This window comes from Littorina saxatilis, linkage group LG16 (genome assembly GCF_037325665.1).
Source record: "Littorina saxatilis isolate snail1 linkage group LG16, US_GU_Lsax_2.0, whole genome shotgun sequence".
NCBI lineage: Eukaryota > Metazoa > Mollusca > Gastropoda > Littorinimorpha > Littorinidae > Littorina > Littorina saxatilis.
The window spans coordinates 12,537,067-12,609,155 of NC_090260.1; the positions used below are offsets into that span (position 1 = coordinate 12,537,067).

Here is a 72,089-nt window from a genome sequence, read left to right on the forward strand (position 1 = left end):
ATGATTAAAAAGCGCTGGTCATCTAAAAAAACTTTAAAAAAAATGCACATCAGACACTGATCAGAATTCAGGACAATTTGATAAAACTTGGTATGAATGTAGGTTACACATAGGGATCAATGGAAATGGAAAAGGTGGGGATAGTGTGCACCCCTTCTTCATAAATTTTAGATACCCCATAGACCCAGTGAATAGATACACACACTACCTGCTAACGTAAGGTAGATGAACGCACACACACACAGGTTAAAGCCCCAGTATGCCGAAAATGGTTTACAGAACGATTCAAATCTTCTCACGATAAAAACAGTTTTAGCCTGATGAAACACACTAGCTATAGCCTACAACTACCTCTAATGCCGCATTCAGAGCCAATGAATCACATTTAATGGCCATTTAGAACAAGTAAACCAGACAAGAAATCATTATGTTTATTTGTACTCTGTGACATCGGAAGATACCAGTTTGTTCTGTGCGCATGCTCTGTGCCGTTTCCGGTTCCGACAAGACGCCAGCCTTTCAGTGTTGACAGTAACACGGTCTGTTTCTTTTGAGTCTTGTCATATTTTGGCTTCGACGAAACCGTGATCACGGAAGACGTCTAGTTTTGTTTTTGTTGTGGACGTGAACAACAATATGTCGGAGTCTACGGGCACAGAGGTGAGTGTGTATACTTTTGTTCTTTCATGCGGCAAAAATCTGCTCACAAGACTTGTGTCAAGTTGTGATACATGTCGATCATGATGATGTCCTGGATCAACCTCATTTATTCACGACTTGTTTCCGTGACCTTTCGAATTTCATGGGGGCTGCCATTTTGGTTTTGATGCGCTTCCTTTTCCGGTTTACGTATTTTCCGGTTTAACATAGCATTTGCGTTTTTTTGTCAGAAGAGTGATATTTGGTTATGAAGGAAGTCAAGTCCGCCATTACCTGCCACCTCAGTTGAGTGTTTGCTGTTGAAATGTTGATGTACGTTTCTGTAATCTTCGTTGTTCTCTTTTAAATATGCCAAGGCATCGAGGATTTTTTGCCTCCTTACGTGAAAGCTGTTATCTGTGTTGAGCTGCCGTGGATCCTTAAGGATAACAAACGGCAGATCTTCTGGAAGTCTTGGTAGTGTGTCAGCGAGGGACTGTACATCTTGGTAAAATGATATGGTATGGCCCTTTGCCGCAGTACTTGTTCCTTTTTTGAAAACTGCAATGGTCGGGCAGATCATGGAAATAGCAGATTTTTCTACCTGTGTCAGATCAGAAAGACACGGTGGTGTTCTGCTTGGTGTTATGTTGTTGTTGGCAGCAAATTTTTCTCGTCTCGCCTTGCCTTTGCATGGGGTGCAGGTATGGGTATCTTTGTCATTGGTTTTGCAGGCGTATTCTTCGGAACAGTTTTCGCATCTTCTGCTTGACAGTGCCTCAAGTTCAGCATACATTCGGTTTGCTGCCATTATAAGAGGGTTATTCTCGAAAATATTGAATGAAAAATCGTCTGCAGCAAGGTGTTGTAACTTTTCATCGTGGATCTGCAGAAGAATGTCCGCCTCAGTGGGAGCCGCTGCCTTTTGTGCTGATTCTTCAAAATCAATAGGCTCTTCATGAAAGTCCCTGTTGATAGGTTTTTCACGGGCGGCCCTCCTTGATGCATTCAGCCTCTTCTTTTCCAAACTTCTGTAGTCCCTTTTCTGTCGAGTTTTCCTCATAGTGGCTTTGTTCTTCTCGCGTTCTTTCTCTCTTCTTGAATCGTTCTCTCTAACTAATTTAATGGCTGCTGTATTCTTCTCCCGTTCTTTCTCTCTTCTTGTATCATTCTCTCGAGCTAACTTCATGGCTGCTGTGTTCTTCTCGCGTTCTTTCTCTCTTCTTGAATCATTCTCTCTAGCTAATTTCATGGCTGCTGTGTTCTTCTCGCGTTCTTTCTCTCTTCTTGAATCATTCTCCCGAGCTAATTTCATGGCTGCTGTGTTCTTCTCGCGTTCTTTCTCTCTTCTTGAATCATTCTCCCGAGCTAATTTCATGGTTGCTCTGTTCTTTTCGCGCTCCTCCTCTCTTTTAGAACTATCCTCCCGAATTCGTTTCATAGCTGTGGCACTCTGTTGGCTTGTTTGAACTTTGTAAGTGTCATTCATCCTTAATTTTTTAGATTTTGCGGCGGATGCAGAGTGTCGGCCTAATGACTTTTTGCGTTTTGTGGGATGTCGGGCCATGCTTATATCAAATAGTTGCAAAACGTCCACTCCTAACTTCTCTGCATACGGATTATTGCAGCTACGTGACACAAAGAGCGGCAAAGGTGCATGGAAGGGCAAGGCTGGCACCTCACCTCCAGTATACCAGTCTGGGGCTGTCTCACAATATTATGATGGAGGTGATCTAGTCCACTGTGTGGAATCCTCAAGTTTGACGTCATGGAAGATGTCATAACATTTTGAATTCAGCTCCTTGTGTAGAAGAGAATGATGTCATGAGTTTGACGTCATGAGTTTTGATTGTCTTCTTGACCTGGGTTTGACCTCCTTCTTTGTTATGACTTAGAAATTGGAAGCGCTTGTAACTGCCGTTGTCGATGTCGGATCAAAACGATTTATGTCTTAAAACCTTCCTGGGATCAATAACATTGCCTGTGCCAATTTTTGTTGTAGTCGAGTCAAAACTGTGAAAGTTTTAGGGGTTCTAACACACACACACACACACACACACACACACACACACACACACACACACACACACACATCATTTGGTTGAAATTAACTCTAGTGTGGGACCAACCTAGCTTTGCTCGCTTCGCTTGGATTAATGAATTGCACAATCGTGATTGAATGAAGACAGTTTAACTTCATTAAAAATGAAGTAGAATTGCATTGTTTTCTAGCACTGTTCGACCAGCAATGCTTTTCGTGCCGTCAACAATGGTAGGCATTGTCGTCTGACAAATTCCGTTATATGTTTGTTGTTTTCCACAGAGCAAAAGGATGTTATTTGTTGCTATCGTAAAAAGAAATCAAACTATACTGGATCTTTCAAAGTGATTTCAATTAGCATTATTCGGATATCAAAACAAAGACATTTTTGAAGTATAGTACAATAATAAAATGTGCTGCCGACAGTTATAATCCAAGTATGTTTTGAAAATATTATGGTACAGAACATGTAAAATGGGCAGTATATGAACTCGGGTTTTTGTACAATTTTATTACTCCAAACCATCGACCAAATGCAGCTCCGAAACAAATAAAACCTCCACATTCGACGTTCACACGGTCTGTTTATACGTACGTATTAGCTGCAGGACAAAAGAGATCATTCTGACATAGTCTGCTTCTGTTACGTATACTCTTGTCAAAGTCAAATGCAGCTCACCTGACATAGTCGTTGGCCTCTGCGTTTGAGGATGATTTAATGGTGACCAGACGACTCCGTCCAACTCGGCAGGCTGCCTCCAGAGTTGCAACCTCCAACTTCAGCGCCGACTTGCAACATACCCTGGAGCTATTTTTTTTATTGGACCTGCACGGTTGGCCTAGTGGTAAGGCGTCCGCCCCGTGATCGGGAGGTCGTGGATTCGAACCCCGGCCGGGTCATACCTAAGACTTTAAAATTGGCAATCTAGTGGCTGCTCCGCCTGGCGTCTGGCATTATGGGGTTAGTGCTACGACTGGTTGGTCCGGTGTCAGAATAATGTGACAGGGTGAGACATGAAGCCTGTGCTGCGACTTCTGTCTTGTGTGTGGCGCACGTTATATGTCAAAGCAGCACCGCCCTGATATGGCCCTTCGTGGTCGGCTGGGCGTTAAGCAAACAAACAAACAAACAAACAAAAGTTTTTGATTAGTGCTTTTGTGAACAAGAAACAAGTGGCTCTATCCCATCTCCCCCCCTTTCCTCGTCGCGATATAACCTTCGTGGTTGAAAACTGAACCATACTGATTTGGCCTATATGGTCCGCTGGACCCAAAAAGCAACAACTAACTCAACTTGATCATCCTGATTTGGCCTATATGGTCCGCTCTACCCAAAAAGCAACAACTAACTACCTCAACTGGACCATCCCCACAGTGCTCAGCAGTGGCCTGTGTTTCACGTGCTTCTATCTTTAGCGACACAGCGTTGTCCCAGTCTCTGAAATCGTTGCATCCCATTTCATAAACTTCTGGGGAGATGGCTGATGCTTACTCTATGCTGTCGATCAAGTCCTGGAAATTGTTCAGGAAATGCGTGTGCGGCGTGGGCAGAATCTGCAGCCATGAATGTGTGACCTTTCTCCAAGAATCGAAGTTCGACTTCCTTGACAGCTGTTTCGTCCGAGTTTACAAGGACAGCTAGAATTAAAAACAGCATCCAGTTCTTATTGTGGGCTGTACAATTGTCCACCCAAATTACAACCTGTTCAGCCGTCTCACCAAAATGTTTGATAGCAGCCTCGTAGGCACTTGTGACGTCAGCTGCCGATCTTCCAGCCACGCCCTCATGCCAGACACATGTGGGTAACCAATAATTTTCATGCTCCCCCTCCCTTTCAAATAATCTGTCAAATACATGTATCCAAAAACTTGGAAAATTTGAACCGATGGAAAAACACACTTGAATCATAATAAGTTTCAAAATATAAGTGCCAACATGGTGGACCTTCCTTTTAAGGCCGGACATGGGACTGTATAAGACTGAAAATCCACTTTCTTTAACTTGATTAGACCTTTGGTGGAAAACAAATGTTTCATCGCCAGCTTACTCAACTAACAGCATGCGATCTATGATCCCATCACAGTCACTTTCATTCCCCACATTCTATCAACTCTTCGTTTTCATTACATGTATTCTGTTTGTAGCTCCAGAATTGTTGACACCGGAGATCTTCCATTCTGATTGCAATGACACCAGAGATTTGATTTACCGGCACGGTTGGCCTAGTGGTAAGGCGTCCGCCCCGTGATCGGGAGGTCGTGGGTTCGAACCCCGGCCGGGTCATACCTAAGACTTTAAAATTGGCAATCTAGTGGCTGCTCCGCCTGGCGTCTGGCATTATGGGGTTAGTGCTACGACTGGTTGGTGCGGTGTCAGAATAATGTGACTGGGTGAGACATGAAGCCTGTGCTGCGACTTCTGTCTTGTGTGTGGCGCACGTTATATGTCAAAGCAGCACCGCCCTGATATGGCCCTTCGTGGTCGGCTGGGCGTTAAGCAAACAAACAAACAAACAAACAAACAAACAAACAAACCTTTCTATGAGCCTGCATTCACCTTCTGAGCCTTCGTGGTTGAAAACGACGTTGAACACCAAATAAAGAAAGAATTCACCTTCTGAGAAATAGCAGTTTGCTGAGCCCGATGTCCTGAAGGTTTTGCCCTCCGCAATGAAGACCACGAAACCATCGCCTTTCTTTTCAGCTTCCTTAAATTCCTTCAAGGTGAGGTCAACAAACGACCCAGTGCGTTTTGCGTTTTGCATTGCAATGAGAAGTAAGATGTGTCTTTGTATTTTGAGTGACATTTTCACTCGTTCCTTGTGACTCGTCAGAGACTTGTATTCCCCATAGAGGGAAAAGGCAGGGGCACTTGATATGTATGAGCACATGTGCTGCCAGTTCAGAATTTCGTTTCTGTCGCGAAGTTTTCTCCTTTGGACTTCCTCCTGTGATCTTCCAAACTGACTTGAGACATCCATCCAAGGCTGATCGTAAAGCAGTAACATGGACGAAAGATGATTGCGTGGCTGCCAAGAAGTTAATGAAATGGGTGTATGCATGCAGCATATTTCGAACAGTGCACCAAGCTCGTTCCTTGTGACTCGTCAGAGACTTGTATTCCTCATAGAGGGAAAAGGCAGGAGCACTTGATATGTATGAGCACATGTGCTGCCAGTTCAGAATTTCGTTTCTGTCGCGAAGTTTTCTCCTTTGGACTTCCTCCTGTGATCTTCCAAACTGACTTGAGACATCCATCCAAGGCTGATCGTAAAGCAGTAACATGGACGAAAGATGATTGCGTGGCTGTCAAGAAGTTAATGAAATGGGTGTATGCATGCAGCATATTTCGAACGGTGCACCAAGCTCTCGTTTCTAAAAAAACCCAACTCTGGCACATTTTGCAAACCATACCGAGACTAAAAAAAATAAAAAAATATAAACTAAAAAGCCGACCAACCGATCCTGATTGTTTTGATCATGTTACCCTAAACCAACATATATTTTTGTTTGGCCTTAGTAAAGACCTTTGGTGGCAAGCTCTCAAGCTCATCGTTAGACTATTGCACACGCATCCACTTGCTGCACGTGTATGAAACAACCACACTGCATCTGAATCTGTCGCCTTTTAAAACTACTTTTAATGTTTGGAGGGTCCATGGACCCCCTACTTGGAGTTACTGGTTGGTCCGGTGTCAGAATAATGTGACTGGGTGAGACATGAAGCTTGTGCTGCGACTTCTGTCTTGTGTGTGGCGCACGTTAAATGTCAAAGCAGTACCGCCCTGATATGGCCCTTCGTGGTCGGCTGGGCGTTAAGCAAACAAACAAACGAAATACTTGGAGTTTTAGAGGGTCCCAAGAGTTCATGGTCTCCAAACCCTCTGTGTTCATATAACGCATTGTGTTCACGAATAGTGTGGTATGAAGTGTCTTTTTTCATCAGAATATTCGAAGAGGGCACTTCGACTATAGCTTGTTTAATACATATCTTTTTGGCGTGAAATTGGCATGTGTGCTTGCACTATACTTGACCAACGACTACAGTCTGAAAAGAGTACTAACGGTACGCACGATAGTGGAAATTTAGTGCGTCCCGGGACCCTCTCCATGAATTTGTTAGTACCTACGTGATTTCGGCTTCAAGTGCGTATAGGACGCAGGGACGCGCACTTTGGGGAGCGCTGTTACAGAGTGACGTGAAATAAACGATTTTAAATATGTAAGTTGAAAGAATGCGTATCGGAGGCAAGGCGGATAGAGGGGGAGGGCGGCAGTGATGATAAGAAGTAATATAGCTATTCTGATGAACACGTGTAGGAATTCGGGGGCTGTGATTGGATGGTCTCTTCCGATCATCAAAGCATAATGCTACGGAAGTCAGCCATTTTTCTCAATATCCAAAAGCATATTGTCAATAACAACGATGCATTGTTCCGGTGTCTTCCACGTGTATAAAGTACACGCATACCTCGCCAGGTTTGTTTTTGTGACTAGTCGACAGACGATGCCATTTGCTTTGTGTATGTTTTTGTTGTTGCTTACTGTACATGACATACATTACGTGTAAAATTAACAGGCAACAAACCTTGCAAATTTCCAGAAGCTGCAATCTGAAGCGACCTATCTCTGATTCTAGCAGACGATCTCTCCAATGTTTAACACAAAATCAGCAAACTCTCCTGTCACATAGAACGTCCATTGTATAGTGCAATGTTGAAATGAAGTTACCGGTCTGAAACATTTAGTCGTTTCTTCTGAGACAATCCTTGTTCTCTTATCATCTACAGATTTACCGCAGTCTTCACCACGCGAATTCCCAACAGAAGTCAGACTTTCGAACATACAATATACGTAGGCAAGCATGATACGTCATGACGTCATATGATTCCTGGCATATTGACGTAATGCTAAACATCCGGTTATCTCGAGTTTTCTCCGTAATACATGTCCGTGGGTTTTTCAATGTTCGGTTATTTCCGTGGCTTCATGCGGAAAGGGAACCGTCGTCTGCAATCAACGACATGGACCATTCTGGTACTTGTTGCTGACAAAAACATGATTTTAACACAGAATTTAATGTCAGAATAGCTATATAAACGCTATTGTGTTTTCATCGTAGCAATAGGGTCCGATATTTGTGTGAGTTTAGAGGGAGCGGTCAGTGAAAAGGAAGTGATGTCATCACTAAAAGGAAGTGATGTCATCACTAGTTGTGATGTCACAGTCTTGGCTTTCTGTGTCATTCTCTTTTACACTGTCGTAGGCCTATGATCAAAAATGCAGTTTTCAAAGGGGTCATCTTTACCTTTACCTTGAAGTTATTCCACCCAAACAGATATTGCATGAGAGATCAATGTGTTGTTTACGTCCATGCCACATTAGGTGGGGATAGGTTTAATAGTGTCCGAGAAAAGTCTAACGTTAAAGTTTTTTTTACAGACAGACAGACGGACGGACAACTAGGGTCAGTACATAAACTCACTTTTGATATGCATGTGAGTCAAAAATGAACTCACCCTAAACAAATGTGCCTCACTCCAAACGAAGTCTCGACTCCAAGAAAGTGGACAGAAGCAGGAAAACTGTTTGCACTTTGGTGGTTTTACATGCATAGCTTCGGAGTTGAGACACTGACGCACGTGCTCCGGAAAGTCCTTCATGGACGTTTTATGAGCATAACACGTCTGCACCAACTGAAAAATATACAATAACAAATATGAGATCATATAATAAGGTAATAAAATAAAAAGAAAGCCAAACTGCAAATAAAACATGGTCAACATTGATATATGACCCTTTTCTTGAACTTGATATAACAGTTAACAGTTGCTACACTTCACTCCTGCTTTTTGCCACTCAAATATGTGTTCCCGGACAGAATTATCAGAAAGTCCTAGAAAGAGGATCTTAAAAAGGCAGAAGTCTAAATAGGGGGTCTTCAAAGGGGGTTCAACTGTAGAAGCAGGTAAGTTTCAGAAAATCACATGGATGGTAAATTTACTGGACTTTAAAAACTGTATGATAAAGATTTTTTTTTCTCATAAAACTCAAACAAGGTGACTTGTTCAGCAAATTTTAATGTACAACTCTTCATTAATCAATTTCTAACAAATAAAGAGATGAATTTGGTTATGCATTTTGCAAAATATCTGTTTTTTTTATAAATGTATCCCTCCAAATCAGAAAACATAGCAAGCAGATGACAAGAATTTCATACTTATATTAAATTATATTGCACAAATCAATATTAATAATTGTTCAAATTTTGTAGCAGTAAAACAGATCTTGCCACAAGATTATTTGGACTTATCAATGAACAAAGAAAAACATCAACAAACAATGATAATGATATATGGACAAACAATTGATTTGTTTTTATCTGCAAAGCAAAGGCATCAACACACTGTGTAGGTCTGTCATGTAATCAGGTAATTGTCATCAAGGGGACTGATCAAACTTGGTAAACATTCACTATAATCATAGTACACACATTAGTGAAAATAGTTACAAGTCATGTTTCTGTCCAAAAAGCAGAGGTAGGTAGGTAGTTATAACAGAAAATAATGCATTAATATAATTAAAAATGTTACCCACATGCATCAAGACTTGTAAAGTACACTAAACTTTAAACAACAACCTACACCAGAATTGTGACATAAATGTGCATGTCATCCAAAATTAACACAGAACAACAATAAGCAGCAATTGGAATGAAATACAAATCATGAGATCTGTGAGGGTTTTTTTCTCCACAAAAAAAGGCAAAACATTTACCTAATGTTTGCATAAATTTTGTGTGTCATGTTGCTTGCAAATATATACTTTGTCAATGTGCAAACAGATAAGCCTGGCTGGGTCAACATCCAGAAAATGTGTAATACATGTACACGCATAGAACACACTCTTTTTCTCTTTGACTTCAGAGTAACTTTAATGCATACATTTAAAAATAAAAAAAATAAACAAGGTTTGATTCTGTATCTCAGACTAAGCATTTTTTTTTTCATCTGCCACCATCTGGTGAATTCTTAGATGAAGATCATCTTGAGCAGAGTCGGGGAGACCTGACACCATCTCTGCCATCATTTTAAAGAAAAGTGAATTTTTTGTTGCCTTTTCTGCTGCCTTTTCTGCTGCCTTTTCTGCTGAATCGGCAGCTCTCTTTTCCATATTTTTAAGAACTTCCAGAGCCTCAGATGTGTCACTGGATTTGACATCCTTTTGTTTTCTTTGACCTGTTACTTTACTTGCAGTTCCTGCAGTAAGACTTGTCTGGGTTTTTTCTTGTCTTTTCTGTGGAGGAACATATTGTGTGTGGGATGGTAGCCTTGCATATGGGTTTTTTCTGTTTTGAATGTTCCTATTCTGTTGTGTGAGGGGGAGGCTTCTAATGTTGTTTTGTGTGTTGTTTCTCTGTGGTGTGTGGGGTGGTGAATTAGGCAATAGCCACCGCCATTTGACATGTTGAGGTTGTAAGTAAACATTTTTCTCATGTTTTGTGATTGGAATGGAAACCATTCCAATCACAAAACATGAGAAAAATGTTTACTTACAACCGAAACATGTCAAATGGCGGTGGCTATTTCCATTCTACTTTACTCACCAACAGTGGAACTCGATCTTGCTGAATGACACACTGGGAAAAACGTTCCTTTCCATAAAAATGTCATTGCTTTCGTCGACTATTTACCTCACGTACCTTTTTTCCACACTGCGCAGCTGATTCATTGACATTGAGGCTATCCTGAATATGTTACACAGCGAGAACTGACACTATTGTTAAGAATAGGAACTGAAGTATTTGTTTTTCATTTCTAAACTTTGTTGGTCATGATCACGTTCCAAAAATATTCATATCGCCAAACGAACAGGATCCCGCAGTGGGGCACTGCGGTTATGAAATTAAAAGCCCCTCCTGTTTTTGGAACCGCAGGAGCTTTCTAGTTTGCTGTTAGGTAGATTTTTGGTTCCTCTTTCCTGTCATGCTCTCTTTTTCTTCATGAATTCTTTTCTTTTTTCTGCCTTCTTGCTCATTCACCTGTATTTTTTCCAAAAATCTCTTCTCTTGCCGCTTGTCTCGCGATTCATGTATAGTTTAATCTGTTAGTGTTCTGATGTAAGTCCAGCAGTAGATAGGTTAAGCCTATTTTAACATACTGGAAACTGGTAATCTTCCAGTAGGTATTAATTTAGTTTTACTAAAGCCTGCTGGGACACAAGTAATGGGTTAGTGCATTTGTAAACAGGAATCGCTAGACAAGTGGCCCCCTTCATCCCCCCCTTCCTCGTCCTGATATGGCTCTGCGTAGTCGGCTGGACGTTAAGCAACAAATAAACAAACAAACAAACAAACGAACAGGACGTGACGTCGATTTGCCTTTTCATTCACTACAATACTCTTCCGGTCTCGGCTACAGGTATTTGTTTTGTTTCTGTTTCAGTGAAGCAAGTAAAAAACAAAAAAGTGTTTGCGCATGTCTGTTTGTTTATCGAGACCATTATGACGTATCTATTTGTCGTCTGCGAATTTAGCACACAGAGAGATAGAGAAAGTGAGAGATGAGGCAGCGTTCGCAAACTGAACAGATGCAAAGACGCTGCGTTTGCAACGTAAAATAATACAAAAGATATTGTTTTCCATGTTTATTGGATCATTCAAAGTCAACGCCATGAACATGAAGAAATTGGAGCAGATTCGTTCAGACAGTCGCATCAACAACAGAAATTATGTGGGCTTGAAAAGCAAAAAAAAAAACCCAACGAAAACAAACCCCAACAACTGAGGAAGCTCTGTGGGGAAAAAAACACCTACACATACAACGCCAACCCTGAGCCAGTCAGGAGAACAACTATTTCGGAATTCTGGGATTATATCATCATCATGTGCTGTGGTAGTGGACATTCACCACGCTGTTGGTAATGTTCATCATGGGGATGCCGATGTTGGTGAAATTAGAAACGGAGGACGGAGAGACATGCACGCAACTGGAAGATGCACATGCGGTAAGACCTGCTTTGTTTTGTGGGTGTTTTGGTGTAGGGGGAGAAATCCCGCAACCGGCCTCGCTCTGTTCGACATTCGCGTTCTGGAGAAAGGAGGAATATGCGCGTTTCCGACTGTCAGTGCTGTCCGTATTGTAGGACCGCAGAGACCCTTCATTTTTGTGATCGGTGATGCGCATGATCTCTCTCGCCTCCACGCCATTGTCTGCCAGAACTGAGACGGTGGTGGCACGAACAGAATGGTTGGTGTAGCGTTCACTCAGCCCCAACCAGAAAGTTGTCTTCTGGTCTTGCTGAAGGTTTTTAACCACATATGGGAGAGTGGATCCTTTCCACCTTCATGGCAAGAAGCGATGATTGTCCCCATTCCAAAACCAGGTAAAGATCATACAAACCCCAGCAACTACCGTCCGATAGCCTTGACCAGCTGTCTGTGTAAAACCATGGAGAGATTGGTCAACGCTAGGATGGTGTGGTACCTAGAAAAACAAAACCTCTTAAGTGATGTGCAATGTGGCTTCCGAAAGGGACACAGCACCACTGATCATTTGGTACGTTTTGAGACCTTCGTTCGAGAGGCCTTTGCGAGATCTGAACATGTACTAGCTATATTTTTTGACCTCGAGAAGGCTTACGACACGACCTGGAAACACGGTATTTTAGCTGATTTGCATGAAATGGGTTTTCGTGGACGTCTCCCTGTTTTTGTGGAAGGATTTCTAAGTAATCGATTTTTTACAGTACGGGTCGGTCCCAACCTATCAGAGTTCTGTCAACAAGAGATGGGTGTTCCCCAAGGAAGCATTCTATCACCCATGTTGTTCAACATCAAAATCAATAACATAGTAAAGGCAGTACTGAAAGGATCCGAGTCATCCTTGTTTGTTGATGACTTTGCACTTTGTGTGCGTGGCAAATCCCTACATAGAGTGGAAAGGCAGCTTCAATTATGTATAGACAAGGTGCAAAAATGGGTAACAGAGAACGGTTTCAAATTTTCCACCAGCAAAACTGTCTGTATGCATCTTTGCAAACAAAGGGGAGCCATGCCAGAACCCTCTCTGGTCCTGAATGGTAATCCTGTCAAGGTTGTTGAAGAATTTAAATTCCTAGGACTGACCTTTGACCGTCGACTAACATTCCTTAAACATATCCAGTATCTGAGAACATCATGTCTGAAAGCTCTGGATGTATTGAAAGTGGTTTCTCATACGGACTGGGGTGCTGACCGCACAGTCCTACTCAGACTTTACCGTGCTTTAATCCAATCCAAGTTGGACTATGGTTGTGTCGTCTATGGTGGAGCCGCAAAATCCAACCTAAGGCTATTAGACACAATACACCACCAGGGTATACGTCTTTGTCTGGGAGCTTTCAGGACGTCTCCAGTACAGTCCTTATATTTTGAGGCCAAAGAACCCTCTCTGAGGCTGCGACGCCTGAAACTCACCCTAAATTATGTGTTGAAACTGAAAGCTATGCCTACAAATCCAGCCTACCAATGCGTATTTCAACCACAATGCTCTGAATTTTTTGAAAGTCACCCAAATGATCGAGCACCTCTGTCTTCTCGGATTCAGTCACATCTGGCCGAATCAAAGATAAAACTCGATCATGTTAGTGAAAATCGATGGACAGAAACACCTCCATGGACATTGCCAGATCCAGTTGTTCGACTCGATCTGACAAGGTTAAAGAAGTCAGAGACAAATGATTTGATTTTTAAACAGTGTTTTAGCCAGTTCTGTACCGAGTTTCCTTCCCATCAACGAATATACACTGATGGGTCCAAAGCTGAAAGTAAAGTGGCATCAGCTTCTGTCACAGGTCCTAAACTCGATAGGGCCTTTTCGGCCCGTCTTCCGGATGACAGTTCTGTATTTTCTGCAGAGTTGAAAGCTTTACAGCTAGCTCTGAAACAGGTATATCAGTCAAAAAAGAAAGACTTCCTGATTCTGCCGGATTCCCTATCGGCTCTTACCGCCGTGAAGGGAACTCAGCTAGATCACCCACTGTTGGTCGAAATCCAAGAGCTACATGCATCTCTGATTGAAGAAGGCAAAAGGATTGTGTTTGCATGGGTGCCATCTCATGTTGGAATTAGAGGCAACTCTGCAGCTGATCAAGCTGCTAAAGAAGCCAGAGAAAGACTCATCACTGACAAACACACAAAGCATTCAGATTTCAGAACTCGCACCAATATGTACATAAAGTACCTATGGCAGAGTGAATGGGACGAATGTGAAGAAAATAAACTTCATAAGATCGTCCCCCAGCTGTCGGACAGCCTACCCCAATGTCGCCTCAACAGGAAAGAAGAGACAGTTCTCTGTCGCTTACACATTGGGCACAGTCACATTACACATTCGTATCTGCTGAAAGGTGAAGATCCACCATACTGTTTTGGATGTGACGAACCATGGACATTAGAACATGTTCTCACAAAATGTGTAGACGTTCAAGAATTTCGAGACAAACACTACAATGCGGAAACACTGAAGGTTTTATTCCGGGATGTTCCCCCGGACAAGATTTTTAACTTTTTAAAAGAGATCAAGATTTTTTACAAGATTTAAAGTACCAGAAGTGAAAATGATTAATTTTTAGAACCTTCTTTTACAGTGATAGATTTGAATGTAAATAGTCTGAAACGTAGAACTTGCCATATGAAGGGAAAAGAAAATAACTGCATCGGTCTCGAATAGCAGCTAGCATCTGCTGAAGAGACATTAAACCCCAAAAACCAACCAACCAACTTGCCCCAACCGTTCACTGATTCTGGGCATCATGACGGCCAGTGTGTTGTGACCACGCACACTTTTGAGATACCAAACGTCCTGTGTTGGGTTGAACTTTCTCCCCGTTCTTGGTTTCTGATACAGAACGTCATTTTCTTTGTTTCTTTTTTCCAAGAGCAGACGGAAAGACTTCAGGGGACAGGTGGCAGTGCCGTTGGCATACATTCTCTTTTTCGTTTTATAGTTAGTGTCACTCATCTTCCCTGGGTGATTTTTTGTGCACTCGGCATGCTTAAGGTATGCGTATTCCTTTCCCATGTCGTCCGTCTTGATGGCGAAGGAAGAGGCTTTGAGAGACCGCGTGTTTTCCATGCCTCTCCGTGCGAAATGCAGCTGGAGATCAAACCAAACCTTTTCCTGAAGCTGTGTGGGATCATTCAGGTCGAAGGCTTGGTCTGACCTCAGCTTTGTCAAGTCGGTTTCGGCTATGTTTGGATAATGTTTGGTCTCATCGCAGCCCTCTTCCTTTGCCTTCTTCAGCACCCCACAAAACATCTTGTTACTTGTGCTGAAGGCACTGTCCTTCATTATACAGATATTTCGCAGGAATGGTGGGTTGGTCAAGTGCCGATTGATGCTGGCTCTGACTCCGGCCATTGTGCTCTTTGAGTACCGTTTCTCTGTCCCGCTCCGCATTTCTGGATAGAAGCGCCGAAGGTATTCATTGAGATCATTGGGCGACAGCTCCTCGAACGCTGGGTCCAATTTCTCCTTTTCCAGCCATTCTGTGTAACAGAGAAAACCCAAAAAGGTGTTGTTTTTCTTCTCAATGTTTCTAAACATGTCTGCTCTTTGATGGTAAAACCCAAGAAAGTCTAATATTGGCTGTGACAGAACGAGGGGGGAGAGAGAGAGAGAGAGAGAGAGAGAGAGAGAGAGAGAGAGAGAGAGAGATGACGTCATCTTTTATGAAATGACATAATCAAAACATGCGTAATATCGTTCAACTCCTTGTTCATGAATGCAAAATGATCGATGGAGAAAAAACAAAAACTAGCAAAGACTTATATCTATGAGTGCAAGGGCTTTGGAACTAACAGGACACAAATTCAGCGAGAATAAAAATAAGAGAAAATAAACTTGATTCATCATGAAAAGTGCGACATTCGACGTACCTTTGAAAAGTTTGCCTTCAGATTCCATTTTGACAGTTGCTAACTCTTGTGATTATGGAGTGACGAAACCTCCTTGGGTCACCAGCATAATGAATATGATAAAGTTCGAGGGTAGACAGCCATTATTGATACCATTGTGTTCATACACGAAAATGATATTCATACACTCCACAAAACATGTGAAAATCACCATGCTTCACAAAACATGGGCAATCATCATTTTCTCATGTTTCTAAACCAATGAAATTGCCAGATTTTGATTTTTACTCATAGAGTATTGTAGAATTGCTGTTTGATGTGTCAGTGAGTGGTGTGTTGTTGAGATGGTTTGCATTTGCTTCTGTGATTAAGCCTTTGCTAACCCACAGCTTTTGTGTTTCAGTCAGGGTTCTACGCTGAATGCCTGATGGGGGCGGCATTGGGTCATCCATGTTTTCGCTAGTATTTTCCATACCATTTTCTTCCCCCCATTCATCCAGCAAATTTAAACTTTCCTCCTCATCAAAAAGAAAGGTATCCAATGGTCCACTTGTCGAGCTTGACGTTGAGGGCTGGCTTGCTGGCTCGATGGAGTGCTGGTATGCAGGCTGTTTTTTGGTATTGGCACTTTGAACACTAGATTGGCTTGCTGACTGCCTGCGTGCCTGCATGGTCTGCTCAACATACATAAAAAAAAAAGTTTTATATTTTATGCATTCATAACCATGCACCGGTGGCCTAGTGGTAAGGCGTCCGCCCCGTTATTGGGAGGTCGTGGGTTCGAACCCCGGCCGGGTCATACCTAAGACTCTGAGAATGAAAAGAAGAGGGTCCAATTTGTGTTTTCTTTGCATACTGTTAGTTGTAATTTTGTAACCCTCTTTTTTCTCTCAGTACGTGTGTGGGGGGGGGGGGGGGGGGGTTCAGGTGTGTAGCATCCTTCCATCTTGGACCTTTTTCATAATCACATCCATAATTCTGTTAGCATAAACAAACACCAGTGCAGTGGACACTATTTTGTTCAGTTCAATTACCCTGAATTTCCTAATTTTCTATTCGATACAATTTTTTAATGGGATTCTAGTGAATTCAGGTTACTTTCCCGGCTTTGTGATGTCATTTGCTTCATTTATGCAAGCCACTTTCCCCTTTTCTTTTTTACTTAGGCAAGAAATATACTTCATTGTAATTCAATCAAGTTGGCGTTTTAATGAAACAGATCCTTTGATTGGTCAGAATGCCCCAACTCATTAAAAATTACCGGTCATTAATTGTATCTGTATCTGTAGGTTACGTCGCTAGCATCCAGATTGCTGGCTTTGGCGCGACGGGTGGGTGTGCGCAGCGACGTCTCAGTAGAGGCTGAGTGGACAACTGTGTTGTCCAGGTGATTCCACTCTATTGTGGATCGTGGGAAGAACGACTGCTTGTATTGTTCAGTGTTGCAGCGTGGTACAGCGAAACACCTGTTGTTATTTTTTATGTAATTGTCTATGGGGTTGCTACCAACGTAGTCTGCTGTTTGTCTTCTGGGTCGAATCATGCGGCCAGCACGTTGAGGGGTCAGGAATTTGTCTGGAGGCATTGCCGGCACCAGCCCCTCAACCACCTTGTAGTAGAAAGTCAGGCGGAGGTTTACTCGACGTTCCTGGAGAGTTGGGAGGTTGTGGCGTGTCAGGAGGCCCGTAACAAAGCCAGGACGTCTTGATCGGTAGTCGTTGGCGATGAAACGTGCTGCTGTCGATAACAACTCGCTAAAAAAGCCATTAACAACAAACTGGCGAGGTTAGCTTTGAGGGTCATTTTACAAGTAGGAAATATGAAGGCCAGGGAAATACCGAGACCATAAGGTATGCGAAGACCGCCGAAGTCATGACGTCGAATACGTGACGTAAGTTGATGCATGATATTATCTATAAAATTAGATATCTGTAACATTACTAAATTCTGGACTACGTCAGTCAATTCCAAAGATCGCTTTTGTGATAAAAATAATTTGTTTTAGAGTTTGTGTATGCGCACGCGTATGTGCGTGCGCACGCGTGTGTTTGTATTATTGTGACTGCATGGACTTCAACGATGAATTTGCTTTTGTACTCCTGTTCTTTTGGTGTCTTAATGCTGTATTTTGGTTTTGTACATGTGTATAGCAATGTCATTGTAAAGCGCTTAGAGCTTCTAGGTAAGCGCTCTATAAGTTTCCATTATTATTATTATTATTAAAGGTTTTATTTTATGTACAAGGCTTTTTTTAATGCCGAGGTGCGTCTGGGTCTAAGGAAGAGGAAATAAAGAGAGAGAAAAAGACTTTGGGGGTTCCATAACCGTTATCTACGTTACCGGATTTTTGTACTAAAAGAGAAACAATGAATGATGCAACTTGTGATCATTACAGTTTTCGCCAACAGGAGCATAGTACGAGAAAACTGTTGGCCGGGCCATCTAGTGACTCCTAGCTCTGTCGTGAGGTGAAATGCAAGCGCCCGTCATCTGCGTTACCGTCGTGTAGCTTTAATACACTCATGCATAGTACGACCATTTACAGCTTTTTTCTAAATCACGACGGGCACGCACCCACTTTCTCGTGTTAATGAACGATAGAGCTATACAAAAACACCAATATTGAACAACAAAAGACACACAATATATTTGAGAAATTTTCAAAATCTACTGGTCGCGTCATATTGGCATTGGTGATGCCTAGTTAGTTTCTTGGCTGCGGATTTTCCCGGATGGATCATATATTTTCACCCAGTCCTCTGGTTTAACTTTATACGGCCTATTGAATCTGCTTTGAATGTAGTATATGTCAGGGCCTTCCTTTTTGTGAAATAGCAATCCCTGTGCATAGTGACCAATTTTGATTTCCAAAATATATAATGGATCCCGCAGTGGGGCACTGCGGTTATGAAATTAAAGGCCCCTCCTGTTTTTGGAACCGCAGGAGCTTTCTAGTTTGCTGTTAGGTAGATTTTTGGTTCCTCTTTCCTGTCATGCTCTCTTTTTCTTCATGAATTCTTTTCTTTTTTCTGCCTTCTTGCTCATTCACCTGTATTTTTTCCAAATTGTCGTCTGATTTCTTTGTGGCGAACAATCCGCTTTTATGGGTTTTGGAAGACATGGTGAGAGCTCAATATTCCCCGAGTTTCACGAGATTACACTGAAGCATGACGAGTTGTCATGCCAAATGAGCAATTTTGACATTGTAGCCACTGATAACGCATGCGTCACGTGCAGAGCTCACTTGTGGCAATGGACGAAAGGTCGACGACCAGATAAACATTTTCTGCAGTTTGGTGGATATCCTTGTAGCCATATAACTAAATTAACCAAATATTACAAGCTATGCGTTTCTTTTTTTGAACAGTATATAAAAAAAAGAAAAGCTATTCAAAATTCTTTCTGTCTGTTTTTATAATTTGCCCAGTTGGTATAGCTTCCGTGAGAAATATTTGACACGTCTGAGAAGCCCTTCGAGTTATTGGGTGACACGCCATAACACTATAACCCACCGAACTCTGACATGGGTTCCGTGCACACTTGGTCTTGTGCTTGCGTGTACACACGAAGGGGGTTAAGTCACTAGCAGGTCTGCACATACGTTGACCTGGGAGATCGGAAAAATCTCCACCCTTAACCCACCAGGCGGCAGCGACCGGGATTCGAACTCACGACCTCCCGATTAGGAGGCCGACGTCTTACCACCACGCCACTGCGCCCGTCGTTGTGTCATTCGAAACTTCTACACACCGTTCGACAAAAAAGCCTCTTAAATGCACGGGACTTCAGTTGCATCTGGCCTTTTTTTTTAATATGCCGTATTGCTTTTGTACAACCTGTTTGAGCTCTTGCATTGTTCTCGACATTGAATGGGCTAAACATATTTTCACCAGTGTGAATTCTGAATTTTGGAAGTGATTTGACATTTTTGGTACCAGTATTGTAGCATGACTTGCAAACAGATCTCCTGCTAGTAATTTCAATAAATCAAAAAAGAGGCGCAAATTTACGAGCCGTGGTGATGTCATGACTTTGCTTCCGGGATGTTCCCCCGGACAAGATTTTTAACTTTTTAAAAGAGATCAAGATTTTTTACAAGATTTAAAGTACCAGAAGTGAAAATTATTAATTTTTAGAACCTTCTTTTACAGTGATAGATTTGAATGTAAATAGTCTGAAACGTAGAACTTGCCATATGAAGGGAAAAGAAAATAACTGCATCGGTCTCGAATAGCAGCTAGCATCTGCTGAAGAGACATTAAACCCCAAAAACCAAAAAAACCATCATGACTTTGCTGACGTCAGTTAAACTTTACAAAGGCGAAGCATGCTGACGACGTTATTGCCAGGACCACCAGCTGCATCTGGGCCGTCTAGGTTGGCTTTCTGCATGGAGTTTTCGTCTAGGTTCATGAAGGCGTATAACTGTTGATTTGTACACAAACACACATACACGCACACACATACACGTATGCACACACACACACACACACACACACACACATACATGCAAAAGCCACAAACTGGGTTTATTTTCAAATTTTGGTCAACTCGGTTCCAGCAGTTCCACTGCAACAAGAATTTTTCAGATGAAGCAGTAGATCAATTAGCACCTTGTGATTCAAGAAATCACCAGATTTTACGATTATAACGGTGTGTGTGTGAACAACGTGACCTCAACCAAGTGGGTTCCTTTTGACATCTGGGTTCATTGGTACACAAACCTGCTGGTTAAACTAACAAACCGGGTTTCAAACCCAGTTGTCTGTGTGAGAACCCAGTTTGTCTGTGCGAGTCACAGTAGTGGATATTATTGCCTCTATGTCCCATTCTTGTGCATAATTACATCAACATGGCCTTGTACAGTGGAACCCGCTAATTGTCAACTCTCTTATAGTAATTTTTGCTTATAGTGAACAGGTTTCAGTTTCCAATGGATTGACTGTATGATACGAATCAACCCTTTTATAGGGAAATTCTTCTTACAGTGAACAACTTCCCCTTTCCATTGGAATTCATAAAAAGAGGGTACCACTCTTGTATATCGACTCACGTGGAAACACGTGGAAGTGAATATTTTTCATGTTTACTTTTTTTTTGTAAACGAAAAGAAAATATCTAACAAAGTTGAGGTAGGCAGAAATCCTGAAAAAGTTGTTTTTTTAGTTAGCATATTTTCCTTGTTTTTGTCAACATTATCCTGTTTGTTTTACTGTGCAGTTTGGCATGACAGTGGCAGATTTATGTTTGATTCGCCCATATTCACGCACATTTTACCAAGTATATAACTCAAGATGTAAATTGACCAACTTGTATATTAACACTTTCAACCAATAATGCAAAACATTAACTCAAACACTTATGAAGCTACTCAACTCAACTAAACATTATTCAACCTTTACGCAAATTTACATGGTTGTCAAAATGTTTATGTATTGTAATTTTTATTATTATTTCATTACTTTGAACATCTACGCCAAATCTAAAAAAAAAAAATCCCTAGTACAAAATACAAGTACACAGAAAAATATGAAGAACATAGAATATAAGGAAAACAACCATAATCAACCGACTCCTCAACTACAGCATCAGCATCATAAGACAAAACAAGCAAAGTACACCACAACAAGAAAATGTACTAAACAAGAACATACATACGCACACAGCCTGAACACAGTTGCAGTCAGACAATGCAAACAGACATAACATGGCTATGCATGAATAGTAAGTATAATACAAGATGAGACAACTATATAACAATATATATAACAAACATATATAATATCTGTACAAACAGTAAGCATAATACAAGATGGGACAATTGCAACTATGGTCAAAGCACCCACAGAGTCACTGACAATATACTCAAAATGGAGGACACATGCACGCGTAGATTAGATGGAGAAAAACAAATAAAAAAACAAAACAAATTCATGGCACAGTTCTCAGAGTTAAGCGAAGAAACACTCCATAGGTGCAGCATATAATGTAAACAAACAAAAAGCAAAGAATCCAATAACAAAAAAATAAAAATATTAAGAACCATCAAAATGCAGAAGCAATAATACTTGCATGCATTTATAATAATAATAGTACTGATAAAAACAATAATAGCGATAACAATAACAGGGAATTTATGTGGCATGATACCTTACAACAAAATTAAAAACCCAACTACAACACAATACTTTTTTTGATTTATTTATCTGTTGTTTAACATAACATGGGTACAAACAGTAAGCATAATATCGTCGGTGGAAGTCGGATACCTCGTAACTCACTTTTGGTGCGAAAACGGACTTTCGCGCCTTCTAATTCATTATTTTTTTACCCATCTTTCTGTCAAAACCTTGTAACTGCACCTTTGTATGAAGTGCGTTTATCCTTGTGTGACGAAACCTCGTATCGCTCTTACCGCCTTGTAACTGCACGTCTCTTTCAGTGTGTAGTATCAGAAACCTCGTATCTGTGCATGAGTGTTCGTTATTTTAATGTGGCAAGTAATTATCCGTATAACACAACTCCTGAAGAGGTAACCTATGCACTAACGCAAACCAATCACAGATTTGCAATGAACTGATTTTTTAAAACAGTTTTTCTTGATTTTCTCAAAACTGCAAAAAATGAGATACGAGGTATCCGACTTCCACCGACGATATAAGATGAGATAACTATAATCAAAGCACCCAGTCACTGACAATATACTCAAAATGGAGAAGGACACATGCATGCGTAGACTAGATGGAAATAAAAAAGGGGAAAAACAGACACGGGCACATCATACAAGGTAAACAAACAGAAAGCAAAGAATTCAATAAAAAAAAATTAAGAACAATCAAAATGCAGAACAGAAGTAATAATATAATAACAACAATAATAATAGCGATAACAATAACACAACAGCGAATTCACGCTAGATCTGATGAGAAGAGGACAGAGAGGGAGATCAGAGTAACATCCGTATAACATATGTCCATCTTCAGTCGACATACTCTTCCCACTTACACATCCAAATGGAAATCCATATGCTCGCGCACTCAAGCACACATTCAAGCCCACTAATGCCTGTCTTCTAAGCTTAAAAAAATGATGTACGGTAAACGCCGCAAAGCAGTACAGTAATACAAAAAGCACCAAACAATACATGTAGTAATACTTAATAATACAATACCACAACAGAAGACAATAATAATAATCACATAAAACTGATAACAGTTCATAAAGCATCCTTACAACCCTCAACACCCCCACCCCTGTCTTATTTCGCAACTGTATGACAAACCACAAGCATCCTGCCAAGAATCCCCCCCCCCCCCCCCCCCCCCCCCCACAAAAAAAAAAAAAAAATCTTTGCGCAAGAAGTCCATGATACATTTCAACAATATTAAAAACTCAAGAACCAGCAAAAACCACAATACAATACTTTTTCATTTTTTTCAGCTGGGAACAGACCGCACAGTGCCATCCACATACACAGTACTATCAACAAATAGCAGCAGACGAAAAGCACTGTACTAATACAGGGACGTATATCAGACCCTGTGATATACGTCCCTGATTAATAATAGTACCAATAGTCAAACATTTGCTAACCCCACAACCACGTTTACAAAACTCCGGTCCATAGAACAGGCCACACACTCATATCCATACATGTACACACAATTAGTACATCATTAAATGTGCACCTTTCCCCCGTAGCACACTGCATCACCATGAACAGCGCCGGGGGAAAAAAGATGCTTGTGTAAGGATTGTGTGTGTGTGTGCAGGGTACGACAAAGCTGAGGAACAATTTCAATTTTTTTCACTTTTTAGTTTTACAGACAGGCATTTTCAAAATTGCGGACATATTTTCTTCACACACATGTATTTATTTATTATTTAATTACAGGTATGAAAATTTAATCCAAAATGACTTTTAGAAGTAAATGTTTTAAAGAAAAGTGGTGCATTGTCTTGAAGCTCATGCAATATCAGGCATAATCATTGAAATTTGATGTATTATTACACCAGTCTCCGTTATAGTGACCAATTAAATGTCACTGTGTCTTAGATTTATGTGATTGATGTGTATTGATCCACGTTTGTAGACTGTACTTTGCCTAATGACAAGGTTATTTTGCTGGGTAGTTTTAGTGGTCGTCCTGTGCCATTTAGTGTAACTTTTCAGTATAACTTTGACTCACACTGTGCAGTTGTCTTGTTTTACTATTTTTAAAAATGTGTACTGTCGGCCTTATTTTCAATTGAAATAAAGTGACTGTGTATTCTTGTAAAGCAGTGTCTAGGTGTTGTTCTGTCTGTATGCCACTTTCATGAGACTCGCTGGGAAGGTACAGGCCGACAAAAAAAAGAAATACACAGGCCGACAAAAAAGAAATACACTTGTTTATTGACGTATGACGAGCTGTGGTCATGCACAGGCCAGTGTACTTCCAACATTTTTGGTGGCAAAAAAACAACAACCCCAAAGGGTATGCCACAATAAATAAATCTTTTTTCACTAACAACATTTTTTTGCTTGCTACACGATGTTTGTACACCTGCGGTTCAGTGGATTCAAAACCAAAACGATTACGTCTGTTTGGTTAGAAGGGAGAGGGTCTAATATTAGTGTCAAGAGCCTTACTACGTTTGAAAATGTTAAAATACTAATTTCTTGCAACGTGTGTGGATTCCAAGCGTACCAGTTGGGAGGATACTTAATTTTTAGAGTATGCAAAGGTGGCAAACGTTCCAGGAGTAGTGGGATAGCGAGAAATTATATTATGGATGTATGTATGGATGTTTTATGCTGCAACAATAAAAGATGCCTCTTATTACAGCAGTCAATGTTTCCATAGTAACGGTAGCTTTCACCAAGACATGTACTGATTTTTTTGCGCCAAGTACTACCTGCACAGTCATACTTATCATAAACACTAACTTTTACCAGTAAACTACTGATTTAGACCTGAGCCTCCCCCGTCCCCTTAACTCTTACCAGTTCACTCAGTAAGGCATCGTATATAGACATTCGATGGTACTTCAGAGGCTTCTGTTTCAAAACTGGTGCACTTTAGTACAATTCTAATGTTACCAGTTTCAAGCTTGACCTTCTGAGGAACCATTGTAGCAAGAACTAAAAGTTTACATTGTAATTACATGTGCTGTGCTTTTTTTTCTGACGTCACTAACGCATTGAATTAGTTGCCGTGATATTGATGTCCATGCCTTTGTGACTAATGCTATGTTTCTTAAAAAGATGAACAACCTGGGAGGTTTTGGCGATACGGTCGCCTCAAACAATGTATTAGTGGTCAGCAGTTCACTTTTGGTGATAATCTGTCCAAAGATAAGATGAGTATAGAACTTTTTGCAAGGTGCCCTATGTGACTGATGATTCAGTGTTGACAGATAACTTGGAGGGCGCATTAATTTATTTTCTACGCCATATGCGCAATAGAACGTTCTATGTTTCACCCCCTCAGTCACCTTGAACCATTTCTAGACTAGCCTGTGTAAGTTTCGTTAATTTCGGGCACCTGCTGTGGCTCTCTTAGCCTAAAAGCTGTCCGCTATCGAAAAAAAGACCGAGGGTTGAAGGTTAGCGCGTAACGGTTTAGTTTAATTATTTACAGTAAAATTCTAAAAAATGTAAATGCAGATTGTCAAGGACACATAAGAGCAGACATATGATAAGAAAATAAGAGAAATTGTGTGATAATGAAAAAAATTCCTTCATAGTGATGTTCAGCCAACAGAGAAAAAGGCAGGAAATCGCCACCAGATTTTGCATTGTTTTAATAGAATGAAACATGTGATTTCAACTTTTCGGTTTCATGTTTTTATGTTTTGAATTCAGTATTCAATATTCTTTCAAACAGTATATATTTTGTTAGTTTTTCTTCTATTCTTGCGGTTCAAGTTTGGCTTTGAAGTATGCAAGTGATAACACGTAAAGGGAAAACCCCAAAACCCGAGAACTGTTAAGAGTTAAGTTGGTCGTCTTAGGAATCCCACAACTGTCAAAACGTCGTACCTGAACACATACTTTGGAATAAATTGAATGACTTCTTACTTGTGCATCAGGTGTCACTTTTATACATAGTCCAGAAGGTAAACCGAGGTCGAAAACAGGTCAAAATGCGGACAATATCAGGCCTGATAAGTAACATCCTTCGTTGCTAACAAAAACTTGCTTGTTGGTGCTACAGTGGATCCCGCTTACAAGAGCCACATCCGTCCAATAAACGACTCCTATAAGCGGAGGGCAAGCAAAAAAGCTCAGCAACGTAATTTCTCTTTTAGAGATTAATAAAGTTTATTGTTTTGTATTGTATTGTAAGCGGGAGGAAATGAGCATGCCAAAGAAGAAAAGTCCCAGCCCCTTTGGCTCTTATAAGCGGGATCCGGGAGGGCTCTTGAAAGCTGGGGCTCTTATAAGCGAGATTCACTGTATTTGGAGGGTCACTACGGTTTGTACTGGTCTAAACGGTCTGCAGGAGTATTTGTGGAGAGGGAGTCCTTGCACTCAGTTTGTCTTCAAATAGTTGTAAACCCAGTACTTAATGTCTTTCCAGGATCGGTGCCTGAGTGCCACTGGCTCTGCCTCCAAAGCGGACTCAGCATCTTCTTTCTTTGGGATACGATTCATGGTGATGCAGTGGGCAAGCTGCCTGTGGACAGCATTTTTTTCTTCTTTTGTCCAGTCCCTTCTTTTTTGGACTGTGCGCCTTGTTTTCTTTGTGTACCGTCGTTCAATCTGCAAGGTTTTTTTCTGACTGCCCTGTGGAGAAACTCGTTTGTTGCAAGTCTGAGAATCTTCTTGTGATTTCTGTTTGCTGCCCTCAATTGATTTCTCTTCTTCCGAATCTGAACTGTCAACATCAATGTCTTCGTCTTCATTGCTAGGCAAATCCTTCAGATTCACAGATATCCCTTTGTTCACTCTGAACAGGAAACTTGCGACTTTCGATTTTTCAATGACTTCAAGCGGTTGGCGATATATGCCCCTGTGCACCCGAATGTCATGGCCTAAAAATGTGGCCAACTGATCCTGATTGAATTTCGAAATTGCCATTGCTTGGCTGAGCGTTGCCAGCTGTTTGCGCAAATGTGTGGCAGTGAAAAGACATGTATCTGAGACCTTGGCTTTGACAGCATAGTCTTTGATAGCCTTTGTCCCCCGATACGGTTTTTCTCCTGATTCTGAGACAAAAAGGTATTGACTGACTAACCCCAGCAGTCCTCGAATAGCAAGCAGTCGCTTGATGCTCTCTACCATCAGTGGCGTCAACAGAATTGGCACCGGCCTGTTAAACTTGCCCCTGATCTCCACACGATGCAACACTTTCACCAGCTTTTTTTCTGAGGCTGTCAGGTTCTGGAGTACAAGAGGATCAGGAGTCGACATTTTTGAATTCCTAACCTTCTCAAAGTCTTTAACTTTCATCCGTTGAACTTCACCCCCACGCTTGCGGTTGAACACCGTGACACTGACCAGAACTGCTTTGGCCAAAACTGGATAATCTTCAGATTTGAGATCTTTCTCCACCAGGAGATTCACCTTTTCCACGTCGTCCAATGAGGGTAGCAGTTTCGGTTTGTTCATTCTTGCCCGCTGGACAGACTGGTTTGCAGATGCTGATACACGATCAAACCAATCACTTTCAAAAAGAGATTCAAATCTCTGGCTTTTGTCCAAAGACTCCTTGTCGTTGTTTTTTATTGCCTCAGCTCTGGCAATCTGATTGCATTTCCTCAAACTGTGCCCCACTTTCAACACTAATGACCCTTTCTTGCACATGTTGGAAGAACCACTGTATTGGCCAAGACTGCGAACGGCTGCTATCAAAACATCGAAATGTTCAGGATCCAAAGCCTGCGACAGTCTGGAAATGTTCATGTGTGTGTTCTGTCTCAAAACCTGAACAAGCCTGGCGAGTTCTCGAAGACGTGAACTGACTTGAGCTGAAGTATGTTCTTCAGTGTCTCTTCTCATGAAAACTCTTTCACCATACTTCAATATGAGAGAATCCCCCTTGACGATCCTGGCAATGTCGTCATCTCTCATTCTTGCAATCACTGCCTTGAAGAAGCCTTCACTCACGTTTTCAGGCAATGGCAGCAGCATCCGTCCTACAAAGGAACACTGTCCCCTCTTCATTTTTTTCCCATCAACTTTCTGTGCACAGCGTGTTTCATGTCTGGACAAAAAGTGTTTTTGATACAATGCTTTGCAGTGTGGACAAGCCAAATAGTCAGACTGGGCTCTGTTGCTCTTTTGTTGTTGGTACTTTAGAATTAAATTTGCTTCCTGAGAACCCTTCTGTTTATTGGATAGCACTCGCACGTTGTGATTAAAGTCTCCTTGATCCTGCAGTTGAATGAATGCCTGTCTGCGTTTGGGGTCACCTTTTTTCAGTGCTAGGATTTGGGCAACCTGTACCTCATCTTTGTGTACCCTCTGCAAGTGTGTAGACATTTTGGTATTGAACTTTTCACAATACATACAACAATGCTTTTTGGACCCTTTACCAACCTCCTTCCCCACATTTGCTTTTTGTAAGGCTGGATACTCTGTACTCTCATCAGAATCTGTGTTACAGCTGTCGGAAACAGCTGATGCTGATGGTGAACATCTACTGCTGGAAGTAGAACACCTGGAAAAAAATTCAAATTATAATAATAACAAGAAGGGCAAGGCCCACACGTCTCACATGCTTTTACAATAATGAATAAAGCTAAGGGGCTGGTAAATATCTTCTAAATCCTGATTTCATTTCATTTTGAAATCCAACAGAGCAAGGAAAGCGGCCATATTGACAGGAAGTGAGGTCATAGTGACATAATATGTCTCTGTATTAGGCTTATGGTTCATAAATCTGCTGTTCACACTGAAATAATTTTATTTATTATTCTAAACCATTATTTTTTATTTGGTCTTTTTAATACTATCACATTCATCAAAGAAATTCCATACACAAAAGTTTACTGATAAAAATGTGTGAGCAACATGTCAATTTGACCGTTTTCCTTATATCAAATTTTCACCGTTTTCAAGTGCACTACAATAACATGGGAGAAAATTGAGAAAATGTGATAAATGACTGTTTTTGAGACAACATTTAACGCCCCTGTGACCTTGACCTTGATGCAAGGTCAAGTGACAATGTATGTTTCTTCAGGCCTTGTCAGCATACACCATCATGCCAGATTTGGTGTTTCTAGGTTTAGTAGTGTCCGAGAAAAGTCCAACATTTTAAAGTTTTCTACGCCCGCCCGCCCGGACGGACGACACGGGCGAGTACATAGACTCACTTTTGCTTCGCATGTGAGTCAATAATAATAATAATAATTAGGATATTTATAATGCGTCTATCTCATATACATAGACTGCTAGCGCAGCCTACAATAACTCACCTTTCATCCGCATGCGCACGCTTCAGCACGTACCAGAAACAACAACACAGTCAATCGACAGACAAGCCGACAACCGACATGACTGTACAAGATATTTACATGACTGTACAGTATTTACAAGAGGTGTTCGGGGTAATATTTCTGACTCATGCTCCTCACCTATTTCTGGAAGAACAGCTGGCGTGTTGAATACTGTTGGAATTCTGAAAAAAATAAATCAATCAAAAAGCATATTACAAATCATGTTACATGTATCAGGTTCATGCTGTGAGTGTGGTGTGCTGCTAGATAAGACTACGTTGTCTGATTTTCATGTCAAATTGATTTTCAATGCATGGATCAGTCTACTCGCGCGCCCTGTCACTGACTTATATAAATTGAAACTGATCCATCAAAAACTATTGCCATGAGTTGAATGGTACATCGATTTTCGGCATCAATGCGCCACCACACTAGCAGTGCACTATATCGGATGCCGCGCGAACTAAAAAGTACCAAAACATGAGTCTGGACAGTAATCCTACTCAGAATGTTAACGTGAGGGGTGGCCCCAAATCAAGTGTGCCAGACAAATGAACGTGCGGTGTTCTTCAAGATATATAAATGACTAACGAAATCATGGCCCATAGAAATGTAATCTGAGGGGGCCAATGAGTCAATGACCCATAGCGTTTTGGTGCCAATTGTCGATTGATGCTTTGCGGCACAGACAAGATGTTGTTGGCGAACCAGAATGGCCACTGTAAAGCAAAACAAAACGTTTTTTTCTAAGAATCGCAGAAAAAACTGCACATATTATTATTATTAAGGACATTTATATGCCTAATGTAAAAGAAGAAAAAAACCTAGGCATTTACATTTACAAATTAAAAGCACACATACCTTCTCATTGTCTGAAACCTTGGTTCCCTCGTCATCAGACAGAAGGTGGAATGGATTGGTATTATTATCACCCTCCTCATCAGAAGAATCGTCTTGGATGACGAGTCGTCTCTTCACACCACGCTTTGGACTGGATTGGCTCGCTGTTTGCGGTTTGGAATTCTAAAAAAAATAAATCAATCAAAAAGCATATTACAAATCATGTTACATGTATCAGGTTCATGCTGTGAGTGTGGTGTGCTGCTAGATAAGACTACGTTGTCTGATTTTCATGTCAAATTGATTTTCAATGCATGGATCAGTCTACTCGCGCGCCCTATGCCACTGACGTATATAAATTCAAACTGACCCATCAAAAACTATTGCCATGAGTTGAATGGTACATCGATTTTCGGCATCAAGACACAACTCTTCCAGTACCCCCCCCCCCCCCCCCCCCCCTCCCCAAAACCCTGACTGGAGCACTTTTGGCCCTACTATTGGCCCTCCCAGGGACCCCGGTGGTGCCCGATGTGATGCTTGGCTCAGCACCCCTCCCCCACCCATCCCTCCCGGGGGTGTCCTTAGTGATGTCTGGCTCGGCACCCCCTCTCCCACCCCCCCCCACCCATCCCTCCCGGGGGTGTCCGTAGAGTGATGTCTGGCTCGGCACCCCCTCTCCCCCCCCCCCCAACAACCCCTCCCGGGGGTGAGGTAATGATGTCTGGCTTGCCACCCCACCCCCCCCGGGGATGTCCGTAGTGATGTGTGGCTCGGCACCACTCCCCCCGCTTTTTCCTAATGTGTTTGTTGTTATGGTTGGTTTTTGGTTGATTGTTGGAGTGAAAGCCTTGCGTGAGCATGTGTATAAATGTGTACGAGTGCGCCTTGAGTCGCCTTGCGGTGAGATATGAGCGCGATATAAATCTCCTTATTATTATATTATTATTATCAATGCGCCACCACACTAGCAATGCACTAAATTGGATGCCGCCCGAACTAAAAAGTACCGAAACCGAAAATCCTACTCAGAATGTTAACGTGAGGGGTGGCCCCAAATCAAGTGTGCCAGACAAATGAACGTGGCGGTGTTCTTCAAGTTATAAAAATGACCAATGAAATCATGGCCCATTGAAATTTAATCTGACGGGGCTAATGAGTCAATGACCCATAGCGTTTTGGTGCCAATTGTCGATTGATGCTTTGCGGCACAGACAAAATGTTGGTGGCGAACCAGAATGGCCACTGTAAAGCAAAACAAAACGTTTTTTCTAAGAACCGCAAAAAATAAGCTGCACATATTATTATTAATTCTTAGGACATTTATATGCCATATCTAAAAGAAAAAAAAAAACCTAGGCATTTACAAATTAAAAGCACACATACCTTCTCATTGTCTGAAACCTTGGTTCCCTCGTCATCAGACAGAAGGTGGAATGGATCGGTATCATTATCACCCTCCTCATCAGAAGAATCGTCTTGGATGATGAGTCGTCTCTTCACACCACGCTTTGGACTGGATTGGCTCGACCCAGACTGGCTTGCAGCAGGCTGGCTCGGAGCAGACCGACTGTGATTTTGGCTCAACGGAGGATGACTCTGACTTCCCTCACTGAAACGTGTAACCGAGTCATAAGTACTTGGGACGGCACAAAGAGCGACAAACAAGTTGTTGGCATCACAAGTTCGAAAGGCTTCCCCAATTAAAGGTGTTTTGAGGTCTTGTGATCATACACTAGCATGTCACATTGGGTGTTGATAGACTTTTAATAGTGTCTGAGAAAGATCCAACGTTAAAAGTTTTTACAGACAGACGGACAACTAGGGTCAGTACATAGACTCTCTTTTGCTTTGCAGGCAAGTTAAAAATATCATGTCCCCAGCAGCGAGTTGCACGACGGACTTAGGACTGTCTTAATTTTAGGATCGTTTTTTTCCCTCGGTCCTACCGGTAGGATTTAATCTGTTCGTACCTGTGCTTGCTGCTGGCATTGTTCAAAGTGCCTAAAAGCCACTGTGGTCGACTTATAATAACGTTTTCTTTACTGTTAACCAAGAAAAGCGTGTCCATTTTTATAGTCCTAAAATTAGGACAGTCCTAAGTCCGTCGTGCAACTCGCTGCAGGACCTTAGCAAAGATAGTGTTTGGGGTAATATTTCTGACTCGTGCTCCTCACCTATTTCTGGAAGAAGAACAGCTGGCGTGTTGAATACTGTTGGAATTCTGAAAACGCTTTGGACTGGATTGGCTCACTGTTTGCGGTTTGGAATTCTGAAAAAAATAAATCAATCAAAAAGCATATTACAAATCATGTTACATGGATCCATCAAAAACTATTGCAATGAGTTGAATGATACATCGATTTTTGGCATCAAGATACAACTCTTCCAGTAGAAGCCCCCTCCCCCCTCCCCCCACCTCACCCACCTTTTGACTGGAGCACTCAACTCATGGCAATAGTTTTTGATGGAGCAGTTTGAATTTATATACGTCAGTGACACAGGGCCTGCGAGTCATGCATTGAAAATCAATTTGACATGAAAATCAGACAACGTAGTCTTATCTAGCAGCACACCACACTCGCAGCATGAACCTGATACAAAACGTTTTTTCTAAGAACCGCAGAAAAAAGCTGCACATATTATTATTATTACTTAGGACATTTCTATGCCATATCTAAAAGAAAGAAAAAAACCTAGGCATTTACATTTACAAATTAAAAGCACACATACCTTCTCATTGTCTGAAACCTTGGTTCCCTCGTCATCAGACAGAAGGTGGAATGGATCTGTATCATTATCACCCTCCTCATCAGAAGAATCGTCTTGGATGATGAGTCGTCTCTTCACACCACGCTTTGGACTGGATTGACTCGACCCAGACTGGCTTGCAGCAGGCTGGCTCGGAGCAGACCGACTGTGATTTTGGCTCAACGGAGGATGACTCTGACTTCCCTCACTGAAACGTGTAACCGAGTCATAAGTACTTGGGACGGCACAAAGAGCGACAAACAAGTTGTTGGCATCACAAGTTCGAAAGGCTTCCCCAATTAAAGGTGTTTTGAGGTCTTGTGATCATACACTAGCATGTCACATTGGGTGTTGATAGACTTTTAATAGTGTCTGAGAAAGATCCAACGTTAAACGTTTTTACAGACAGACGGACAACTAGGGTCAGTACATAGACTCTCTTTTGCTTTGCAGGCAAGTTAAAAATATCATGTCCCCAGCAGCGAGTTGCACGACGGACTTAGGACTGTCTTAATTTTAGGATCGGTTTTTTCTCTCGGTCCTACCGGTAGGATTTAATCTGTTCGTACCTGTGCTTGCTGCTGGCATTGTTCAAAGTGCCTAAAAGCCACTGTGGTCGACTTATAATAACGTTTTCTTTACTGTTAACCAAGAAAAGTGTGTCCATTTTTATAGTCCTAAAATTAGGACAGTCCTAAGTCCGTCGTGCAACTCGCTGCAGGACCTTAGCAAAGATAGTGTTTGGGGTAATATTTCTGACTCGTGCTCCTCACCTATTTCTGGAAGAAGAACAGCTGGCGTGTTGAATACTGTTGGAATTCTGAAAACGCTTTGGACTGGATTGGCTCACTGTTTGCGGTTTGGAATTCTGAAAAAAATAAATCAATCAAAAAGCATATTACAAATCATGTTACATGGATCCATCAAAAACTATTGCAATGAGTTGAATGGTACATCGATTTTTGGCATCAAGATACAACTCTTCCAGTAGAAGCCCCCTCCCCCCTCCCCCCACCTCACCCACCTTTTGACTGGAGCACTCAACTCATGGCAATAGTTTTTGATGGAGCAGTTTGAATTTATATACGTCAGTGACACAGGGCCTGCGAGTCATGCATTGAAAATCAATTTGACATGAAAATCAGACAACGTAGTCTTATCTAGCAGCACACCACACTCGCAGCATGAACCTGATACAAAACGTTTTTTCTAAGAACCGCAGAAAAAAGCTGCACATATTATTATTATTACTTAGGACATTTCTATGCCATATCTAAAAGAAAGAAAAAAACCTAGGCATTTACATTTACAAATTAAAAGCACACATACCTTCTCATTGTCTGAAACCTTGGTTCCCTCGTCATCAGACAGAAGGTGGAATGGATCTGTATCATTATCACCCTCCTCATCAGAAGAATCGTCTTGGATGATGAGTCGTCTCTTCACACCACGCTTTGGACTGGATTGGCTCGACCCAGACTGGCTTGCAGCAGGCTGGCTCGGAGCAGACCGACTGTGATTTTGGCTCAACGGAGGATGACTCTGACTTCCCTCACTGAAACGTGTAACCGAGTCATAAGTACTTGGGACGGCACAAAGAGCGACAAACAAGTTGTTGGCATCACAAGTTCGAAAGGCTTCCCCAATTAAAGGTGTTTTGAGGTCTTGTGATCATACACTAGCATGTCACATTGGGTGTTGATAGACTTTTAATAGTGTCTGAGAAAGATCCAACGTTAAACGTTTTTACAGACAGACGGACAACTAGGGTCAGTACATAGACTCTCTTTTGCTTTGCAGGCAAGTTAAAAATATCATGTCCCCAGCAGCGAGTTGCACGACGGACTTAGGACTGTCTTAATTTTAGGATCGGTTTTTTCTCTCGGTCCTACCGGTAGGATTTAATCTGTTCGTACCTGTGCTTGCTGCTGGCATTGTTCAAAGTGCCTAAAAGCCACTGTGGTCGACTTATAATAACGTTTTCTTTACTGTTAACCAAGAAAAGTGTGTCCATTTTTATAGTCCTAAAATTAGGACAGTCCTAAGTCCGTCGTGCAACTCGCTGCAGGACCTTAGCAAAGATAGTGTTTGGGGTAATATTTCTGACTCGTGCTCCTCACCTATTTCTGGAAGAAGAACAGCTGGCGTGTTGAATACTGTTGGAATTCTGAAAACGCTTTGGACTGGATTGGCTCACTGTTTGCGGTTTGGAATTCTGAAAAAAATAAATCAATCAAAAAGCATATTACAAATCATGTTACATGGATCCATCAAAAACTATTGCAATGAGTTGAATGGTACATCGATTTTTGGCATCAAGATACAACTCTTCCAGTAGAAGCCCCCTTCCCCCTCCCCCCACCTCACCCACCTTTTGACTGGAGCACTCAACTCATGGCAATAGTTTTTGATGGAGCAGTTTGAATTTATATACGTCAGTGACACAGGGCCTGCGAGTCATGCATTGAAAATCAATTTGACATGAAAATCAGACAACGTAGTCTTATCTAGCAGCACACCACACTCGCAGCATGAACCTGATACAAAACGTTTTTTCTAAGAACCGCAGAAAAAAGCTGCACATATTATTATTATTACTTAGGACATTTCTATGCCATATCTAAAAGAAAGAAAAAAACCTAGGCATTTACATTTACAAATTAAAAGCACACATACCTTCTCATTGTCTGAAACCTTGGTTCCCTCGTCATCAGACAGAAGGTGGAATGGATCTGTATCATTATCACCCTCCTCATCAGAAGAATCGTCTTGGATGATGAGTCGTCTCTTCACACCACGCTTTGGACTGGATTGGCTCGACCCAGACTGGCTTGCAGCAGGCTGGCTCGGAGCAGACCGACTGTGATTTTGGCTCAACGGAGGATGACTCTGACTTCCCTCACTGAAACGTGTAACCGAGTCATAAGTACTTGGGACGGCACAAAGAGCGACAAACAAGTTGTTGGCATCACAAGTTCGAAAGGCTTCCCCAATTAAAGGTGTTTTGAGGTCTTGTGATCATACACTAGCATGTCACAATGGGTGTTGATAGACTTTTAATAGTGTCTGAGAAAGATCCAACGTTAAAAGTTTTTACAGACAGACGGACAACTAGGGTCAGTACATAGACTCTCTTTTGCTTTGCAGGCAAGTTAAAAATATCATGTCCCCAGCAGCGAGTTGCACGACGGACTTAGGACTGTCTTAATTTTAGGATCGGTTTTTTCTCTCGGTCCTACCGGTAGGATTTAATCTGTTCGTACCTGTGCTTGCTGCTGGCATTGTTCAAAGTGCCTAAAAGCCACTGTGGTCGACTTATAATAACGTTTTCTTTACTGTTAACCAAGAAAAGCGTGTCCATTTTTATAGTCCTAAAATTAGGACAGTCCTAAGTCCGTCGTGCAACTCGCTGCAGGACCTTAGCAAAGATAGTGTTTGGGGTAATATTTCTGACTCGTGCTCCTCACCTATTTCTGGAAGAAGAACAGCTGGCGTGTTGAATACTGTTGGAATTCTGAAAACGCTTTGGACTGGATTGGCTCACTGTTTGCGGTTTGGAATTCTGAAAAAAATAAATCAATCAAAAAGCATATTACAAATCATGTTACATGGATCCATCAAAAACTATTGCAATGAGTTGAATGGTACATCGATTTTTGGCATCAAGATACAACTCTTCCAGTAGAAGCCCCCTTCCCCCTCCCCCCACCTCACCCACCTTTTGACTGGAGCACTCAACTCATGGCAATAGTTTTTGATGGAGCAGTTTGAATTTATATACGTCAGTGACACAGGGCCTGCGAGTAGACTGATCCATGCATTGAAAATCAATTTGACATGAAAATCAGACAACGTAGTCTTATCTAGCAGCACACCACACTCGCAGCATGAACCTGATACAAAACGTTTTTTCTAAGAACCGCAGAAAAAAGCTGCACATATTATTATTATTACTTAGGACATTTCTATGCCATATCTAAAAGAAAGAAAAAAAACCTAGGCATTTACATTTACAAATTAAAAGCACAAATACCTTCTCATTGTCTGAAACCTTGGTTCCCTCGTCATCAGACAGAAGGTGGAATGGATCTGTATCATTATCACCCTCCTCATCAGAAGAATCGTCTTGGGTGATGAGTCGTCTCTTCACACCACGCTTTGGACTGGATTGACTCGACCCAGACTGGTTTGCAGCAGGCTGGCTCGCAGCAGACCGACTCTGATTTTGGCTCATCGGAGGATGACTCTGGCTTTCCTCACTGAAACATGTAACCGAGTCATTAGTACTTGTGACGGCACAAAGAGCGACAAACAAGTTGTTGTCTGAGAAAGATCCAACGTTAAAAGTTTTTACAGACAGACGGACAACTAGGATCAGTACATAGACTCTCTTTTGCTTTGCATGCAAGTTAAAAATATCATGTCCCCAGCAGAGAGTTGCACGACGGACTTAGGACTGTCTTAATTTTAGGATCAATTTTTTTTTCTTTTTTTTCTGTCCCACGTTTTTATCTCTCGGTCCTACCGGTATCAAAGATAGTGTTCGGGGTAATATTTCTGACTCGTGCTCCTCACCTATTTCTGGAAGAACAGCTGGCGTGTTGAATACTGTTGGAATTCTGAAAAAAATAAATCAATCAAAAAGCATATTACAAATCATGTTACATGTATCAGGTTCATGCTGTGAGTGTGGTGTGCTGCTAGATAAGACTACGTTGTCTGATTTTCCTGTCAAATTGATTTTCAATGCATGGATCAGTCTACTCGCGTGCCCTATGCCACTGACGTATATAAATTGAAACTGATCCATCAAAAACTATTGCCATGAGTTGAATGGTACATCGATTTTCGGCATCAATGCGCCACCACACTAGCAGTGCACTATATCGGATGCCGCGCGAACTAAAAAGTACCAAAACATGAGTCAGGACAGTAATCCTACTCAGAATGTTAACGTGAGGGGTGGCCCCAAATCAAGTGTGCCAGACAAATGAACGTGGCGGTGTTCTTCAAGTTATATAAATGATCAATGAAATCATGGCCCATTGAAATTTAATCTGAGGGGGCCAATGAGTCAATGACTCATAGCGTTTTGGTGCCAATTGTCGATTGATGCTTTGCGGCACAGACACGATGTTGGAATGGCCACTGTAAAGCAAAACAAAACTTTTTTTTCTAAGAACCGCAGAAAAAACTGCACAGATTATTATTAATATTATAGGCCTATTCTATAGCGCGCGCTGCTCTCTCTCTGCGCTCTGGCAGCTTGCTAACCTACCGCTCGCTGGGCTCAAAGCGACACGGCTACACAGAAACACACACCCAAAAAACCCAACATTTTTGTAAATTATCAATTTAAAAATCAATTTAAAATCGATGTGAAATTGATGACAATGTTGTACACGTTATGTTGATTAATTCGATATATTTCAACCGTTTCAAATAATATGTTAGATATGTTTATTACTATGGGTCATTCTCAGGACAATGTCCCTTTTTTTAGTTTCTTTTGTTGCGACTGAGCATCGTTTAAAAACATGGATGGAAAAAAATCATTTGTTGCAACAATAATTAGTTGCAGGGTCTGTTTCTTGAATTACAATTTATTGCGCTCAAAAAGAGTGGTGCAATCACATTTTGTAAACTGAAAAGTGACAGTCGAAACACATTCATGAGATATAGTGGAAACCACAATTGTGACATGCAATTTTCGGTGCATTTTGTTAGATATATCCATTTTAGACAGTTGAAGAAGCGCGTATGAATGTTACAGTAAAAGATGGACATGAGCTTCAACTAAGAAAGCAAGAGACAAAATGTATTGACTTGAGTATTCCAAAATATTGACTTTCAAACTCTGAATTTCCATACATGTCACGTTTTTGGGCCATAGTCCTGAGAATGACCCCTATTTCTTTATATAGTCATCTAGCCTAAATCTTTGCATCGCCTTTTAGTGAATCCACAAACCTGTCCTGCGTCAAGGGCTATTTATAAAATCGATTACTTAGGACATTTATATCCCATATCTAAAAGAAAGAAAAAAACCTAGGCATTTACATAAAATTTACAAATTAAAAGCACACATACCGTAAAAGTTGGCCTATAAGACGCACCTGAATACAAGCCGCACCCCCTGATTTTTAACAAAATTTCAGAAAAAAGAAGAAATTCCTACTTATTCTGCACTGGGTTATAAGCCGCAGGGGTCTGTTCATTAGAAAAAAGTCGCGGCTTATAGGTCGACTTTTACGGTACCTTCTCATTGTCTAAAACCTTGGTTCCCTCGTCATCAGACAGAAGGTGGAATGGATCGGTATCATTATCACCCACCTCATCAGAAGACTTGTCTTGGATGATGAGTCGTCTCTTCACACCACGCTTTGGACTGGATTGACTCGACCCAGACTGGCTTGCAGCAGGCTGGCTCGGGGCAGACCGACTCTGATTTTGGCTCAACGGACTCTGGCTTCCTTCACTGAAACGTGTAACCGAGTCATAAGCACTTGTGACGGCACAAAGAGCGACAAACAAGTTGTTGGCGTCACAAGTTCGAAAGGCTTCACCATCCACAATGGAAGGTGGATAAAGAAAATTTTGTCAAACTGTATGCAAACAGCTCTCATCTTCAGTTCCACTGTGACTGAAATGCACTGTGCCTAAACCGCAAATACTGAAATAGCGAACGACGAAACAATTTGATCGCCGGTCGGCGAGTGCTTTTAAAAGTTTTGGTCGCCCGAACAGATTTTTAGTCGCCTCGGGCGACCGGGCGAGTTCGTTTCAGCAGCCCTGAAAGTTTCATTGCATTTTTATTGTGCCCTATTGTATAAAAACATTCCTTGGCTGGTGGTTTACCGTTTTGTAGAGCTCCTACTTAGACTGAGAGGCACCCTTCAGTTCAACAAACAAGTGTCACTTTGTCCTGTTTGTGACATTTGTGTTTAATACACAATGTATATCCCTATGTCAGGTTCTTACCTTTTATCTCGGATTAATTTTTGGAACTTTAACATCTCAAATATGGAGTTCGCTGTTAAACAGTCACTCCTCCCCAATCTGCAAAAAACAAAACAAAACAACAACAAAAACCGATGTGCAGTGGACTTGAAAAACAGTGCCAACTATCAACTTTCTGTGACAATTACTCCAGGGTATACTTAGGATGTACGCCATGGAGTCGATGGACTAATCGAACTGGACTTTTATACTTTAACAATTTTCAAGTTACACATTCTCTTATTATTGGAACAGACAGTCAGTGTTTGACCATGCAGTAGATTTCAATCACTTATTCACTACTCTAACAGCGCAAATGCGCATGCAGTGTGTCATGAAAAGATTGACAACAACAAGAAACAAACAGTTTTCAAAGATTCAAACAATCATGATTGCAAAAAAACACTCCAAATACAGAAAATATATAAAAAGAAATTAGCTTACTTTTGGCGGGGAGCCGGTCGCGCCATTTTGTAGCTGGAAAGGGAGCGAACTAGATCGAAAATAGAGTTATCTCCCGTCGGTGTGTGAAAAAGTAAGCTGAATTTGCGTTACACTCCGCTCACACACGGGTACGCAAAATTAATAAACTGGGTCACAAGCTAAAACTTGTTCTCTGAGTCGTTTGGAACCTGGTTGTTACGAATCAAGAATAAAACAACTGGGTTTCAAAATTTGGAACCCACTTGTTTTTTTGCCCGAGTTGGTACTGTGTGAAACATATACATAAACCTGGTTGGTGGGTTTTGTATGCTCACACACACACACACACACACATAAACACACACACACACATGAACACACGCACACACACACACATGCACACACACACACACATAAACACACACACACACACACACACATGAACACACACACACGAACAGTAACTCATCGTATGTGTAGAGGCGTGTCTTTATTCTCTCATATCGCACGTGCTAGAACTGCGCAAAAAAACCCATTATAATTTCTCTCTTCTGTTCTATTTTAATGCTTGAACCTCATTGTCAAGTTTTGTACACTTAATCTTGGTGTGCTCTTTTGCTATATCATAAGCTCCATGGGTTTGTAAAAAAGAATGTATCCGAATAAAACACTATTTAAACCAAGTGTCGTTCACTGATCTTGTAAGGACAGAAGAAAGCAACAATTGGCACTCTTGTTTTCTTTCAAATGACTGCAACAAAGATACAGTCTTTTCTTTCAAATGACTGCAATAAAGATACGGAAGACTGTCAATAGTTTTAATAAGGAAACTACATTGCAAGAGTCATTCTACAGTATTGGTGACAGTTGGGGCCAGTTACGTTCGTAGCTTGATCATTCCATTGAAAACAAGTAGCATTTTGAACTGGATTCAAAATTTTGATTGTACAACAGGGAAGCTGTCATAACATAAAAAGCGGCATACGATGTGTGTGAAAAGTAAGTAAAACGATGAAATCGGCCTTTAAAATTGTGTAGAAATATTGAATTCCGACATTAACTCATGTTGTGGACTGCTTGAGTTGATCTTGTCAAGCTTTATTTTGTCCGTGTGTTCGTTTCCTACATTTAAAACTGTCATAAATCGTTTTAAATAAATAAAAAATAAAAAATGTCATCACTTGATCCTTAATCAACATGCTGCATGCCCGTACGTGGCGTCACATGTTCTGTTGACATTTGAAAATAAAATAACTGGACATGTTGATTATATAAAAAAATTAAAAAAAACTTCTACACACCGTTCGACAAAAAAAGCCTCTTAAATGCATGGGACTTCAGTACCATCTGGCCTTTTTTCTAATATGCCGTATTGCTTTTGTACAACCTGTTTGAGCTCTTGCATTGTTCTCGACATTGAATGGGCTAAACATATTTTCACCAGTGTGAATTCTGAATTTTGGAAGTGATTTGACATTTTTGGTACCAGTATTGTAGCATGACTTGCAAACAGATCTCCTGCTAGTAATTTCAATAAATCAAAAAAGAGGCGCAAATTTACGAGCCGTGGTGATGTCATGACTTTGCTGACGTCAGTTAAACTTTACAAAGGCGAAGCATGCTGACGACGTTATTGCCAGGACCACCAGCTGCATCTGGGCCGTCTAGGTTGGCTTTCTGCATGGAGTTTTCGTCTAGGTTCATGAAGGCGTATAACTGTTGATTTGTACACAAACACACACACACACACACACACACACACACACACACAACCACACACACACACACAAACACATGAACACACGCACACACACACACATGCACACACACACACACATAAACACACACACACACACACACACACATGAACACACACACACGAACAGTAACTCATCGTATGTGTAGAGGCGTGTCTTTATTCTCTCATATCGCACGTGCTAGAACTGCGCAAAAAAACCCATTATAATTTCTCTCTTCTGTTCTATTTTAATGCTTGAACCTCATTGTCAAGTTTTGTACACTTAATCTTGGTGTGCTCTTTTGCTATATCATAAGCTCCATGGGTTTGTAAAAAAGAATGTATCCGAATAAAACACTATTTAAACCAAGTGTCGTTCACTGATCTTGTAAGGACAGAAGAAAGCAACAATTGGCACTCTTGTTTTCTTTCAAATGACTGCAACAAAGATACAGTCTTTTCTTTCAAATGACTGCAATAAAGATACGGAAGACTGTCAATAGTTTTAATAAGGAAACTACATTGCAAGAGTCATTCTACAGTATTGGTGACAGTTGGGGCCAGTTACGTTCGTAGCTTGATCATTCCCATTGAAAACAAGTAGCATTTTGAACTGGATTCAAAATTTTGATTGTACAACAGGGAAGCTGTCATAACATAAAAAGCGGCATACGATGTGTGTGAAAAGTAAGTAAAACGATGAAATCGGCCTTTAAAATTGTGTAGAAATATTGAATTCCGACATTAACTCATGTTGTGGACTGCTTGAGTTGATCTTGTCAAGCTTTATTTTGTCCGTGTGTTCGTTTCCTACATTTAAAACTGTCATAAATCGTTTTAAATAAATAAAAAATAAAAAATGTCATCACTTGATCCTTAATCAACATGCTGCATGCCCGTACGTGGCGTCACATGTTCTGTTGACATTTGAAAATAAAATAACTGGACATGTTGATTATATAAAAAAATAAAAAAAAACTTCTACACACCGTTCGACAAAAAAAGCCTCTTAAATGCATGGGACTTCAGTTGCATCTGGCCTTTTTTCTAATATGCCGTATTGCTTTTGTACAACCTGTTTGAGCTCTTGCATTGTTCTCGACATTGAATGGGCTAAACATATTTTCACCAGTGTGAATTCTGAATTTTGGAAGTGATTTGACATTTTTGGTACCAGTATTGTAGCATGACTTGCAAACAGATCTCTCAATAACAGTAATTTCAATAAATCAAAAAAGAGGCGCTAATTTATGAGCCGTGGTAATGTCATGACTTTGCTGACGTCAGTTAAACTTTACAAAGGCGAAGCATGCTGACGACGTTATTGCCAGGACCGCCAGCTGCGTCTAGGCCGTCTAGGTTGGCTTTCTGCATGGAGTTTTCGTCTAGGTTCATGAAGGCGTATAACTGTTGATTTGTACACAAACACACACACACACACACACACACTTAAACACACACCCACCCACACACACACACACACACGCCCGCCGACACGCGCACAATGTAAGCAATAACTGAATACATGTACCTGTATGATGTCAAGTTATCCTTTTTCTATTTGTCTTTTTATCAATTGATGTATCTATGTATCTTGTAGCTCCCATGGGGTCGCCTTCTCGCGGCGGGAGTGTTTCCACTAAGCTACCCCACTCCTTTACTTCTCTTCTTTTGTCTTATTTCTGCCTTACCAGTCCTTTCACCTATATTTCCTTCCAAAAAACTCTCCCTACTATTCCCTGCAGTTTTCTGATTCCTTTCTTGTCTTATTTCTACCTGACTGGATCCATCACCTTTATTTCACTTCCCAAAAGTCTTCTTTTCCACATCCTTATTTCTCTGTGGTCTTCTTAAGACCCAGCGTGTTTGCCGTGCGCTGCGACCTGTACCGGTTTGGGCTGGTGACCTGATGATTGAGGGGTTTACTTAGTTGCGACTTTGTAGCGCCAACACATCATTTTGGCCCAGTCTTTATCTAAGACAGGAGGTTGAAGAAGGCTTACCCGTTTCAATCAATCGGCTGGTCAAGTCTGGGTATATGTCTTGAGCATATTGCATCGGACCTTTGGCTAAAGGAGCAAGCGGCGGTAGGAGGGGGCGGCGGTAGTCGGGACAAACACTATGCCAAGTTGTTACCTAACCCGTTTCCGCTTGGAAAGAGTTGACGAACATTATGCCAAGTTGTTACCTAACCCGTTTCCGCTTGGAAAGAGTTAAATCTCCTATTACAGATTGATACCATATGTTTCCTCTTATCGCTGCGTATATCCATCTGTATCCTTGGCGCTCTGGAGTTGGATAACCGCTCCACCTAAGCGTCCCCTTGTTGGGCTCCGTGGTGGGTGGGGATCAGATGCGACGAAGATAAAGGCCTCAAACATGGCCACCTCTTCTTTTTCTTCTTTTTTTTCAAGCACCCGAAACGGAAACAAACAAAGATACTGCGTTGACTCTGACTCTGACGATGAAGTCCGAGTCAGAGCAACAAAGAACAACATCAGCGAGGCCTGGCCCCGTTTCATTGTTGTTGAGACAGCAGATGAGGCACAGCCCATCTCCAAACTTTCGCCTTTTGCGATACAGAAGGTTATTGCAGGAGTATCATCAACGATAGACAACATTAAGAGGCTTCGTAATGGTTCTCTACTGATTGAATGTCCTTCAAAAAAGGCATCAGATGGTCTTCTCCGTCTGAATGGTCAGAAATTTGTTGATAGACCGGTCAAGGTCAGTCCTCACAGAGGCCTGAACACCAGCAAAGGAGTCATCCGATGCCGAGAGCTGGAGGGCCTCAGTGAGGCTGAAATAAAAGAAGGTCTAAAGGATCAAGGTGTCATTGATGTGTACCGGGTGTTGATCAGGAAGGGCGATATCAGAGTACCCACCAACACCCTTTTCGTCACTTTTTGTACCCCAACCATCCCTGAGAAAATAAAAGTGGGATTTGTTCAAATAAGAGTGACTTTGTATATTCCATCACCAATGAGATGTTTCCAATGCCAAAGATTTGGACATTCAAAGGCTGGATGTAAACAGAAGGCAGTGTGCGAGAGGTGTGGCGGAGATCCTCACGAAGGTCCCTGCACATCACCACCCACCTGCACAAACTGTAAGGGAAACCATTCCCCGTCCTCCAGAGAATGTCCAAAATACAAGTTTGAACAGGCCATTCAAAAAACAAAAACGGAGAAAAAGATGTCTTTCTCAGACGCCAGGAAGGAGGTTGAAAAAACGAATGTTTTTTCCTTCCAGAAAAGTTTTGCGGCAGCAGTCAGTCAAAGACCTGCAACAAAGTCAACACCCACCCAGACCAGTATTTCATATAGGTCTGTGGGTGTCCAGGCAGGCCCGTCCATGTTGAAAAGGACAGAGCCCACAAGAAACAAAAGTATTTGTACACAGACAGATGAAAGCACAGGTGGGGCTATCCCCACTGGAGACTCTATGGGGTCTCCTGGTGAGGTTTGCTTCACCGCCCCAACTGGAGACCCTGTGGGGGCTCCTGGTGAGGTTCGCTTCACCACCCCAATTGAGGACCCTATGGGGTCTCCTGGTGAGGTTCGCTTCACCACCCCAACCCAGAAGCCCGTTCACAGGGCAACTCACAGGAAGGGGGCCGTCGAGGTAGTGGAGGTAGTGGACCTTACTCAATCCACACCACGAACACCTCCGGACAAGGGAAAAGTTACTCTGCCCCAAAGATCGCCTCGCACCCCAAAAATGGAGAAAAATCCCATCACACTATACAATCATTTTGGGAGTTTATCCGACGAAGAGGGTATGGAGGCAGAAACTTCTTAAAACTAAACAAACATAGCCAATTTTATTCAATGGAATTGTAGAGGGGTCCAAGCTAACTATGAAGAATTATGTCTACTTTTACACAAATTTCATCCTGTTGCTACAGCATTACAGGAAACAATGCTGAAACCAAACAAAGATTTTAATGTATCTGGATACAATGTTTTTAGAAACCATTCAGACAATAACACGTCTGGGGGAGTTGCTCTTTTGATTAAGAAAAGTGTACTTTGTAGTGAGATCAACCTATGTACAAACATTCAAGCCGTCGCAGCACGAGTGACATTAGATAAAACCATCACTCTCTGCAGTGTATATCTGTCACCATCCAAATGTTACACGAAGCACGATCTTGAAAATCTTATTGATCAGCTTCCAGCTCCCTTTGTTTTAATGGGAGATTTTAACGCTCATTCCCCTTTATGGGGCAGCAACTCTCTAAGTACGAGAGGACGAATTCTAGAAGATTTTTTAGACAATCGTAATCTATGCGTTTTAAACGATGGAGTACCAACATATCTCCATCCAGCAACAGGATGCAAGTCCATACTAGATCTAGTTATTTGCGACACCTCTCTTGTTCTAGACTTTGAATTTAAAGTCTATGATGACACATGTGGTAGCGATCATTTCCCTATCTTGATGTCTCAAATAGATGGATTGGAAGAAGCTTCCCCCCAGAGATGGAACCTGAACAAGGCAAACTGGCTGTCTTTTACTGCCGAATGTTCTGTCCAACTCACAGAAGACACTGTCTTTGATGGAAGTGACGACCCATCATCTATTTTTACAAACACTCTACAAGACATTGCCACTGAGTACATCCCAAAAACATCTTCAAACAACCGCATTAAAGTGCCATGGTTTAATAAAGAATGCCAAGAAGCCCGATCTGAGCGAAAGAGAAGTCTACACAGGTTCTACAGATGCCCGACCCTTGGCAAGAAGTTGACTTTCTTCAGATTTCGCGCTAAGAGTCGCACTGTCATAAAACATTCTAAAAGAACATCCTGGAGGTCTTTTTGCTCAAACTTAAACTCTAAGGTATCATCAAGTAAAGTTTGGAATGCTATTCGTAAAATCAAAGGGAAAAAAGGATCTGCATCAATTAACCACCTTGTGGTAAATGGATCCCTTATAACCCAAAAGAATGAAGTAGCAAACGTTCTGGCTTCAACAATGGAAAAAAACTCATCAACAGAAAATTACTGCACAGATTTTCAAAAAATCAAAGCCACCCAAGAACGTAAACCCATAAACTTCTCATCTCAGAATGAGGAGAACTACAACAAGTTGTTCAGTATAACTGAACTCAAACAAGCCTTACAAAAATGCAACAACTCAGCAACGGGGCTGGACGGAATACATTATCAGTTCCTCACACACCTACCAGAAAGTTGTCTTCTGGTCTTGCTGAAGGTTTTTAACCACATATGGGAGAGTGGATCCTTTCCACCTTCATGGCAAGAAGCGATGATTGTCCCCATTCCAAAACCAGGTAAAGATCATACAAACCCCAGCAACTACCGTCCGATAGCCTTGACCAGCTGTCTGTGTAAAACCATGGAGCGATTGGTCAACGCTAGGATGGTGTGGTACCTAGAAAAACAAAACCTCTTAAGTGATGTGCAATGTGGCTTCCGAAAGGGACACAGCACCACTGATCATTTGGTACGTTTTGAGACCTTCGTTCGAGAGGCCTTTGCGAGATCTGAACATGTACTAGCTATATTTTTTGATCTCGAGAAGGCTTACGACACGACCTGGAAACACGGTATTTTAGCTGATTTGCATGAAATGGGTTTTCGTGGACGTCTCCCTGTTTTTGTGGAAGGATTTCTAAGTAATCGATTTTTTACAGTACGGGTCGGTCCCAACCTATCAGAGTTCTGTCAACAAGAGATGGGTGTTCCTCAAGGAAGCATTCTATCACCCATGTTGTTCAACATCAAAATCAATAACATAGTAAAGGCAGTACTGAAAGGATCCGAGTCATCCTTGTTTGTTGATGACTTTGCACTTTGTGTGCGTGGCAAATCCCTACATAGAGTGGAAAGGCAGCTTCAATTATGTATCGACAAGGTGCAAAAATGGGTAACAGAGAACGGTTTCAAATTTTCCACCAGCAAAACTGTCTGTATGCATCTTTGCAAACAAAGGGGAGCCATGCCAGAACCCTCTCTGGTCCTGAATGGTAATCCTGTCAAGGTTGTTGAAGAATTTAAATTCCTAGGACTGACCTTTGACCGTCGACTAACATTCCTTAAACATATCCAGTATCTGAGAACATCATGTCTGAAAGCTCTGGATGTATTGAAAGTGGTTTCTCATACGGACTGGGGTGCTGACCGCACAGTCCTACTCAGACTTTACCGTGCTTTAATCCGATCCAAGTTGGACTATGGTTGTGTCGTCTATGGTGGAGCCGCAAAATCCAACCTAAGGCTATTAGACACAATACACCACCAGGGTATACGTCTTTGTCTGGGAGCTTTCAGGACGTCTCTAGTACAGTCCTTATATTTTGAGGCCAAAGAACCCTCTCTGAGGCTGCGACGCCTGAAACTCACCCTAAATTATGTGTTGAAACTGAAAGCTATGCCTACAAATCCAGCCTACCAATGCGTATTTCAACCACAATGCTCTGAATTTTTTTAAAGTCACCCAAATGATCGAGCACCTCTGTCTTCTCGGATTCAGTCACATCTGGCCGAATCAAAGATAAAACTCGATCATGTTAGTGAAAATCGATGGACAGAAACACCTCCATGGACATTGCCAGATCCAGTTGTTCGACTCGATCTGACAAGGTTAAAGAAGTCAGAGACAAATGATTTGATTTTTAAACAGTGTTTTAGCCAGTTCTGTACCGAGTTTCCTTCCCATCAACGAATATACACTGATGGGTCCAAAGCTGAAAGTAAAGTGGCATCAGCTTCTGTCACAGGTCCTAAACTCGATAGGGCCTTTTCGGCCCGTCTTCCGGATGACAGTTCTGTATTTTCTGCAGAGTTGAAAGCTTTACAGCTAGCTCTGAAACAGGTATATCAGTCAAAAAAGAAAGACTTCCTGATTCTGTCGGATTCCCTATCGGCTCTTACCGCCGTGAAGGGAACTCAGCTAGATCACCCACTGTTGGTCGAAATCCAAGAGCTACATGCATCTCTGATTGAAGAAGGCAAAAGGATTGTGTTTGCATGGGTGCCATCTCATGTTGGAATTAGAGGCAACTCTGCAGCTGATCAAGCTGCTAAAGAAGCCAGAGAAAGACTCATCACTGACAAACACACAAAGCATTCAGATTTCAGAACTCGCACCAATATGTACATAAAGTACCTATGGCAGAGTGAATGGGACGAATGTGAAGAAAATAAACTTCATAAGATCGTCCCCCAGCTGTCGGACAGCCTACCCCAATGTCGCCTCAACAGGAAAGAAGAGACAGTTCTCTGTCGCTTACACATTGGGCACAGTCACATTACACATTCGTATCTGCTGAAAGGTGAAGATCCACCATACTGTTTTGGATGTGACGAACCATGGACATTAGAACATGTTCTCACAAAATGTGTAGACGTTCAAGAATTTCGAGACAAACACTACAATGCGGAAACACTGAAGGTTTTATTCCGGGATGTTCCCCCGGACAAGATTTTTAACTTTTTAAAAGAGATCAAGATTTTTTACAAGATTTAAAGTACCAGAAGTGAAAATTATTAATTTTTAGAACCTTCTTTTACAGTGATAGATTTGAATGTAAATAGTCTGAAACGTAGAACTTGCCATATGAAGGGAAAAGAAAATAATTGCATCGGTCTCGAATAGCAGCTAGCATCTGCTGAAGAGACATTAAACCCCAAAAACCAACCAACCATGTATCTTGTAGTGCAATAGCGTTAATTATGGATTGTTGTTATCATCATTTACATAAAAACTTATCTGTTAATGCAAACAATATACTTACTGTGATGTTCTTAACTACACTTTGTATGTATGTATGTATGTATGTATGTATGTAGGTAGGTATGTATGTAGGTATGTATGCGTGTGTGTTGGTGTGTCGGTGTGTCATGTGTGCAAGTAAAAAGGGTATTGTAGTTGTACATATATTACTTTAGATATTTTTTTTTGTTATCATGGGTTTTATGAATTTTCTTCTCTTATTCTTTTATAATTATTAATTAATGACCTATATGTGCTGATGACCAATTTAATTTCCTTTGTTGGATCAATAAAATGTTATGAGTTATCTATCTATCTATCTATCTATCTATCTATCTATCTATCTATCTATCTGTCTGTCTGTCTGTCTGTCTTTAATCCCGCCAATACATGCGCACAATGTCTGCAATAACTGAATTTATTACTAGACCACTCTGACGTCACATGGTTCAAAGAAGGGAAATCTAATGTTCAATGGATGTATAATCTTTTTAGGAAACGCCGCTTTATGCATGCATTGCAGAAAAAAACACGTAGACATTCGTGCCATGCTTTTCAGCATGCTTGTTCCGCTTACTCCGAATATTACCCCGTTGTCGCGCACAGACGCTGGCGATTTCTCTCGATCTACCCTCCACCCCTCCCCCCCCCCCCCCAACCCTCCCCAATAAAAACAAAATCAACAAGGGGCGGAGACGTAGCTCAGTCAGAAGGGCGCTGGCTTTATACCTGGTACGTAGATATTGTCGTGGGTTCGAATCTGAGGAATTTATTTTCAAAAGTCAACTATGTGCAGACTCTTCCAGTTGTTCGAACACACCTCGTGTGCTCGTATATATGAGCCAGCGCGACTCTGTCATTGCACGCTATCCCCAATGTCAGCAGCCCGAATTTCCTCGTGGATATTAACTTACCCAAGGAAAACATGGATAAGTCAGTACACCAATAAGCCTTCCTGTCTACCCGTGTAACACACACCTTTGGGGGGTATCTTTCCACCACTCCGTAATTCATACAAATAAGTTAGCACACCAATGACCCTTCCTGTTTACCCGTAAGTTAGCACACCAATGACCCTTCCTGTTTACCCGTAAGTTAGCACACCAATGACCCTTCCTGTTTACCCGTAAGTTAGCACACCAATGACCCTTCCTGTTTACCCGTAAGTTAGCACACCAATGACCCTTCCTGTTTACCCGTAAGTTAGCACACCAATGACCCTTCCTGTTTACCCGTGTAACACGCACCTTTGGGGGGTATCTTCCCACCACTCCGTAATTCATACAAATAAGTTAGTACACCAATAAGCCTTCCTGTTTACCCGTGTAACACGCACCTTTGGGTTTTTTCTTCCCACCACTGCGCAATTCCTATGAGCCTTCCTGTTTACCCGTTTAACACACACCTTTGGGAGGTATCTTCCCACCACAGCGCAATTCATATGGATAGGTCAGTACACCAATGACCCTTCCTGTTTACCCGTTTAACACACACCTTTGGGGGGTTTCTTCCCACCACTGAGTAATGCACGGAATGGACTTTCTGTGCCGGTTTTTTGAATGCATTTGCCATGGCTTTCATCTCGGATTTCAACTGCGATGTCGAAGAGCCTTCTGCACAGAGACAGAAGTAACTGACATTCAGAGAGTCACATGACCAGGGAATGAGAGAATCAGTACAGAAAAGCGCTCACACACACCCCTCCCACACCCCACCCCAACCGCTCCTGACACACGCACACGCATACATACAAACGCGCACACACGCACAAATTAGCGCTCTCCAACACATTTGGTCACACAGACTCTCTCTCTCTCTCTGTCTCTCTCTCTCTGTCTCTCTCTCTCTCTCTCTCTCTCTCTCTCTCTTCTCCTCCTCTCTCTCTTCTCTCTCTCTTCTCTCTCTCTCTCTTCTCCTCTCTCTCTCTCTCTCTCTCTCTTTTTAGGACATACACAAAGAGCCACACACATAAACAAACACACGCACCCACACACACACACCACACCACACCACACCACACCCAACACGAGCGCGCGTACCAACACTCTCCTACACCCCTCCACACACACACGCACAGATAAAATCCCTCACTTACCAGGGAAAACAAACTCCCAAATGATAACCAACAGATCCTTATCAACCAGTCCCTCCGCTGTATCCTCTTCATTCCAATCGCCCGCACCAACCATCTCGAAGAAATCTGCCCAGTGTTCTACCGGATATTGCGTCACAAGAGAATCTTCTGGGAATGTCAGCTGACTCAGAGCGTCGCTCCCATCATCAACGACAACTGTTACGTCAGAAAATATGGCCACTGTCAGCGCCAGGAGGGTGGAGAGAGAGAGAGAGAGAGGGTGGATAAGTTGAGCTTTGAACCTGATAGCCTGGACCCGTATGCTCAGCCAATAGCTCCATTCTAAAGCTCAATAAGAGAGAGAGAGGGGAGTGAAGGAAGAGAGAATCAGAGAGAGAAGAGAGATGAAAGGAGAGAGAGTGCGAGACAGAGAGAGAGAGAGAGACAGAGATTGTGAGAGAGATAGGGGGGTGAAGGAAGAGAGAATGGGATAGAGAAAAGAGATGGACGGAGAGAGAGAGGGGGGCAGAGAGAGTGTGAGACAAAGAAGAGAAAGAGAGAGAGAGAGATAAAGAAGAATAGAGGGAAGACGTGAGAGAGAGACGATGGAGAGACAAAGAAGAGAGAGAGATAAAGAAGAATAGAGGGAAGACGTGAGAGAGAGACGATGGAGAGACAAAGAAGAGAGAGAGATAAAGAAGAATAGAGGGAAGACGTGAGAGAGAGACGATGGAGAGAGATAAAGAAGAATAGAGGGAAGACGTGAGAGAGAGACGATGGAGAGACAAAGAAGAGAGAGAGAGATAAAGAAGAATAGAGGGAAGACGTGAGAGAGAGACGATGGAGAGACAAAGAAGAGAGAGAGAGATAAAGAAGAATAGAGGGAAGACGTGAGAGAGAGACGATGGAGAGACAAAGAAGAGAGAGAGAGAGAGATATATACAGAAGAATAGAGGGAAGACGTGAGAGAGAGAGAGACGATGGAGAGACAAAGAAGAGAGAGAGAGAGATATACAGAAGAATAGAGGGAAGACGTGAGAGAGAGACGATGGAGAGACAAAGAAGAGAGAGAGAGATAAAGAAGAATAGAGGGAAGACGTGAGAGAGAGACGATGGAGAGACAAAGAAGAGAGAGAGAGAGAGAGAGAGATACAGAAGAATAGAGGGAAGACGTGAGAGAGAGAGAGACGATGGAGAGACAAAGAAGAGAGAGAGAGATATACAGAAGAATAGAGGGAAGACGTGAGAGAGAGACGATGGAGAGACAAAGAAGAGAGAGAGAGAGAGAGATATACAGAAGGATAGAGAGAAGACGTGAGAGAGAGAGACGATGGAGAGACAAAGAAGAGAGAGAGAGAGATACAGAAGAATAGAGGGAAGACGTGAGAGAGAGAGAGAGACGATCGAGAGACAAAGAAGAGAGAGATACAGAGAGAGAGATATACAGAAGAATAGAGGGAAGACGTGAGAGAGAGACGATGGAGAGACAAAGAAGAGAGAGAGAGAGATACAGAAGGATAGAGAGAAGACGTGAGAGAGAGACGATGGAGAGACAAAGAAGAGAGAGGGAGCTGAGAACTGCAAAGAAAGGACGAAGGTCCGAGGCTTGGCATAATCTTCCATCTTGCCTCAACCAAAGTATAATTATTGAAAAGGTAAGCAAAAGAACACACACACACACATCGCAAACACAGATTCGCTTTTTGAAAGATGTGGTGAGACTCTTTTTGTGTACTCACCAAAGAAATACTGATGCGTGCCGATCACCTGTTGAAGAAAAAACTTCAGTAAGCTATTGCAGTGACAGTTCTTGCTAAACCAACCGGACATCCAACTCACAAATCAACCAACCAAACCATCGACTGTAGCATCATATCAACCATCAATCATCAACCAACCGGACATCCCACTCACAGATCAACCAACCAAACCATCGACTGTTGCATCAACCATCAACCCATCTTGAACTCAGGTCAAAATTAATGAGTTAGTTCCCTTTGGGTCTCATTTATCCCTGACAGGATGCCTTTGTTTTCCTTTTCTGAAGATGAAATCGGCTTTTTATTTTATTTTTTATTTTATTTTTTACATATTTAGAGTTTTTCGTAATGTGTTATGGATATAAGCAGATTTGCGATCGTCGATAATGATTTTTCATGGTGTTGTGTAATTTTTAAATTACAAAAGAATTGTTATGTCAGACAGTTTTAAGCGAGCTATCTTTCGCGGATGTGTTTACTGTACACACAACTCTAAATATGGCAAGATGTCACGTGATAATCAACTTTGTCACGCGATCATAACAAAATGGCCACGGAGCGGACGATACTTTTTCTGTAACCAGTTGGGAGTGATGCAACAAAATCACGGTCTCCTTCCCACAGCAGTCTCAAAATTTCGCGTCTGTGAATAAAAAAAAAAAAATTAAATAAATTGATATGTCACTTCATCAGGGCATTTTCTTGTGCCGTTTTTCTCTGTCTTTAAAATTTGTAGTTGAGATGTAATTTTTATGTTCCAGCACATCTGTGCCAACTGCATTTTTCTATTTGTTTGATAAATTCAACGAGCAGTCTTTGGTTCAATCCAGACTATGAGATTGTATTTAAGATTGCTACCTTAACAAGAGGCAAAGCCTTCAAGGCTCACGTATGTGAAACTATATGTTGTACACACACACACACACACATGTAGATGAGATTTTTTAACTTTGGAATTCTCATGCAATACATGTACAAGTAATGCATAGGAATAAATCTTAACGCACACACTCACACTACATACTCGCATCACAGCACACTTATGCACACTTTCAGTAACACAAACTCAATCACTCCGTCACACACACACACACACAGTGACTCACACAGATCTCATATATACAAAACTCATACGCACATAGACAGACGGACACACACACCTTTACAAACACACATACACACACAAACATACACACAAACTCATGCACACACACACACACACACACACACATACACACACACACACACTCTCTCTCTGTCTCTCTTTCTTACACACACACACACACGCACGCACACACACACACACACACACACACACACACACACGAGTACACATACACAAACAGTAACAATAACACATGTGCACAAAATGAACACACACACACCGCGCGAGAGAGAAAGACTACAGGGAGGCATGACGTCATGATGCATTAATTGACGTCAAACACTTTTGACCGTGACGTAATCTTCTTATGCGAGCTTTATCCATAGTCTTGGATAACCACACACACATAGACTCGGAAATGTTAAAGTTTCTACATGTGTATACATACGCACGCACGCACGCACGCACGCACGCACGCACGCACAGACAGACAGAAGTTACGAACGCAAAGGCTACACTTCGTGAGCCAAAAATGCTATCAAGAAACACCACTGACCTTGAACCTGTGTCTCACTTCCACACCGGCTGACTCCAGAGCTCCTTTCAGCTCAGCAACGGGAGCATCGGAAGTGACGTCAAAGATGTACAGCTCTTCAGAAAGAGGCTCGAAGTTGGTCACGTCCGACAAGATGTTGTCAACGTCAGCCTGCGTCATCAATATGGTGGACAGGACGAGCGACGCGATGGCGAAAAGCATGGTGAGATTCTGGTGGAAGAAAGAGGTGAATAAGTTGTGCGGGCTTACTTGGGCATTCAAGTTACTTCCCTTGCAAGTTACTCCCCTCACTTTATTATCTGCTCAGAACGTTTCGTGAACAAAGGATTTTTTGAAAACAATACAGTTCATATATCTAGTTAATTTAACTTTGTCAATTACCTGAGCTGTGCATACTGATTTTGATGATTATACCAATTAGGGTTAACTGAGCATAGTAAACGCCTCAGTCTTTCTGATTTGTGCGCGCAGACCCGGCTACGCTTGTTTTGTGCGGTTCAAAGTAAGCGTAGGGAGAGCGTGCAGCTTCGCGACCTAGCAGATCCCACCACGACCAAACCACGCTCATGGAGATCCTCCCACGTTTGGCCCACGATTGGCCACGCTCTCCGACAATTTTACAACGGAATAGAAGCGGCGTCTCTGTGTGACCGGGGTATAAATAATCGCCGGTCAGTTCCATGGGAGCGAAAGAACATTACAAAGGTATAATCAAAAGCAAACCCAATAAGAACGCTCCGAGTTTCTTCGCCTCTTCTCATCAGAAGTTCCGGATCGGGGAGTCCCTGTCTGAGCGATCGAGAAGAAGAAGAAGATTGGCGTTCCCCGGGACAGCGACAGAACACAGTCACTGCCTGCAGTGTTCGAGTCAACTCCAAAGACAACCAAACCAAAAAGTAAAAAAAAAAGAAAAAAAAAAAAGCAAATGACCGCAGGCAAACGAACAAAAAGGGTTAATCTTAACGACTGAAGCCTATCCAAACAATAACCCAACTATTAGCGAAGCCAGTGAGTGTGTTGGCGTGTCAAGTATAGAGAGAAGAGCTTGAAGGTCGAACTGATTGACTATTGACGTTCACATATACTGTCCATAGCGTACAGGACAAAAGATCTCTACGCCCAGTCGGTTTATCCAAACACTAGGCACCAACCTAACATACTGTCCATAGCGTACAGGACAAAAGATCTCTACGCCCAGTCGGTTTATCCAAACACTAGGCACCAACCTAACATACTGTCCATAGCGTACAGGACAAAAGATCTCTACGCCCAGTCGGTTTATCCAAACACTAGGCACCAACCTAACATACTGTCCATAGCGTACAGGACAAAAGATCTCTACGCCCAGTCGGTTTATCCAAACACTAGGCACCAACCTAACATACTGTCCATAGCGTACAGGACAAAAGATCTCTACTCCCAGTCGGTTTATCCAAACACTAGGCACCAACCTAACATACTGTCCATAGCGTACAGGACAAAAGATCTCTACGCCCAGTCGGTTTATCCAAACACTAGGCACCAACCTAACATACTGTCCATAGCGTACAGGACAAAAGATCTCTACGCCCAGTCGGTTTATCCAAACACTAGGCACCAACCTAACATACTGTCCATAGCGTACAGGACAAAAGATCTCTACGCCCAGTCGGTTTATCCAAACACTAGGCACCAACCTAACATACTGTCCATAGCGTACAGGACAAAAGATCTCTACGCCCAGTCGGTTTATCCAAACACTGAGCACCAACCTAACATGCTCTCCATGGTGAACGGTATGTTATATGTCCGTCTGTCTGTCATGTCCTAATGTTGTATATATGTCTTGTATACTTGCCATCTACATATTTATTATACATGATGAAGGATGAATGATGATACATTGTAACGGATGCATGTTATTGATTAAAAGCCCCACAATGATGTGCTTGGCAAATACAACAACAAAAACACAAAAAAACTAAAAAAAGATCGCTACGCCTAGTCGCTTTATCCAAACACTAAGCACCAATCATACACACTGACCATGGCGTACATAGAAATTACTCAATGTTCTACTTTTAACTCGCATTGGAAATCCCGAGAGACTTTCTTTGTTTAGTGGGGCACTTACTGGGGTTGAGACTTGCCGAGACCCCCGTAAGTGCCCCACTAAACAAAGAAAGTCGCGAGGGATTCCCAACGCAAGTTACAATAGAACATTGTGTATTTGTTTTAGACATAATTATATGATTAACTTTGTTAATAATTTTCATGATTCATGTTTTTAAAATTCTACATTTGAAGTGGGGGGTTCCACTTTTTTTTTTAACAAAACGTGTCCGAGTGGTGTGTGCACCCTACCCAACTAAAATCATCACAACAAATCCATTTTAGTTGCAATTTGAAAAAATAAAATATATTCTGGCTTCTAAAATCCCAGAGATAAGTTCCAATTTTTTTTTTAAACTCAAAAAGTAAAAATTGGTTGGTCCATGCTATCTTCAGTGACTCAAGAATGTTTGCGTGGCGCGAAGTTTCAGTCTGGTTCGCTTACGTTCACATCTCGTGAATTAATACGGTGAACCTGGTGTAAAGTAAAAAGAAACGATCTTGCAGCACGTACGGATAATGATACAGAGCCGCAAGCGAATGAATCAAAACATTGACAGACAATCGCTTGCGGCTTCGTGGCAGGCGGAAGAAAAAAATCAGCCAGATAAGTGTTCGTTATTAATTGTTTGTCTGTGCAGTTAAAAGACCGTTGGGTCGATATATTTGTTAATGTGTTGTTTTGTCAATAACAAACTTTCCAACAACCTACCTTTCTTGTTTTTTGATTCTGGCACAAAAACATGAAACAACATCAGATAACGACAACTTTTAAAAAGTCTTTCAATGTTCTACTATACCTTGAGAAGATGGATTAACAATGCCAAAATACACGCTGTGTCTGGGACGACTGGATTCAGTAGATAACGAAGAGTGGCCTAGCTGGTTCATTTATACCAGCATACAGACAATGATGGAAATACAAAGACAAGTCGCGTAAGGCGAAAATACAACATTTAGTCAAGTAGCTGTCGAACTCACAGAATGAAACTGAACGCAATGCAACGCAGCAAGACCGCATACTCGTAGCATCGTCAGTCCACCGCTCATGGCAAAGGCAGTGAAATTGACAAGAAGAGTGGGGTAGTAGTTGCGCTTAGAAGGACAGCACACTTTTCTGTACCTCTCTTCGTTTTAACTTTCTGAGCGTGTTTTTAATCCAAACATATCATATCTATATGTTTTTGGAATCAGGAACCGACAAGGAATAAGATGAAAGTGTTTTTAAATTGATATCGAAATTTTAATTTTGATAATAATTTTTAAATTGTTATTTTTCAGAGCTTGTTTTTAATCCAAATATAACATATTTATATGTTTTTGAAATAAGAAAATGATGGAAAATAAGATAAACGTAAATTTGGATCGTTTTATAAATTTTTTTTTTTTTTACAATTTTTTCCGATTTTTAATGACCAAAGTCATAATTAATTTTTAAGCCACCACGCTGAAATGCAATACCGAAGTCCGGGCTTCGTCGAAGACTACTTGATCAAAATTTCAACCAATTTGGTTGAAAAATAAGAGCGTGACAGTGCCGCCTCAACTTTCACGAAAAGCCGGATATGACGTCATCAAAGACATTTATCAAAAAAGTGAAAAAAACGTCTCGGGATATCATACCCAGAAACTCTCATGTCAAATTTCATAAAGATCGGTTCAGTAGTTTAGTCTGAATCGCTCTACACACACACACGCACGCACGCACAGACACACACACATACATCACGACCCTCGTCTCGATTCCCCCCTCTACGTTAAAACATTTAGTCAAAACTTGACTAAATGTAATAAACAAGAACAAAAACCAGGGAAGCGTCATTAACCGTTTTAGAAAATTACTTTTCTCGTTTCTGTTTTATTTCTCTCTCTCTCTCTCTCTCTCTCTCTCTCTCTCTCTCTCTCTCTCTCTCTCTCTCTCTCTCTCTCTCTCTCTCTCTCTCAACTGTTGAGCACGTGACTGTCCCCTCTTCCACTGACAATCCAGCTGCTGCCCTAAAGCTCATAGCGCGACTTCTTTCTCAATTTTTGTAATTTTCCCACTGTGTATTCGGATTGTCAGTAACTTTTGTATCTACGGAATTCGAGTTGATATTCATCATAGCATCGTTGTGTGTCAACCGCATTGTTTCTTGGTTAATTAATGTTTCATTTCCAATCGCTTTGTTCAACAATTTTATTTCCAGCGTTTTGTGTGTTCTTACATTGTTCCCTGGAAGTTGAATTGAGCACTGTTTGCTACTAAATAGTATTCATCTTTTTAACATTTTTGTTTCCTTTCATACAATTTTTGTTGTTTGCTTAATTATTTTGTTTCATTTGTGTTGTTGCTTTGCATACTTTTAACGTGATGACTAAGTTATATGACCACAATCGTTGGCCTGTGACTGAAGGCCTTCGTATAGGACACCTTAATACCAATCATATTGTAAACAAAATGTCTGATGTTTCCCAGGTTGTTCAGAACAGTGAGTCTTATGGCAGGGGGTTTCATATTTTTGGGTTCTCAGAATCTAGACTTAACTCCTGCATAGACGATACAGAAATTTTTATCAACGGTTTTCAAACTATACGAAGGGACCCAAAAAATCCTAAAGAAACGGGCCTTTTAGTTTATATAAATGAACATATAACATTCAAGCGCTTACCTCAGTTTGACAATTTTGGTGTGGAGTGCATATGGACAGAGGTGAAGTTAAAGCATGCATCTCCTATTTTGATTGGATTTCTCTATCGGAATCCAGCTAAACCAGCGAACTGGGTTGACAAGTTTGTAACCATGATGGATTTAGTTTGTTTAGAATCAAAAGAGATTCTTCTCATGGGGGACTTTAACATTGACATGACGAAATCTAATAAATCTTGGAAAGATATTACTACTGTATTTAATATGTCCCAACTGATCAATACGCCAACGCGAGTCACGCCCTCGTCCAGTACCATCATTGATCACTTATACTCTACCGACTCAAAACATGTAATAGAAACCTGTGTACCTGTCATAGGCATAAGCGACCATTTCCCTATTTGCTGTACATGGTCAAAAAAGGTGTGAAAATTCCTAAGCTTGGTCATACTGTCCTCACGTACAGGTCATTTGCTAAGTTTAATGAAGTACTTTTTCTTGAAGACCTGCTTTCTGCACCGTTTAATGAGATATATAACAAGACCAATCCTGATGACGCTTTAAAAACATGGTATTCTACATTTCGCGAAGTTTTAGATAAACATGCACCTAAAAGGTCAAGAAGAATTAAGTATTCATATCGGCCAGGGTGGATCACTCCTGAAATTATAGAAGCCCAACATTACCGAGATTATCTATGCCGGATCGACCGCCAATCTGAAGAGTACAAAACACAGAAAGCAAAATGTCAGTATATGACTCGACAGTCAAAAAAGCAGTTCTTCGAAAACATTCTTAAGAAAGGCAACAGTTCCAAGGAAACAAGGAAAGCCATTAATCTTTTAACTAATAAATGTGTAAAGACCACATCATGGAACGAAAACGATATTTCGCCAGATGAAATTAATAATCACTTCTGTTCAGTTGCAAGTAAAGTAATAACAAGTCGCGTAAGGCGAAAATACAATATTTAGTCAAGTAGCTGTCGAACTCACAGAATGAAACTGAACGCAATGCCATTTTACTCGTAGCATCGTCAGGCCACCGCTCATGGCAAAGGCAGTGAAATTGACAAGAAGAGCGGGGTAGTAGTTGCGCTAAGAAGGATAGCACGCTTTTCTGTACCTCTCTTTGCTTTAACTTTCTGAGCGTGTTTTTAATCCAAACATATCATATCTATATGTTTTTGGAATCAGGAACCGACAAGGAATAAGATGAACGTGTTTTTAAATTGATTTGGACAATTTAATTTTGATAATAACTTTTATATATTTAATTTTCAGAGCTTGTTTTTAATCCGAATATAATATATTTATATGTTTTTGGAATCAGCAAATGATGGAGAATAAGATAAACGTAAATGTGGATCGTTTTATAAATTTTTATTTTTTTTTACAATTTTCCGATTTTTAATGACCAAAGTCATTAATTAATTTTTAAGCCACCACGCTGAAATGCAATACCGAAGTCCGGGCTTCGGCGAAGATTACTTGACCAAAATTTGAACCAATTTGGTTGAAAAATAAGGGCGTGACAGTGCCGCCTCAACTTTCACGAAAAGCCGGATATGACGTCATCAAAGACATTTATCAAAAAAATGAAAAAAACGTTCGGGGATTTCATACCCAGGAACTCTCATGTCAAATTTCATAAAGATCGGTCCAGTAGTTTAGTCTGAATCGCTCTACACACACACACACACGCACGCACGCACACACGCACGCACACACGCACATACACCACGACCCTCGTTTCGATTCCCCCTCGATGTTAAAATATTTAGTCAAAACTTGACTAAATATAAAAACTGACAAATCCGACACATTTTGCGCAAGTACTGTGACACCAAAATTAAATACGAGGCACAAGTTATACCTTTTTTGTCAGTCTCCAAAGTATATAATTCTCTAACTCACTTGAAAGAAAATAGCACTAAGGGAACTGATGAAATAGACAGCAAAATTCTTAGATTATCAGCCCCACATATAGCGAAATCTCTAACGTATATTTACAACCTCTGTATTGAAAAAAGTGTTTATCCCAAAGCTTTCAAGGAAGCTAAAGTGATCCCCCTCTTTAAGGCAGGTGATAAAACAGATCCCTCAAATTTTAGACCGATATCCGTTTTACCAGTATTGTCAAAACTACTGAAAAAGCATGTCAATGACCATATTATGATATACTTTACATCAAACAATTTGTTTCATGAAACTCAGTCTGGTTTTAGACCTAAACACTCGTGCCAGACGGCACTGACAGAACTGGTGGACTCTTGGTTATCAAAAATCAACTCTAATAAGTTATGTGGAGCACTGTTTATGGACTTTGCAAAGGCATTTGATGTTATTGATCACGCCCTCCTTTTGCGGAAACTTTCCATTTATAGACTACCACAGCCCACACAGACTTTTATAGCCTCTTTTTTGTCGGGAAGAACACAAAAAGTTACCTTTAACAGTTCGAGCTCTGAAGCAATGCCAATTTTATATGGGGTCCCACAAGGCTCGGTCCTTGGACCTTTATTATTTTCTGTCTACATCAATGACTTACCATTACACATATCCTCTGGACAGTGTGATATGCTAGCTGATGATACTACTATTCATACCTCAGGTGATGATATTACTTCGGTAGTCGACACGCTTCAGAAGTGTGTCGATGATGCTGTAGAATGGACGCATTTAAACCACATGTCTCTCAATCCAGAAAAAACAAAGTATACATATGCTAATTACTACGCGTCAAAAACGACAAGTCATGTCGGAACCAAAGAAGTGCATTTCTGTTGATAGTCAGCTGATAAACGAGGTTAGTGAACACAAAATTTTGGGTGTAACTATTGACAACAATCTAACATGGGGCCCTCATGTAAGTAACTTATGTAAATCTACAGCAAAAAAAGTTCATCAGTCTGCAAAGATTAAACATTTTCTAAATTTTGATGCGCGCAGAACATTTTTTCAAGCACATGTGCAGTCTGGAATAGACTATGCATCAACCCTTTGGGATTCTGCAAGTGATGCAGCTTTAAGACCCCTAAAATCTTTGCACAGACGCGGAGTAAAAGTTGTTCTGCTGAAAAACAGCACCCTCTCTAATCATGACTACAAAAAAGCTGAAATTCTTCCACTTTCATCCAGACTAGCGTTTAACAAGGCAAGGTTTATGCATAGAATAGTTCTTGGACATGTACCAGACTATTTAACTAAAAGAATATTATTAACTGAGACTTCATCAAGCCGCACGAAGAAACTAAATGTTCCCCTCCCTAGAATTGACTTGTATAAAACTAGTCTGGCATATTCAGGTCCATTTCTGTGGAATGGTTTACCAGTCTCTCTCAGACAGCCACTTTCTGTTGCCAGTTTTAGAAGACATACTTTTTTGTATATGCTTTCATCGTCGTGTGGCACTTAATGCCTCGATCAGGTACTGCTGTTTGATAAGTACATGAAGATCTACTAGTATAATCATTTCAGTTAAAGTTTTTTTTCTTTTTTTCTCTCTCTCTCTCTCTCTCTCTGTTTAGGTTGTTCTCTTCATGGATTTTGCACATACATTATGATTATGTGTACAATGTGTACATGTGTGTGTGTGTGTGTGTGTGTGTGTGTGTGTGTGTGTGTGTGTGTGTGTGTGTGTGTGTGTGTGTGTGTGTGTGTGTGTAGGTGGTTTTACCGACAAATGGGGACGATTGTCACTGGAGAGCAGTCAAATGGGGACGCTTCCGACAAACGGGGACGTCCCCATTTGTCGGCCCGTGCGACCCCATTTGACTGGATTTGAGCAGATTGAGCGACCCCATTTGACTGCTTCCTAGCATCCCTGTGGACAAACGGACTGGATTTTCACACAGATTCATACACATATCTTAGCTCTGCACTTTGTGGTCTGCTCAACTAAACCATGTGATTTTTATCATGTGACTTCAAATGACTTTACAGTAATTGCTTTCATCAGAATTCAGTTTCTATTCAAATGCAGTCAAACCAAAACATTTATTTGAATTTTAAAAAAAAGTTATTGCATTTAATATATTTTATTAAGAGTATTTTGAAAGAGTTCTGATTATTTGATCACGGTTTTTTTTGTATTAAAACAAAAACAAACACAGAAACATATACATTCCTGTTAAAAAAAAAAATAATTACAATTATTTTGTTATGAGATTTATTTTAGGTTAATTCGAAGTGTTGTGTCTCATTATTACATCTTTTTTGTCGTGTTTATTGCAATTTTTATTTATTTTATTCATGTAACCCTAGGGGTTTTTTGAAATAAATATTGACTTGACTTGACTTATTGCGAAGTATGAACCGCGTAGGGGGAGGAAAGGAGGGAGGGAGAGAGAAAGGTACGGAGGAAGGGAGGGAGAGAGAAAGGTACGGAGGAAGGGAGGGAGAGAGAGAGGTACGGATGAAGGGAGGGAGAGAGAGAGGTACGGATGAAGGGAGGGAGAGAGAGAGGTACGGAGAAAGAGAGTGAGAGAGAGATAGAAGGAGCAAAGGAGGGAGGGAGAGAGAGAGGTATGGCGGAAGGAAGACAGAGAGAGGGGGCAAAGAAGGGAGGGAGAGAGAGAGGTACGGAGGAAGTGAGAGAGAGGGAGCAAAGGAGGGAGGGAGATAGAGAGGTATGGAGGAAGGGAGAGAGAGGCAGCAAAGAAGGGAGGGAGAGAGAGAGAGGTACGGAGGGAGGGAGAGAGAGAGGGAGCAAAGGAGAGACAGATAGAGAGAGAGGTAAGGAGGGAGGGAGAGAGAGATGGAGCAAAAAAGGGAGGGAGAGAGAGTTACGGAGGGAGGAAGAGAGAGAGAGGCAGCAAAGGAGGGAGGGAGAGAGAGAGGTAAGGAGGGAGGGAGAGAGAGACGGAGCAAAGGAGGGAGGAAGAGAGAGGTACGCAGGGAGGGAGAGAGAGAGAAAGGGAGCAAAGGAGGGAGGGAGAGAGATAGGTAAGGAGGGAGGGAGAGAGGGAGCAAAAGAGGGAGGGAGAGAGAGAGGTACGGAGGAAGGGAGAGAGAGAGGGAGCAAAAGAGGGAGGGAGAGAGAGGAACGGAGGAAGGGAGAGAGAGAGAGGGAGCAAAAGAGGGAGGGAGAGAGAGAGAGAGGTACGAAGGAAGGGAGAAAGAGAGAGGGAGCAAAAGAGGGAGGGAGAGAGAGAGGTAAGGAGGGAGAGAGAGGGAGCAAAGGAGGAAGGGAGAGAGAGAGGTACGGAGGAAGGGAGGGAGAGAGAAAGGTACGGAGGAAGGGAGGGAGAGAGAGAGGTAGAGAGTAAGGGAGGTAGAGAGAGAGATAAGGATGAAGGGAGGGAGAGAGAGAGGTACGGAGAAAGAGAGTGAGAGAGAGATAGAGGGAGCAAAGGAGGGAGGTAGAGAGAGAGGTATGGAGGAAGGGAGAGACAGAGAGAGGGGGCAAAGATGGAGGGAGAGAGAGAGGTACGGAGGAAGGGAGAGAGAGAGAGGGAGCAAAGGAGGGAGGGAGAGAGAGAGGTATGGAGGAAAGGAGAGAGAGGGAGCAAAGGAGGGAGGGAGAGAGAGGGAGCACAGGAGGGAGGGAAAGAGATAGGTATGGACGAAGGGAGAGAGAGACGGAGCAAAGGAGGGAGGGAGGGAGAGGGGTACGGAGGAATGGAGAGAGAGAGGGAGCAAAGGAGAGAGGGAGAGAAAGGTACGGAGGAAGGAAGAGAGAGAGAGAGGGAGCAAAGGAGGGAGGGAGAGAGAGAGATACGGAGGAAGGGAGGGAGAGAGAGAGGTACGGAGGAAGGGAGGGAGAGAGAGAGGTACGGAGAAAGGGAGGGAGAGAGAGAGAGGGAGCAAAGGAGGGAGGGAGAGAGAGAGGTACGGAGGAAGGGAGGGAGAGAGAGGGAGCAAAAGACGGAGGGAGATGTACGGAGGAAGGGAGGGAGAGAGAGGTACGGAGAAAGGGAGGGAGAGAGGTACGGAGGAAGGGAGAGAGAGAGAGGGAGCAAAGGAGGGAGGGTGAGAGAGAGCTATGGAGAAAGGGAGGGAGAGAGGTACGGAGGAAGGGAGGGAGAGGTAGCAAAGGAAGGAGGGAAAGAGAGAGGTACGGAGGAAGAGAGAGAGAGAGAGGGAGCAAAGGAGAGAGGGAGAGAAAGGTACGGAGGAAGAAAGAGAGAGAGAGGGAGCAAAGGAGGGAGGGAGAGAGAGGTATGGAGGAAGGGAGAGAGAGAGAGAGGGAGCAAAGGAGGGAGGGAGAGAGAGAGATACGGAGGAAGGGAGGGAGAGAGAGAGGTATGGAGGAAGGGAGGGAGAGAGGGAGCAAAGGAGGGAGGGAGAGAAAGGGGTATGGAGGAAGGGAGAGAGAGAGAGGGAGCAAAGGAGGGAGGGAGAGAGAGAGGTACGGAGGAAGAGAGAGAGAGAGAGGGAGCAAAGGAGAGAGGGAGAGAAAGGTACGGAGGAAGAAAGAGAGAGAGAGGGAGCAAAGGAGGGAGGGAGAGAGAGGTATGGAGGAAGGGAGAGAGAGAGAGAGGGAGCAAAGGAGGGAGGGAGAGAGAGAGATACGGAGGAAGGGAGGGAGAGAGAGAGGTATGGAGGAAGGGAGGGAGAGAGAGAGGTACGGATAAAGGGAGGGAGAGAGAGAGAGGGAGCAAAGGAGGGAGGGAGAGAGAGAGGTACGGAGGAAGGGAGGGACAGAGAGGGAGCAAAGGAGGGAGGGAGAGAAAGGTATGGAGGAAGGGAGAGAGAGAGAGAGGTATGGAGGAAGGGAGGGAGAGAGAGAGAGGTATGGAGGAAGGGAGAGAGAGGGAGCAAAGGAAGGGGGGAGAGAGAGAGGTACGGAGGAAGGGAGAGAGAGAGAGAGGGAGCAAAGGAGGGAGGGTGAGAGAGAGCTATGGAGAAAGGGAGGGAGAGAGGTACGGAGGAAGGGAGGGAGAGGGAGCAAAGGAAGGAGGGAAAGAGAGAGGTACGGAGGAAGAGAGAGAGAGAGAGGGAGCAAAGGAGAGAGGGAGAGAAAGGTACGGAGGAAGGAAGAGAGAGAGAGGGAGCAAAGGAGGGAGGGAGAGAGAGGTATGGAGGAAGGGAGAGAGAGAGAGAGGGAGCAAAGGAGGGAGGGAGAGAGAGAGATACGGAGGAAGGGAGGGAGAGAGAGAGGTATGGAGGAAGGGAGGGAGAGAGGGAGCAAAGGAGGGAGGGAGAGAAAGGGGTATGGAGGAAGGGAGAGAGAGAGAGGGAGCAAAGGAGGGAGGGAGAGAGAGAGGTACGGAGGAAGAGAGAGAGAGAGGGGGAGCAAAGGAGAGAGGGAGAGAAAGGTACGGAGGAAGAAAGAGAGAGAGAGGGAGCAAAGGAGGGAGGGAGAGAGAGGTATGGAGGAAGGGAGAGAGAGAGAGAGGGAGCAAAGGAGGGAGGGAGAGAGAGAGATACGGAGGAAGGGAGGGAGAGAGAGAGGTATGGAGGAAAGGAGGGAGAGAGAGAGGTACGGATAAAGGGAGGGAGAGAGAGAGAGGGAGCAAAGGAGGGAGGGAGAGAGAGAGGTACGGAGGAAGGGAGGGACAGAGAGGGAGCAAAGGAGGGAGGGAGAGAAAGGTATGGAGGAAGGGAGAGAGAGAGAGGTATGGAGGAAGGGAGGGAGAGAGAGAGAGGTATGGAGGAAGGGAGAGAGAGGGAGCAAAGGAAGGGGGGAGAGAGAGAGGTACGGAGGAAGGGAGAGAGAGAGAGAGGGAGCAAAGGAGGGAGGGAGAGAGAGAGAGGAAGCACAGGAAGGAGGGAGAGAGAGGGGTATGGAGGAAGGGAGAGAGAGTCAGAGAGAGGGAGAAAAAGAGTGAGGGAGAGAGAGAGGTACGGTGGAAGGGAGAGAAAGAGAGGAAGCAAAGGAGGGAGGGAGAGAGAGAGGTATGGAGGAAGGGAGAGAGAGAGCAAAGGAGGGAGGGAGATAGAGGGAGCAAAGGAGGGAGGGAGAGAGAGAGGTACGGAGGAAGAGAGGGAGAGATAGAGGTATGGAGGAAGGGAGGAAGATAGAGAGGTACGGAGGAAGGGAGGGAGAGAGAGAGGTACTGAGAAAGAGAGGGAGAGAGAGAGAGGGAGCAAAGGAGGAAGGGGGAGAGAGGGAGCAAAGGAGGAAGAGAGAGAGGTATGGAGGAAAGGAGAGAGAGAGGGAGCAAATGAAGGAGGGAGGGAGAGGGAGCAAAGGAGGGAGGGAGAGAGAGAGGTACGGAGGAAGGGAGAGAGAGAGAGGGAGCACATAAGGGAGGGAGAGAGAGAGGTACAGAGAGAGGGATGGAGAGAGAGAGAGGGAGCAAAGGAGGGAGGGAGAGAGAGAGAGAGGTACGGAGGAAGGGAGGGAGAGAGAGGGAGCACATAAGGGAGGGAGAGGGAGAGAGAGAGACAGACAGACAGACAGACAGACAGACAGACAGACAGACAGACAGACAGTTTTCACGCAAAAATGTTGTAAGGATTGTGGCGTGGTGGAAAAGCGTTTGCCTCCGAAGCCGGTTTTTCTTCACAACGCAGAAGACAGAAACTGCAGAGCCGCTCTTCACTAAACTTTAAGTCTCTGTCTGACTGTTTGTAAACCAAATGTGGCTCTGATTGTATAACTTTTAACATCATTGGGATGAAATAAACACTCGATTTTATCGTCCCATCCCCCCAGATTACGTATGTGGACCCCACTTATACCAAGGTGATACAAAGTACTCAATTTTATCCAATCTTAACAGATATTTTTAAATATCTTATCACCCCCACTCCCGTCATCCTTCTGTTTTTAACCAGCTCCCGATTTTTTTTTAATTTTTTAAATTTTTTTTTAACTATCGTATAAACCAATAATAGGCAATTTAGACCTTAATTTAAGCCCCTTAATTTTCGTTCGTTCGGTGTGTTTTTTTCCTATAACCCAGATCATGTTCTTAAAAGGCTAACAATACATGCCTATAGGACATGAATATATTTTGTCTGGTCGTAAGGAGTTTGAGATGAAAAGTGTTGTTTGACGCCAGCGCGGTAAAACTAGTATAGACATGTCCCTGGGTGTTACGATGACATCAGAGTTTAAACTGTTCTTTTTCTAAATTATTGTGGTTATCATTCTTAATTAGCGAGCCAATCCATCAGAGAAAAATGAAAAAAAAGAAGTCATTTTCTCATGTCTCAAGGGAAAACCAGTGCCTTGCCTGTCTAAAATCACCTCCCGTTTGAGGAATTTTGCAGCCAGCGCAGTTACTTACAAGATATATTAACGTCCTACAGGCATAGATTGTTGGCCTCGGACAGGACTGGGGTAATATGATAAAAAAAAAATAGAGGAGGAAAAGAAAAGGGCAAGATCAAGCAAGCCCGACCGTGATAGGACCCAGGACCCACTCTCCATGAGTACGGGAGGGGGGGGGGGGGGGGCAATAAGAGATATATGTTAAGGTCCTTGTAAGAGGAGTATTAATAATATTTCCTTTATATACGTTGACTTCCTAAGGGAAGGACCATTAAAAACATGGACTTTAATTCAATTATAGTTTCGTTAAAAAATGATAAAACTCGGGACCACCTGTTAAAAGGTTTAAAAGTGACAACATTGTAAGAAAAAATATAAAGAACATGCGCAAACACGTAATACTGACCTATAGGGAAGTAAAATTGAGAGAAAACAGCTATCCTCTCGTTAATGTAATTATGTTTTAATGTAGAGACCAAAAAGCAATGTACTCACGTTAAAATGACGAACACGGAACGAATAACAGCGACGTTTCGACCTAAGGGTCTTCTTCAGGCACAAAAACACAAAAATACACACACAAAAAAGAAGAAAGACGATAGAACAAATGAAGAGAAGAATAACTGACAAAACAACTGCACTGCACAAACCAACAAATGACAAAGACAGTCTTTGTCATTTGTTGGTTTGTGCAGTGCAGTTGTTTTGTCAGTTATTCTTCTCTTCATTTGTTCTATCGTCTTTCTTCTTCTTTTTTGTGTGTGTATTTTTGTGTTTTTGTGCCTGAAGAAGACCCTTATGTCGAAAAGTCGCTGTTATTCGTTCCGTGTTCGTCATTTTAACGTGAGTACATTGCTTTTTGGTCTCTTTATTGTTCCCTCTCACGTGCAGTCGTCATTGTTTAATACATGTTTTAATGTGTTTTGTATAATCCGGAAGCAGGAGTTTAAAACCTATATATATATTAAGGGAAAAGTCTGGGTTGTGGCACTCGATCACTAGGTGGGGCACTGCCCTTCGCTCCCTGTTACCCGAGTCCCAATCCTCGTGGTAAGGCGTCCGCCCCGTGATCGGGAGGTCGTGGGTTCGAACCCCGGCCGGGTCATACCTAAGACTTTAAAATTGGCAATCTAGTGGCTGCTCCGCCTGGCGTCTGGCATAATGGGGTTAGTGCTAGGACTGGTTGGTCAGGTGTCAGAATAATGTGACTGGGTGAGACATGAAGCCTGTGCTGCGACTTCTGTCTTGTGTGTGGCGCACGTTATATGTCAAAAGCAGCACCGCCCTGATTGGCCCTTCGTGGTCGGCTGGGCGTTAAGCAAACAAACAAACAAACCCGAGTGCCAACAACAATAGGATGAGCATCAGAAGTGAAGATAAAGAGGGAATTTTTTTCTCTGCGCGCGCGCCAGCAAGCAGGATGTCTCAGAACTGAAGCGGTAATAGTATGATCTAATTACAGGCGATGGGTTTATGGGTCACGTGATTATATATATGAAGTCTTCTATCGCGCGCGTATCTCCAGACTCGGACTCAAGGCGCAGGGATCTATTTATGCCGTGTGAGATGGAATTTTTTACACAATACATCATGCATTCACATCGACCAGCAGATCGCAGCCATTTCGGCGCATATCCTACTTTTCACGGCCTATTATTCCAAGTCACACGGGTATTTTGGTGGACATTGTTTTATCTATGCCTATACAATTTTGCCAGGAAAGACCCTTTTGTCAATCGTGGGATCTTTAACGTGCACACCCCAATGTAGTGTACACGAAGGGACCTCGGTTTTTCGTCTCATCCGAAAGACTAGCACTTGAACCCACCACCTAGGTTAGGAAAGGGGGGAGAAAATTGCTAACGCCCTGACCCAGGGTCGAACTCGCAACCTCTCGCTTCCGAGCGCAAGTGCGTTACCACTCGGCCACCCAGTCCACGTGATGTGGGGGCGGAGCCAAACATTGGTTGATACTTACTGTGTTGACATTAGTTCATTGGCCCCGCCCCAACATCATATGACTTACTAATCCATGGGCTATCATTGGTTCATGTTTTTGGCGCTAAACTATCTGACAGGTAAAGAACTATTTTGATGTGACACGTTATTACTTGGTGCAAATACGCGCAGTGTTTAAAACCACTTGGCGGACAGAACTGTGCATTCTCACAATTCGACACTCACTACATCCATAATAACCACACCGTTGATCAATCGCTGAGAAATGGCACAAATGACAGTTGGGGAAAACATTCAGAAGTTGGAATGATCTTACCGAACGGCTGGCAGACTTTTCCAGAAAGAACGATTTGGTGTACGTGGTCAAATACAGTCGTGCTGTTCAACTTGCGAACAAGAATTCAAAACAGCCTTTTCCAGACGAACTGAAGTATGCATACGCAAAACTTGTGTGCAAGTACTCAGGAAAAGGACGACTCACAGGCCGAGGTGCGAAGAGGAGCAATGGGTAAGCGGATTAATATTTAGTTGCTGTACTTCTTATGCGTCCTTGTCACAGATAGTAACTCGTATGAATGTTTAATTTTAACATTATTATTATTTTTTTTTTTTAGGTTTACAATGTTTCAACATTCATTCCAGTATCGACTGACATTTTAACGAGTGCGGAAAGTCTGTCTGTCTGTCTGTCTGTCTGTCTGTCTGTCTGTCTCTCTCTCTCTCTCTCTCTCTCTCTCTCTCCTCGATCTTGGGAGAAGGAGGCACGCTTCATGTGCTCCGGCTTTTCAAACATCTGCTTTGCGCTACAGTTGTGTTTTCGTGTTTAAAAGTATACGAAAGTGACCATAAGGAATTGCTTAATCGACAGGGAGTAATCTTGTGCTTTGAATGTGAGGATTTCATTAATTATCTTCATCACGATGTGTATTCTCTTTGTGTGATGCCCGATCGGACCGGGCGGTGTGACGTAATGCAGCATCGTGGCGCTGGCTCGCCACGCGTGTAGTGGAGTTTATCTGAGAGTACTGTCTGAGCAGCTTTCCTCGGGTCTAGACAGTCTGCCCAGTGTGTGTGTCAGCATGACGCAACTGACTTGTGGTGTGCTCTGTGGTCAGCCAGCTTTGCGCTGGCTGTACAATCGTTCTTACTTCCTCTGAGGAGGGGATTTTTCGTGCTCAGTGTCGTCATGCTCCAGTGATCATCTCCCCAGCTGTGGCGTGATTGCTGATCGCTGGGCAGCCAGCCCTGCGGTC

At 42.3% G+C, this 72,089-nt stretch overlaps 3 protein-coding genes across 3 annotated transcripts; all 3 read right to left on the bottom strand.

Moving 5' to 3' along the window:
* Nucleotides 1–11,562: 11,562 nt before the first annotated feature.
* On the bottom strand, nucleotides 11,563–15,627 carry LOC138951314 (uncharacterized). The gene is made up of 3 exons (XM_070322939.1): nucleotides 15,600–15,627; nucleotides 14,453–15,209; nucleotides 11,563–12,022 (listed from the first exon to the last, which is right to left on the bottom strand). The coding sequence occupies exons 1-3, from the start codon at nucleotides 15,625–15,627 to the stop codon at nucleotides 11,563–11,565; spliced, it is 1,245 nt and encodes a 414-aa protein (XP_070179040.1).
* Nucleotides 15,628–23,389: 7,762 nt separating this feature from the next.
* LOC138950412 (uncharacterized protein DDB_G0283697-like) lies at nucleotides 23,390–40,350 on the bottom strand. Its single transcript, XM_070322151.1, has 15 exons — nucleotides 39,579–40,350; nucleotides 38,931–39,075; nucleotides 37,173–37,216; nucleotides 36,631–36,856; nucleotides 36,065–36,159; nucleotides 35,274–35,499; nucleotides 34,718–34,812; nucleotides 33,927–34,152; nucleotides 33,371–33,465; nucleotides 32,580–32,805; nucleotides 32,024–32,118; nucleotides 31,233–31,458; nucleotides 29,868–30,029; nucleotides 29,145–29,188; nucleotides 23,390–28,225 (listed from the first exon to the last, which is right to left on the bottom strand). The coding sequence occupies exons 1-15, from the start codon at nucleotides 39,611–39,613 to the stop codon at nucleotides 26,095–26,097; spliced, it is 4,071 nt and encodes a 1,356-aa protein (XP_070178252.1). The 5' UTR covers nucleotides 39,614–40,350; the 3' UTR covers nucleotides 23,390–26,094.
* Nucleotides 40,351–42,255: 1,905 nt separating this feature from the next.
* On the bottom strand, nucleotides 42,256–58,009 carry LOC138950414 (uncharacterized). Its single transcript, XM_070322152.1, has 6 exons — nucleotides 57,887–58,009; nucleotides 54,996–55,205; nucleotides 53,314–53,341; nucleotides 51,596–51,790; nucleotides 50,995–51,113; nucleotides 42,256–43,164 (listed from the first exon to the last, which is right to left on the bottom strand). The coding sequence occupies exons 2-6, from the start codon at nucleotides 55,194–55,196 to the stop codon at nucleotides 43,045–43,047; spliced, it is 663 nt and encodes a 220-aa protein (XP_070178253.1). The 5' UTR covers nucleotides 55,197–55,205; nucleotides 57,887–58,009; the 3' UTR covers nucleotides 42,256–43,044.
* Between the last annotated feature and the right edge of the window lie 14,080 nt (nucleotides 58,010–72,089).

What these genes read in the sequence shown, in the direction of transcription:
- LOC138951314 (XM_070322939.1), bottom strand. Translation starts at nt 15,627, where the DNA reads ATGGAATCTGAAGGCAAACTTTTCAAAG. An exon ending in TGAAGGCAAACTTTTCAAAG is followed by an intron (nt 15,210 to 15,599) that starts GTACGTCGAATG and finishes TCTGTTACACAG; the next exon opens with AATGGCTGGAAAAGGAGAAA. An exon ending in ATGCCCAGAATCAGTGAACG is followed by an intron (nt 12,023 to 14,452) that starts GTTGGGGCAAGT and finishes CTTGCCATGAAG; the next exon opens with GTGGAAAGGATCCACTCTCC.
- LOC138950412 (XM_070322151.1), bottom strand. Translation starts at nt 39,613, where the DNA reads ATGTTAAAGTTCCAAAAATTAATCCGAGATAAAAG. An exon ending in AAATTAATCCGAGATAAAAG is followed by an intron (nt 39,076 to 39,578) that starts GTAAGAACCTGA and finishes TACACGTTTCAG; the next exon opens with TGAAGGAAGCCAGAGTCCGT. An exon ending in AAGACAAGTCTTCTGATGAG is followed by an intron (nt 37,217 to 38,930) that starts GTGGGTGATAAT and finishes TATTTTTTTCAG; the next exon opens with AATTCCAACAGTATTCAACA.
- LOC138950414 (XM_070322152.1), bottom strand. Translation starts at nt 55,196, where the DNA reads ATGCTTTTCGCCATCGCGTCGCTCGTCCTGTCCACCATATTGATGACG. An exon ending in CACGCATCAGTATTTCTTTG is followed by an intron (nt 51,791 to 53,313) that starts GTGAGTACACAA and finishes CTGACGTAACAG; the next exon opens with TTGTCGTTGATGATGGGAGC. An exon ending in TTGGGAGTTTGTTTTCCCTG is followed by an intron (nt 51,114 to 51,595) that starts GTAAGTGAGGGA and finishes GTCTCTGTGCAG; the next exon opens with AAGGCTCTTCGACATCGCAG.